Source organism: Pipistrellus hanaki (genome assembly GCF_964339955.1).
Source record: "Pipistrellus hanaki genome assembly, chromosome: 9".
NCBI lineage: Eukaryota > Metazoa > Chordata > Mammalia > Chiroptera > Vespertilionidae > Pipistrellus > Pipistrellus hanaki.
Genome location: NC_140511.1, coordinates 76,405,706 through 76,464,563, shown reverse-complemented (window position 1 = coordinate 76,464,563; position 58,858 = coordinate 76,405,706). Strand labels below are relative to the sequence as shown.

General features: G+C 53.4%; 3 protein-coding genes across 3 annotated transcripts; all 3 read right to left on the bottom strand.

Moving 5' to 3' along the window:
* Positions 1-9,920: 9,920 nt before the first annotated feature.
* Positions 9,921-21,388, bottom strand: LOC311627371 (pepsin F-like; the record flags this gene model as incomplete). The annotated part of the gene is made up of 9 exons (XM_084893819.1): positions 9,921-10,064; positions 10,997-11,095; positions 11,184-11,328; positions 12,644-12,760; positions 17,250-17,449; positions 19,097-19,215; positions 19,311-19,428; positions 20,146-20,296; positions 21,336-21,388. The coding sequence occupies 9 exons, from the start codon at positions 21,386-21,388 to the stop codon at positions 9,921-9,923; spliced, it is 1,146 nt and encodes a 381-aa protein (XP_084749945.1).
* Positions 21,389-28,063: 6,675 nt separating this feature from the next.
* LOC311628490 (pregnancy-associated glycoprotein-like) lies at positions 28,064-36,987 on the bottom strand (the record flags this gene model as incomplete). Its single annotated transcript, XM_084895707.1, has 9 exons — positions 28,064-28,207; positions 29,167-29,265; positions 29,353-29,497; positions 30,829-30,945; positions 33,017-33,216; positions 34,631-34,749; positions 34,846-34,963; positions 35,694-35,844; positions 36,935-36,987. The coding sequence occupies 9 exons, from the start codon at positions 36,985-36,987 to the stop codon at positions 28,064-28,066; spliced, it is 1,146 nt and encodes a 381-aa protein (XP_084751833.1).
* A 7,247-nt stretch (positions 36,988-44,234) lies between these two features.
* LOC311628489 (pregnancy-associated glycoprotein-like) lies at positions 44,235-53,327 on the bottom strand (the record flags this gene model as incomplete). The annotated part of the gene is made up of 9 exons (XM_084895706.1): positions 44,235-44,378; positions 45,314-45,412; positions 45,498-45,642; positions 46,964-47,080; positions 49,219-49,418; positions 50,920-51,038; positions 51,134-51,251; positions 52,010-52,160; positions 53,275-53,327. 9 exons carry the CDS (start codon positions 53,325-53,327, stop codon positions 44,235-44,237), a joined length of 1,146 nt encoding a protein of 381 aa, XP_084751832.1.
* Between the last annotated feature and the right edge of the window lie 5,531 nt (positions 53,328-58,858).

Sequence of the window (58,858 nt, the reverse complement as noted above, 5' to 3'; positions counted from 1 at the left end):
TCTGTGCGGCCTATGTGCCCCTCGCCCATCGCTGGCATTTGTTCTGGAGGCCTGAGCATTTGGCACAAATGGGTGCAGCCGGCAGTGCCCTCGCTTCCTGCTTCTGCAGAATTGTGCTCGGTGTGAGCCCAGGGTCTGTGTCTCCTTCACACTGAGTTCGCGTGGCATTCGTCCCCAAGGACATTCAAAGAACAAGGCAGACCAATTGCCGTCTCCCCTGGTGGCCACTCAGGGCAGGCGACAGAGAATCACAAGAGAGACAGATCACACAGTGCATGCTGTGCAGTGTGGGGACAGCGAAAGCGAGGACAGGATAGGGAGAGCTGTAGGGCTGGCATTTTGGAGAGAGGGCCAGAGAGCACCTGAGGGCCATTAGGGTGCAGTTCTGAAGGAGGAGGGAGGGATGTGTGTGCTCACGGCCCACAGTTTGGGCTGCACTTCTGACCACTTTATTCATTTATTCATTTTTTTGGTGGTATTTTGTATCTTTCTATGAAATAGTACTCCTTGGCAGGCAATTATTATTAATTGTTATTATTTTAAATTTTTTTTTTTTTTATTACAGTTTGCATTCAATACTTTTGTGTGTTGGGTTTATGTGTACATGTGCCCCAGTTCCTGCCACATGACTTTGTCCAGAAGGATGTCTGAAGATGTTTGGTCTAATTAGCATATTGCCCTTTTATTAGAATAGATACAGGTTGCATAAGAAAGATTGCATTCTTGTCCTGAGCCTTCTAGTCCTGCATCCATGCCTGGATATACCAGGCCTCCAGATGATCCTCCTATCACCCCTTGAAGTACTGGACACCCAGACTCCGCCATCATCACTGGCTGTGATTAGACCTGCACTTTTCTTTAAATAGCGCTGAACAAACTCAAAAAGAATCTGTTCCAAGTTTGCAAACTTGATCTAAGGCAAAAACCCAAAAGTGCTCCAAAGAAGAAAAAGTTAAAAGTTCTTCCAGTAGAAACTGCATTCTTGAGAAGCGCCAGTCCCATATTCTTAGCCCTGGGATTGGTCCAGGACCGTGACCATTCAGACGTCAGGCAGCCAGGATGCCAGATGCCAGACAGTCCGGAAGGCAAGGTGCCAGGAGGTCTAATCATAGCTGAAGATGATGTCAGGGGTGTGGATGTCTGAGTCCTTCAAGGGGTGATCGGAGGATCATCTGGAGGCCTGGTATATCCAGGCATGGATTCAAGACTAGAAGGCTCAGGACAAGAATGCAATATTTCTTATGGCTCAACTTTTATCTATTCTAATAAAAGGGTAATATGCTAATTAGACTGAACATCTTCCAGACATCTTCTGGACAAATTCACGTGGCAGGGACTGAGGCAGAGGTGATTAGGGGTGACCAGGCAGCAGGAGAGAGCAGTTAGGGGTGATCAGGCTGGCAGGCAGAGGTAGCTAGGGGTGATCAGGCAGGTAGGTAGGCGAGCAGTTAGGAGCCAGCTGATTGGGCCTAAACCGGCAGTCAGACATTCCCCAAGGGTCCTGGATTGGAGAGGGTAAGGCTGATGCATATTTTGTGCATCAGGCTTCTAATAACATTAATAATTTTAGTAGCTTGGTTACAATGACTCCATTTTATATATTCCCTATCTTCACACTTTCCTTAATGGACATAGCCCACATTTATCACTTAAAAAAAAAATATATATATATATATATATATATAGGTTTGGCTCAGTGATAGAGCATTGGCCTGTGGACTGAAAGGTCCCGGGTTCGATTCCAGTCAAGGGCATGTACCTTGGTTGCAGGCACATCCCCAGTGGGGTGTGTGCAAGAGACAGCTGATCAATGTTTCTAAATCTCTATCCCTCTCTCTTCCTCTCTGTAAATAAATATATTCTTAAAAAAAAATACACACACACACACACACACACACGAACACAAGGCCAGCTGCATGAAGAGATTCATCCAATAGGCCTTCCTTCCCTTGGCTTCCAGCACCGGTTTTCCTCCCGCAACTGGGACCCTGGCCTTTGCTCTGGCTGAAGTCTGTGGCCTTTGTTGCAGACTCCGGCCAGAGTCTGCTGTCTTTGCCTTCGCTGTAGCCAGAGTGCTGTTCCTGTAGATCCCTTTGCCCCCAGCCCTCCTTCTCATAGCAGGCATCCTGCCCTGCCCAGCCACTCCACGCCTGAAGCAGCTGGGCAGTCACCATATTTCTCCTTCTAATTTGCATATTCCCTCCTGATTGGCTGTGGGTGTAGCAGAGTGAAGGTTAATTTGCATGTTTCTTTTACTAGTGTAGATCTTTTTATTTCAGGGAAGAAGGGAAAGGGAGAGAGAGATAGAAACATCAGTGATGAGAGAGAATCATTGATAGGCTGCCTCATGCAAGCCCCCTACTGGATGTCAATTCCATAACTTGGGCAGGTATCCTTGACTTGAATTGAACCTGGGACCCTTCAGTTTGCAGGCTGACATTCTATCCACTGAGGCAAACCAGCTAGGGTCACATATATCACTTTAAGAGTCAGGAATAGATTCCTTCATGGTGATAAATTCCCTGATGTTAGAAACTTAGGGTAGTCTCCAACTGTTACTAGTATAAATAGATTGTGTGGGGAAATATTTATAGGTAGTATAATAATTTATCACTCAATATACCCATCTCTATTTATATATGTAAATATATCTACTTTTCAAAGTGTCATTAGCAGCTGTAAAGGTGGGAGAGGCCATGTGACTATGATTTCATGTTGCCAAATAGACATTCAAGTACATGAAACCAATGGGCAGGTCCCCCAGGGTAAGACCACGCAGCATGTGCATTTAATTAATGCCCACCTTGGCCACCAGGTGTCAGCATTTCGCCATCCCTTGGACTCAATTTGCCCCAGCAGGTAAACCCAGCAAAGATATGATCCTCTCTCAGATGGAAACCTCTGTCTTTTAAATATATTTTTTATTGAAATTTTAGAGAGGAAGGAAGAAGCATAGAAACAGCAATGATGAGAGAGAATCATTGATCTGCTGCCTCCTATGCGCACCTCACTGGTGCCAAGTCCACAACCCAGGCATGTGCCCTGACAGGGAACCCAACCATGACCTCCTGGTTCCTAGGTCGGTGCTCAAACCCTGAGCCATTCGGGTTGGGCAGATACCTCTGTCCTTTAGAGAATAATGCTTGGCATTTTCCTGCTCTTAAAAGCTATCACTAAAAACATCATAATGAAAGCATAAGATGAGAGGAGCAATCAATCGCCCATGTGCTTCCTCCCGGATATGACTGTTGGTCTTTTTGTGCCGTACGTGTGGCGTTAGCAGTAGTTCATGCTGTTGTGGGACAGACATTGCTCCAAAGGTTTTCTGTAGGTTATCACATGGAATCTTCACCACAGACCCAGAAGGTGGGACTGGTTTTTCCTGTCGTGCTTTGGGTGTAGTACTGGTACTGATTGACATTTTTTTCTCATGGCATAAAAGCCACCATTTCAGGCATGTAGTCTGGTATGATTTAGGGTATTCATGGAGCTGTACGGCCATCCCATGATTTAATTTTAGAACATGTTTGACACCCCAAAGAACAATGCCATACACATTAATAGCCAACCTTCATTTCCAACCCTGCCCTTGTCCCCAACTGGAAGATAAGATTCTCTTACTGATTAACTAGAGGCCCATTGCACGAAGATTCATGCAAGAATAGGCCTTACTTCCCTTGGCTTCACTCCTGGCTGCCCAGGAGTCTGCAGTCCTTGCTCCCGGCTGGAGCACCACTCCTGTAGCTCCCTCTGCTCTCACACTTACCCTCATAGCAGGCGTCCCACCCTGCCTGCTGCTTCCTGGCTATGTATGCAAATTAACCCACCACATTTGTTGGGTCAATTTGCATACTCACTCCTGATTGGCTGATGGTCATTGTGGACTACAGCCAGTTTACACATTTCTTGTTTATTAGTGTAGACTAGAGGTCCGGTGTATGAAATTCGTGCATGGGTGGGGGGGGGGGTGTCCCTCAGCCCAGCCTGCACCCTCTCCAATCTGGGACCCCTCAAAGGATGTCCAACTGCCTCTTTAGGTCCTATACTACTGGGCCTAAACAGGCAATTGGACATCCTGCTCACAATCCAGGACTGCTGGCACTCCCAATGCTTGCCTGCCTGCCTTCCTGATTGCTCCTAACCAATTATGCCTGCCAGCCTGATCACCCCCTAACCACTCCCCTGCCAGCTAGATCGTTGCATAATAGCTCCCCTATCAGCCTGTTTTCCCCTAACTGTCCTCCCCTGCAGGCCTGGTCACCCCCAACTGCTCTCCTCTGCAGGCCTGTATCTCACCCCCCCCCCCCCACTCCCCAACTGCCCTTCCCTGCAGGCCCGGTCACCCCCAACTTCTCTCCTCTGCTGGCCTGGTGACCCCTAACTGCCTTCCACTGCAGGCTTGATCACCCCCAACTGCACCCCCTGCAGGCCTAGTTCCTCTCAACTGCACTCCCCTGCTGGCCTGATCGCCCATAGCTGCCCTTTCCTGCTGGCCTGGTCCCTTCCAACTGCCCTCCTCTGCTGGCCATCTTATGTTGACATGGGTGTGGCCATCTTTGTCCACATGGGGGCAGCCATCTTGTGTACATGATGTTCAATCTGCATATTGGTCTTTTATTAAATAGGATAGAGGCCTGCTGCATGGGTGGGGACCAGCTGATTTGCCCTGAAAGATGTTCCGGATCAGAGTGCGATTCCCTTGGTGTGTGAGGCGGCCTGAGTGAGGGGTCTGTGGTGGTTTGCAGGCCAGCAATGCCCCACGGTAACCCAAGCAGAGGCCCTGGTATCTGGGATTTATTTATCTTCTATAATTGAAACTTTGTAGTTATGAGCGGAGGCACTTCCAAGAACCAGGCAGAGACACCATTCATATGAGCACCATTGAAAATGAGACCATTTATTTAAAATCAATATGTTTTTAAAAAAATCTATGTTTTTATGATTTTTTTTTTTAAGAGAGAGAGAGAAACATAAATGAGAGAGAAACATTGATGAACTGCCTATTGCATAGCCCAACCTGGGGATCGAGCCCACAACCTCATGGACATGTATCCTGCCCAGGAATGGAACCGGTGACCTCTGAGTGCCTGGTATGAGGCTCAATCAACTGAGCGACACTACTGGACAAAAAGGCAGTCCTTTTCTACTAAGACAAGGGCTTGGCAAAGCCCCAGACACAGATGTAGTGGGTCCCCTGGCCGGGAACAGGGAGTGTGTGAGTCCTTGGGGCAGGCCAGCAGCCTCCAGGAGCGGCGCCCATGTATATGCCATCACAGGAGCCTGTTGTTGGACCAATCAAAAACGGTGAAATAGAGCCTCAGGAAGACGTCCCCCAGGACCCAGAGGCTGGAATTGTCCGGAGTGTCGGGGTCCAAGTTGGAGTAGCAGATGTCCGTCTGGTCCTACAGGGGAAGAAGCATAGCCCTCAGTCGCCATCGCAGCCACCCTTCAGGCCTGGGCGGCAGCTTTATCTCACCTTCCCCTGGGCCCTCCACTTGGCTGTTTGCTCTGAGAGATTCCCCGCCTGCTCTCCTTCACCCCTCTCGTCCTTTAAGACCAAGCCCAGCTCCTGGGCAGCCTTCCCGTGCCCCTGGCCCCTCCTTGGCACTGCTGGCTGGGTGGGGAGGCTTCCCCGGGGCTCCCTGTGTCTTCAGCCTCAGCACACGGGCTTACAGGGTGCCCCTGGCACAGCTCCTGGGGTGCCTCCAGGGTTTGGGCTGAGAGATTTTCAGTTTCTCTCTCTGAGGGCTGTCCCAACCTCCTCGGCACACCATGGGGAACCGGCACTTCTTGAGCCTCAACTATGAGCCAGGCACTGCCCAGTCACTGCACATCTTTGTTCATGTCAGCGTCTCATCACCCCACAAAGGGGGCTTGGTCTCCATTTCACAGACAGGAAATTGGGGCCTAAGGGGGCATTAGCACCTTAGGACTTGGGTGACCTGGAGGAAATGGACACATTCCTAGAAAAATACAACCTTCTAAAACTTATTTAGGAAGTTTCTAAAAATCTCAATAGGCTGATAACTATGGAAGAAATTGAAGCAGTTAATTTCAAAAAGCTTCCGGCAAACAAAAGCCCGGGCCAGATGTCTTCACAGGGGAGTTTTACCAAACATTCAAGGAAGAACTAAAACCTATCCTCCTCAGACTATTCCAAAAAAATTCAAGAGGAAGGAACACTTCCAAGCTCCTTCTATGAAGCCAGAATCACCCTAATACCAAAACCAGATAAAGATAACACAATGAAAGAGAATTACAGGCCAGTATCCCTCATGAACATAGATGCCAAAATTCTCAACAAAATTCTAGCAAATCAAATCCAGCAGTACATCAGAAAGATCATACACCACGACCAAGTAGGATTTATCCCAGGGAGGCAAGGATGGTACAATATTCGCAAATCAATAAACGTGATATATCACATAAACAAATTGAGAGATAAAAATCATATAGTCATATCAATTGATGCGGAAAAAGCATTTGACAAAATCCAACACCCTTTCTTTTTTTTTAAAAAAAATATATCTTATTGACTTTTTACAGAGAGGAAGATAGAGTGATAGAGAGTTAGAAACATCGATGAGAGAGAATCATAGATCAGCTGCCTCTTGCACACCGAGTACTGGGATGTGCCCGCAACCAAGGTACATACCCTTGACTGGAATCGAACCTGGGACCTTTCAGTCTGCAGGCTGACGCTCTATCCACTGAGCCAAACTGGTTTCAGCCCAACACCCTTTCTTGATAAAAATTCTCAGCAAGATGGGAATAGAGGCTCATACCTCAACATAATAAAAGCCATATATGACAAACTTATAGCCAACATCATACTCAATGGGAAAAAACTAAAACCATTTCCTTTAAGAACAGGAACAAGACAGGGATGCCCACTCTCACCAGTCCTGTTCAACATAGTGCTGGAAGTACTAGCCAGAATGATCAGACAAGAAGAAGAAATAAAAGGCACCTAAATTGGAAAAGAAGAAGTAAAACTGTTCTTATTTGCAGATGACATGATACTGTACATAGAAAATTCTAAAGACTCCATAAAAAATTATTAGACTTAATAAATGAATTTGGCAAGGTAGCAGGATACAAAATTAACACCAAGAAATTTATAGCATTTCTATACACTAATAATGAACTTACAGAAAGAGAGACTAAAAAAGTAATCCCATTTACCATCACACTAAAAAAAAAAATTAAGATATCTAGGAATAAACTTAACTAAGGAGGTATAAGACCTATAGGTGGAAAAGTACAGGACACTGAAAAAAGAGATAGAGGAAGAAATAAACAGATGGAAGAACATACCATGTTCATGGATTTGTAAAGTCAACATCATCAAAATGTCCATACTACCCAAAATAATCTATAAATTGAATGCACTTCCCATTAAAATACCAATTGCATATTTTACAGACCTAGAACGAACCTTCAAAAAAATTCATCTGGAATAAAAAGACTCCGAATAGCTGCAGCAATCCTGAGAAAGAAGAACAAAGTAGGGGGGAATCTCAATACCAGATATCAAGCTGTATTACAAAGCCATATTCTTAAAACAGTCTGGTACTGGTACAAGAACAGACATATAGATCGATGAAATAGACTAGAGAACCCAGAAATCAACCCAAACCACTATGCCCAATTAATATTTGACAAAAGAGGCATGAACATACAATGGAGTCAAGACAGTCTCTTCAACAAATGGTGTTGGGAAAATTGGACAGATACATGCAAAAAAAAAAAAAAATGAAACTAGATTACCAACTTTCACCATACATAAAAATAAGTTCAAAATGGACAAAGGATTTAAACATAAGGCAAGAAACCATAAAAATACTAGAAGAATCCACAGGCAGCAAAATCTCAGACATATGCTGAAGGAATTTCTTCACTGATACTGCTCCTATGGCAATGGAAACTGAAGAGAAAATAAACAAATGGGACTACAACAAAATAAAAAGCTTTTGCACAGAGAAGGAAACGATCAATAAAACAAGAAAGCCCACTGCATGGGAGAACATATTTGTCAATGATATCAATGAGAAGGGTTTAATCTCCAACATTTACAGAGAACTCAAACAACTTAACAAAAAGAAGATTAACAACCCCATAAAAAAATGGGCAACTGATCTAAATTGACACTTTTCTAAAGAAGAGAAAAGGAAGGCCAAGAGATGTAAACCTGCTCAAAGTCACTAATCATCAGAGAGATGCAAATCAAAACAACAATACGGTACCATCTTACACCTGTCAGAATGGCTACCATCAACAAATCAACAAATGACAAGTGTTGGCGAGGATGCAGAGAAAAAGGAACTCTTTTGCACTGCTGGTGGGAATGCAGACTGGTGTAGCTGCTGTGAACAGTATGGAAATTTCTCAAAAAACTAAAAATGGTTTTTTAATCATTTGACCCAATGATCCCACTTCTAGGAATATATCCCAAGAAACTAGAAACATGAATCAGAAAGAATATATGCATCCCTATGTTCATAGCAGCACAATTCACCATAGCTAATATTTGGAAACAGCCTAAATGCCATCACCAGATGAGTGGATTATAAAACTGTGGTACATGCCAAAACTGGATTGGCTAAGTGGATAGAGCATCGGTCTGCAGACTGAAAGGTCCCAGGTTCGATTCCGGTGAAGGGCATGTACATTGGTTGCGGGCACATCCCTAGTGGGAGGTGTGCAGGAGGCAGCTGGTTGATGTTTCTCTCTCATCGAAGTTTCTGGCTCTCTATCCCTCTCCCTTCCTCTCTGTAAAAAAATCAATAAAATATAAAATAAAGAAAAATAAAGAAATAAAAAACTGTGGTACACAATGGAATATTATGCTGTGGTAAAAAAGGAGGGGTTCCTATCATTTGCAACAACATGGATGGAACTGGAGAGCATTATGCTAAGTGAAATAAGCCAGTCAGAGAAAGATAAATATCACATGATCTCTCTCATTTGTGCAATATAATGAATGGCATAGACCAATGAACAAGAACAGATCCAGAGACTGAGAAACGTTGATCAGAATCTCAAACCTCAGGGAAGGAGGGGGGTTGATGGGAGTAAGGGGGAGAGATCAACCAAGAGACTTGTATGCATGCATATAAGACTAATCAGTGGACACAGACAACAGGGGGTTGGACATGAGTGGAAGGTGGGGGGTAATGAGGAGATAAGGACACATGTAAAAAAAATAAATAATAAAAAAATAAAAAGAAATTATGAGGTAATCAGGACCCTTCCCCCCCCCCCCAAAAAAAAAATAAAATAAAAGAAGAATAAAAGATGACAGAAGGGCAGAGGCCAGAGGGAGGAGAGAGAGTGGGCCAGGGGGTTTTGATTCCTTGGTGCAGCCACCACGCTGGGCGGACCTGCTCTGGTTCTGCATCCAGGCCCCGGGCATCCTGGTTCAGGTCCTTTCTGATTAAGCCAGTTGGAGTCGGGTCCCCTCCCTGTTGGTCCAGTGGAGATTCCAGAGCCCTGCCTGCCTGTGTCGCACTTCCCAGACCCAAGCAGAGGCACCATTCGTATGAGCGCCATTGAAAATGAGACCATTTATTAAAAATTAATATGTTTTTTTAAACATCAATATTTTTATAACTTTTTAGAGGGAGAGAGAGAGAAACATCAATGAGAGAGAAACGTTGATGGACTGCCTATTGCATTCTCCTCGTGGGGATTGAACCCACAACCCCGGGGTCATGCAGTATGACCAGGAATGGACCCGATGATGTCTGAGTGCATGGAATAAGGTTCAATCACTGAGCCACACAGCTGGGCACAAATGAGGTTCTTCCTTTTCCACTGAGAGGAGGGCTTGGCAGAGCCCCAGACGCAGCTGTAGTGGGGACGCAGGGAGTGTGTGAGTCCAGGGGCGGGCTGGTGGCCTCCAGGAGCAGTGCCCACGTCTATGCCCTCGCAGGAGCCAAGCCGATCCTGTTGTTGGCCCGATCGTAGACGGTGAAATAGAGCCGCAGGAAGACGTCCCCCAGGACCCAGTGCTTGGTTCTTTTTGAGCTGTTCAACTTGGGGTAGCAGACGCCTCTCCGTTCCTGCAGGGGAGGAAGCACAGCCCTCAGCCGTCCTTGCCACTGTCACCCCTCAGGCCTGGGCGGCAGCTTTATCTCACCTTCCCCTGGGCCCTCCGCGCAGCTGTTTGCTCTGAGAGAATCTCCGCCTGCTCCCCATTCACCCGCTCGTCCTTTAAGACCAAGCCCAGCGCCTGGGCAGCCTTCCCGTGCCCCTGCCCCCTCCTTGGCACTGCTGGCTGGGTGGGGAGGCTTCCCCGGGGCTCCCTGTGTCTTCAGCCTCAGCACACGGGCTTACAGGGTGCCCCTGGCCTGGCTCCTGGGGTGACTCCAGGGTTCGGGCTGAGAGATTTTCAGTTGCTCCCTCTGAGGGCTGCCCCAACCTCCTCGGCACACCATGGGGAACCGGCACTACTTGAGCCTCCACTAAGTGCCAGCCAAGGGGGCTTAGTCCCCATTTCTCAGAAAGGAATTGGGGCCAGGAGGGAGCATTTGCACTCTAGGACTAGGGTGACCATATGATCTATCACCCAACTCAGGACACTTGGAGATGGAAGGGAATACAGTTCCTGATTATGGGGGAACATGGGGAATGTCCCCAGTCAGCCCCCTGTCCCTACTCTTTGCCTGTCTCCGAGTTCCTGCCTACGTTCCCTGTCCATCGGTCCGATGCCCGGGTTGAACTGATGCTCTGTGAGGGTCAGGCCATTAGCACGCCCTCTCCTGGAGCCTGGCCCTGAGCCAGCACAGGGTGCTGCTCAGAGTTCTTCCAGGGTAATGGGTGCCCAGACCCCCTTCTATCAAGAGGCTGTGCTGTGGGAGGTGCCCTCCCAGCCAGGGCTGCTGAGCAGCATCTGCAATGGCACAGCCTGGCCTCCAGGGGGCCGCTCTGAGCCACGGCCCCAAGGGTCCCTCCAGCCCCAGATCTGAGAGCAGCCCCAGGAGGGGCCCCTCACCCTCCGGATGTAGGCGCTGGCTGGCACTGGGTACGCGACGCCATTGATGGTGAAGACGATGTCAGGCAGGCTCGGGATGGCCTCGCAGCTGATGACGTACTGTCAGAGAGAGAGGGAGAGGGAGGTTGGCCCAGTGGGTGCTTCTCTGTGTGGGGAGCCTGGGGTGACCCTGGGTGTGACCCCTCACCTTGCCTGTGCTGGTGGTCAGGGCGTTCATGCTCCTCAGAATGTTGCGGGTGGCTTTGGTTGGGCCAGTCATCAGTGAGGTCCCAGTATCCATAATGGCCTGGCAGCCACGGGGACAGGCCACGACCTTGCCATCCATGGAGATGCTGAGGGACAGAGCAGGTGCCAGGGTCACTCATGGCCTCTCCCACCTCAGCCCCTCCCTGCCGCCTGAGAAGAGCCTGCAGCTCCCGCCAGCCTTTGTGTCCCTGTGTCTGGCCACACTGGTCTTCCTGGGCCTCCTCTCTGGTCTGGAAGGCATTGTGCTCTATGTGCCCCAGGGCCTTTGCACGTGCTGTCACCCTTCCTAGTCCCTCCCCTGCCCCTTTGTCTGGCTGATCTCTCCTGTTCTCCAGGGTGCAGATCAATCACCACTTTTTCAGGGAAGTGTCTCCCAGATTAGATCAGGCCCCTCTCCTCTTTCAGAGATAGGCAGAGCCTTCCTGGTTTTCAGCATGCATCGTGGTGGGAACCCCAATTGCTGCGCTGTAGTCACTCACACGTGTCTGCCCTCCATTTCGGGTGAGCAAGCTGTGCCCTCTGCCCCTCCAGCGCACAGCGCTTTGTCGACAGTGTTTGCCAAGGGAATGACAGGGGGCATGAAGGAATGAGGTCAACTGGAGACACGACCTGCTGTCCGACCAGTTATGAAGGCCACACGGTAAAGATGGAGGTTCCCTGGACGCAGGTGCTCAGAGAGGTGGGAGGGAGTGTTGTTCCCCCCTGCCTCGCCCCCTCTCCCCAGACCCCTGGCCAGGTGATGCCTGAACCGGCCCAGGGCGCGGGATGTGGGCCCCAAAGCACAGTTTAAGCTTCTGACAGTCTTACACGCCCCCCTCAGTGATCGCCCTCAGTTCTCAGCCAGACAAAGGGTCACATCTCCTGCCCCTTGGCACCCAGGCCAGTTGGGTGGGGGTTCCTCTGTGTGATTGCTTTCAGACCCTAGGATGGCGCCCAGGTGTCTCCAGCTCGGGGTTGTGAGGGGCAGAGCAGGGGGAGATGGTTCTTGTAGGTGTAGCAGTCTCCTGCTTGCCCGACTCACCTGTTTGCACACTGGGGCCCTGTGTGCTGGAAACCCCTCAGGTCTGGTGACCAGGGATGTTCCTGTTCAGACGATGGAATTCTCCTTGACCCCTTCTCACTGCGCTTTCCCCGGTCTGGGGGGTGCAGCCCTCCCATTCCACCCCAGCCGCTGACCTGAGGCTGGGCCCCAAGCCTGTCCCTCCTCCTGGTGCTCTGTGACTCAGGCCGATCCCATTTCTCTGATCAGGACCCTGGTCAGGGTGGTTATGAACCCATGCTGGTGTATGCCTGTGTGTGTCTCTGTGTCAGAGTCTGTGTGTCTGCATGTGCGTGAGCGTATGTAGGTGTAGCTGTCACTGGCGTGGCCCTCAGCTGGGGGCGTGGGTCGGGGAGGCTTACCTGTCCACAGTGACCTGCCAGTAGCTCTGCTTGCTCACTGGAACCCACTGGAGCTCGCCCCGGTAGTAGGAGGGGTCCACGCCGCCGAACATCACCACACTGCCATTCTTCTCATTGCTGGGGTTGGGGGGAGGTATGTGATGGTGCTCTTGTGAGGGGAGGACAGTAGGTGGCATTTCTCTGGCTCAGTGACCCAGGGTTGCACTGACCAGTGGCCACCCCGTCACACAGCAGAGGACCCCGCGGAGCAGGCACTGCTGGGACCCCCACTGTTCTAATGGGAACTGGGCAGGAGGGCTGAACACAGCCCAAGGTCAGTCCCCTGGCTATTGAGGAGCAAAGCCAAGGTTCGAACTTGAGATTCTGGCTGGGCTTTGCCACCCACCTCTCTGAAGCCAGCCAGGTCCACCCTGCAGTCCCAGAGCTGGAGGCGCGTGGGAAGCTGCTGTGCGGAGGGGCCCGGGTGGGCCCTCAGGCTTCCCCAGGCTGGCTCACGGGCCTGCAACACGCCACACATGGCGCCCACACATGGCCCACTGCCCTGTCGTGAGATCCCTCGTAGTTTTTCAACGAGGCCCCACATTTTCACTTGGCACCCCTTCCTGCAATGCAGTCACCGGTCCCGGGCTCAGGGGAGCCGTGGCTGAGGGGAAGGAAACACCCTGCCCGCCTCCCCCTCCGGCTGCGTCCAATCGATCAGCACATCCCGTGGCCTTTCCCTTCCCCCGTGTCCTGACTCCTCCACGGCTCCCCGTTTCCCTGCCTCCCTGGTCTGAGCTCCTGTTCTCTCTCCAAAGAGGCTGAGCAGCCTCGTCCCTGGCCTCCCTGCCTCCTCTCTGGTCCTTCATTGGCCAGCCAGTGCCCGGGGGGAGCTTTCAGAAACATAGGTGGGATCATGTGTTCTACTTGCCTAGGCCCCTGCCAGAGGACTCCATTCCCACCTAAAACAAAGCCTGGGTGGCCTTGCCCCTTCCTGCCCCTCAGACTCCACGCCCACCTTGGCCTGCCCCTCCCTCCCTGCCTGCCCCACAGCCACAATGCCCTGCTGGTCCTCTGTTGGGCCTGGGCCTCTACTCCCCCATGGCCTGGTCTTGTTACGAGAGGTCCTCGCACTGCCTGTCTGAAACCACGCTCTCATCTCTGTGGTTCAGTCACCACGTTTTACCGCTTTCCCAGAAGCAGTCACCACCTGGCATGTATTATCTTTTTTCTTTATTTCTTTAATAGCTTCTTGTCTGCCTTTTCTCCTTCTCACTTGTCTGTGTCTTGTGCATAGAGAAGTACGCAGCGCATAGTAGGTGCTCCATAGAGATTTGTTAAATGGCTCACCTCCTTGTTTCAGTACAGACACCCCAGAGGCTCAGCACATGCTGCATAGTCTGGGGCTCAGGCCCCCACCGAGCCCACAGCCTCACCCACATTTTACATCATACACATGATCTGCCCACTGGGTCCCCTCTGGTTTGTGCTGCTCCCTCCACCTGCTCCAGACCCTCAACCCACCAGGGAGGCTGTGACTGGAGACCTACTGAGGGCCTGACCACCTGCCAGAGGTGACAGCCGCAGCTGAGTTAGAATCCCACCACTACCAGTGTATGGCTGGGCAATTCTGTGCAAAGATCCTCTCTGAGCCTCAGTTCCTCAGTTTCCCTGTTCATCCAAGGAGGGACTAGAATACAGGGGTCGGCAAACTTTAAAAAATGCTAGATTAGGAGAAACCAAGATGACGGCATAGGTGAATACCTATACTGATATCTCAAACAACAATTTCAAAACTACAACTAAAAGACAAAGCAGACATCATCCAGAACCACCGGAAAGCCAGCTGAGTCTAAATTCTACAACTAGTAAGAAAGAAAAAAAAAAAAGGACACTGAGACGCAGGATCAGCAGAGTGCAGAAGTGCAGAGACACAGAGATGTGCGCACATCAGAGGAAGGGCCCGGCGGCTGAATACGTGGCTGGCTGTCTCAAACCGGAGCGAATCAAAGGCTCCCCATAGTGCTGAAATCCAGTCGCAGGCAAGACTCGGGGAATCCAGACACATATGGGGAGAAACTGGACTGTCTGGCAGCAGGCAGGGCTGGAGAGCAGCTTTCTCTTAGAGGTGCATGCAGCCATAGCTGCGGGGCACTGAGACCCAGGGGAACTGCAGAAGACAGAAGTGCGGAGATGCAGAGATGTGCATGCGAGAAGAAAGTCTGAATGGCTGGTTACGCTGCTTTGATAGTTCTGGAGGGAAACAGGGCCTCCTGACTTCACTGTACTGCAGTTCCCGAGGTGCGTGCACCATTGCTGTGGGGCTAGGAGACCCAGAGGAACTGCGAAAGACAGGTGAGGAGACATGCGTGGAGAGGGATCGGGCAGTTGAACATGTGGCTGCCTTTCTTGTTCTGGAGGAAAACAAAGCCTCCCAAATACACACACTCCAGTTCTGGGTGAAACTTTGGGTACCCATACTCATTCAGGGAGAAACTGGACTTGTGACAGGAGGCAAACTCGAGAGTAGCTTTCTCTCAGAGGTGCGTGCAGCCATTGCCTCGGGACACTGAGACCTAAACCACTTAGGGAGGGGCCGATGGGAAACCTAGGCTGCCTGCTTTGTCCTGAGACCTCACCCCATCCAAACTGAGCACAGAAGCTCTCCCAGTGTACACAGGACACAGCTGATCCTCATAGCCAATTGGCCTGGAGGTCAACTCCGCCCAGTGATAACAACAATAATCAAGGCTTAACTACAAAAAAATTGTGCAGCCCATAAAGGGATACACCAAGAGTGTCCACCTCGGTTAACTGGGGAGGCAGAGCCACTGGGCCCAAAGAACACCTCACACACAAAGCCACTCAATCAACTCAGGGAAGCAGCTAAAATGTGGAGACAAAGAGGCAGATCACAAATGAAAAAAATGGAGGAAAGCAGAAGACTGGACATAGAGTTTAAAATCACATTTATAAGGTTACTCAATAATCTGCTAAAAATCTCTGAGGAACTTAGTGAGACCTTTAAAAATCTTAATGAGAATGCCAAAATAAAAAAAAAATTAAAAAAAAAAATGGAAAAGGACCAGACAGAAATTAAGTATACACTTTCTGAAATAAATAATATATAGAAATTCAACAATAAATCAAAGGATCCCAAGAATCAAACCAAAGATTTGAAACATGAGGAAACAAAAAAACACTCAACCAGAAAAAGAAAAAGAAAAGAGTCCAAAAATATGAAGATAGTGTAAGGAGCCTATGGGACAACTTTAAGCATACCAACATCTGACTTATTGGGTGCCAGAAAAAGAGAGCAAAATATTGAAAACTCATTAAAAGAAATAGTGACAGAAAACTTTCCCTACCTGGTGAAAGAAAAAGACTTACAATTCCAGGAAGTGCACAGAACCCCAAACAAAAGGAAGCCAAAGAGGAGGATCACACCGAGACACATCATAATTAAAATGCCAAGGGAAAAAGACAGAGAGAGAATATTACAAGCAGCAAGAGAAAAACAGTTAGTAACCTACAAGGGAGTACCCATAAGACTGTCAGCTAATTTCTTAACAGAAACTATGCAGGCCAGAAGGGAGTGGCAAGAATATTCAAAGTGATGAACAGCAAGAAACTACAACCAAGATTATTCTACCCAGCAAAACTATCATTGAGAATTGATGGTAAGATAAAGGGCTTCACAGACAAGAAAAAAACTAAAGGAATTCATTAACACCAAACCAGTATTGTATGAAATGCTGAAAGGTATTCTTTAAGAAGAGGAAGAAGAAGAAAAAGGTAAAGATAAAAATTAAGAACATCAAATACATGTCTATCAACAAGTGAATCTAAAAATCAAGTGAATAAAGAATCTGAGGAACAGAATAAACTGGTGAATATAATAGAATCAGGGGCATAGAAAGGGAGTAGACTGACAAGTCTCAGGAGAAATGGGTTATGAATTGTTAGGGAAAAAATTGGACAAAAATCTTACACCTATGGGTGAAGACAGTGGGGGGTGGGTAAGGGCATGGGGTGGGTGGGGAATCAAGTGGAGGGGAGCTATGGGGGGGGGGGAGAAGAGGAACATATGTAATAATCTGAACAATGGAGACTTATTTAAAAAAAAAAAAAAAGTGCTAGATTATGCCCTAGCTGCCTTGGCTCAGTGAATAGATCATAGGCCTTTGGACAGAAAGGTCTCGGATTCGACCCCTGGCCCTGGCCGGGGTGCATGTAAGAGCAACCAATTGAAGTGTCTCTCTTGCATCAATGTTTTTCTCTCTGTGTGTCTCTCCTCCTCCCTTCCACTCTCTCCAAAAATCAATGGGGAAATATCCTTGGCTGAGTATTATCAAAAAGTAAAATAAAGTAAAAATGCTAGATTGCAAGTGCTGAATGCTGCCATTGTAGTGCAGAAGCAGCCAGAGAGAAGATGTGACTGAAGGAACAGGGCTGTGTTCCAATAAAACTTCATTCATAAGAGCAGGTGGCGGGCCACTTGTTCTCAGGGGCCACTATTTGCTGACCCCTGGACTAGACTGTCCTCAGGAAACATGGGGCTGGGTCATCTACTGTTTCTCAGGAGCCTGAAGTCATCCGAGGAAGGGGCTTGACCAGGCAGGCTTACCTGCTCAGGTAGAAGGCGAAGAGGTTCTCAGATATGAGGCTTTGGTTCCACATGCTGTCGAAGACCGGGGTGGTGTTTCTGAGGGCGATGTCAGGATAGGCCAGGCCCAGGATGCCGTCAGAGACCATGAATTCCAAAGACAGGCCAGACTCGGTCTCGCTCAGGCCAAATGCCTGGGATTTGCACACAAGGTCCCCAACCTGTCAGGGAGAGGGTGGACTCATGTGAAGATTTGGGAAGCGGAGCTGAGCTGGGCCAGGGGCGCGGCCCCTGGGGGTGATGCCACCTGCACCCCAGGCATCAGCTGAAGTGCGGCTGTGCTGGAGGTGCCGGAGCAGCACGCACCGTGCATTGCCAAGGAGTCTGACCTTCGCCCATCTTCCTGCTAGCAGCACTCCAGGCAGTAAAACACCCTCAATCCCCCTGCACGGTGGGGCCACTGGGGAGGGGGCTAAGCGGCCTCCCCTTGCAGGCCCCAATGAGCAGAGAGTAGGAGCATCTTGTTTTTGGCCTTCCTGGGATCTGGTGGCAGAAACCAAGAGAAATGCTGCGATTCTCTGTGGGTTTGCACCCCAAGTGTACACAGGGACCCCGAATTTTTGTGAAAAAACTGCCTGGGGTCCTTGGCCTTTGCTCAGTGGATAGAGCTACAGCCTGTGGACTGAAGGGTCCCGTGTTCGATTCCAGTCATGGGTTGTGGCTGGATCCCAGTAGGGAGCGTGGGAAGGCAGCCGATCAATAATTCTCTGTTATCATGGATTTTCTCTCTCTTCCTCTCCTCTCCCTTCCTCTCTGCGATCAACGAAAAAAAAAAAAAAAAAAAAAAAAAGGCTTAAAGGGAAACATGCACGCTCGTGCTTGTGTTTCTGTGTGTGCATATGTGTTTATGCGGGTATTTGTGTACATGTGCATGTTTGTAGGTGTGTGTGTGTGTGTGTGTGTGTGCCTTATATGTGTTTGAAAGTGTGCATGTGTGTGTGTGTCAGGCACTTTGGGCAGGAAGCTCAGTTTTTTTAGATTCTCAAAGGCCCCCAAAGTAAGGCTCATGGCTGTCCTGCACCCGTGGCCCTGCTTCCCCTGCCCTGGTGTCTGGAGTGCTCGGCAGCCCCAGACTCCCAGATGCATTCTGCCCTCTCCCGGAAAATCCCCCACAGCTGCCAAGCCCTGACTGGCACCCCAGCTGTGCTGCTCCAGGTGTGGGCCTTGGGCAGGCCCGCCCCCTGTCACTCGGTCCCTCCTCTGCGTGCAGGGAGCAGGATTGCCTGCCCCGAGGGCTTGTTGTGGGATTAGACTCATTATTACCAGGGGCCTGCGCAGCACAGTGCCTGGCATAATCTGGGAATATAAACATGGGTTTTCCGCCCTGCTGGTGTGGCTCAGTGGCTGAGCGTCCACCTATGAACCATGAGGTCATGGTCCAATTCTGGTCAAGGGCACATGCCAGGCTTGTAGGCTCGATCCTCAAGGGGGCTTGCAGCAGGCAGTCATCAGTGAATCTCTCACATCTTTGATGTTTCTATCTCTCCCTCTGCCTTACTCTCTAGAAGTCACAAAAATATATATGTATTTAAAAAATAAATAAAAACGGTTTGCCCTCACCTCTCCCTGCTCCCCGCAAAACCAGCCTTGAGCTCACCACGGGCAAGAGCTGCAAATGCCCGCCTCTTCTGCCATGACCGCTCGCTGGTCTGGCCACTCAGGGGCTTGTCCGCAGAGCACTGTCTCCCCAAGGCAGATGGCCAGCCGCTGGAGGACTCTGGGGGAGTCCCAGCTGACCCTGCATCTGGTGCCCTGAGCAGTGAGCAGAGGTCCAGGCCCCGCCCTGCTGCAGCCCAGCTCCCACTCACCCGCACATCGTCGTAGCCCAGCACCCCGACCACTCTGCCGGACCCGTACAACAGGTCGAAGGGCTGGGTAGTGTTCTGGAAGGTGGAGGACGCCTGAGGGTCAAAGGTTCTGTGTGTCCCTGCGGATGGACAGAAAGTGTTCTTCAGTGGCCAGAGCATGGCCAGGAAACGGGTGGGGGTGGGGCCTGGGGCCATGAGGGGTGTGGGCACTAACCACAGGCGCGACTGGAGCAGTAGATGGAAGGCACCCATAAGTCAGCTGAGCCCGTGTCAAAGACGACCCTGAACTCCCGAAGGGGCGTTCCAATGCTGATGGTGCCAACGTAGTACAGCTGCCGGGCAGGAGAGGGCGGTTAGGCCAGGCCGGGCTGCCCCGTCGCCCCTAATCCCTGAGAGGCCTGCCCGGATCAGGCCGTCTCTGTCTCCTGGAATTGCTTTCCCACCAGCCCACCGCACAGCCACGGCTCAGGCAGTGCCTTCATTTGAAAGTTTCCCACATTCCTCTGCAGCTCTGTAAATCCTCCCAGCCATCAAGGCCCAGCTGGCCTGCTCCTTCCTCTGGGAAGCCCTCCCAGGTCACCCAGGCTTCTGTCTCCCAACTGTCATTATCAGAGGCAGCCCTTTGGTTTGGCCTTTATGTTCTTGCAGACCAGGCCAGACCCTTTGTTCTCGGCAGCCATAGCACACTGCTGGTGTGTTATAGCCTCCACACTGCCTGGGCTCAGGGACTCTTTGCTGGGGTCATTCTCGGGCCGTCCTCTGCCTGGGTGTCAAACTGGAGTCCCCGTTGGAGGCAGTGGTGCCTTGTTCAGAAGGCCCAGCGACGTGTCCTTGGCCCAAGATGGATGTCTGCCTGCTGCCTGACCATGGCTGGACTCGGTCACCACAGACCTAGAACCAAGGGGGAGTGCCTTCTCCCCAGGGAGGGTCCCAGGCTCCCCAGCTGTGCTGCCTGTAGGAGCCCCTTCCCCTCCAGGCTCCCAGCCCTGTGTGACCCCAGAGCTGGGCCAGCACCAGTGAAGGCTGCGGGCTGGGCCCCACACACTCACGTTCAGGTAGTTCCTCATGGGTTCCTTGGTGATGCCTTTTTTGCTCAGGAACTGGTAGGCGTGGCTGTGGGGGTGCCGCTGGAGGTAGTCTCTCAGCAGGTCCTTCTCCCGCAGGCTCTCCTGTGTGGACTCGATCTTCGTCAGAGGGATGCTTCCCCGGGAAAGACAACAGATAAGACAGCAGCTCCCCACCCCGCGGTTCAATGTGGCCGCCATGCCTGGCGCTGGAGCCACACCGCGTCTTCCCCGAGGATGTTATGAGGGGCCATCTTATGAGGCCAGCCCCCACTAACGCAGGCAAAGGCCGGACAATGGCCCAGGCCTGAGCGCAGGGCCTGTTGCAGCCCCGGGGAAGCCCCAGGCCCGTGCCCAGCCTCCCTTTCCCCATCGTAAAGAAGTGGGGTGAGGACAGGCCTCTCGCGGGGTGTCTGGGGCTTTGAGGGAGAGGATGGACCAAAGGCCCCTGACTGAGGGACCTTGACCCTGAGCCAGTACTGTCTCCATTGTCATGTGACCGACTCCCTCTCCAAGAAGCCCTGGAGGGAGCATAGTGGGGAGCACCACGTTTACAGGAGGAACCTGAAAGGCAGGGCGTTGGTGACCTGGCTGTGGCCACCTGCTCATTAAGGCAAAACTGGGTCCTGGGACCCTCTGGACCCTTCTGCAGGGTCAAGCAGAGGGGAGGCTGGAGGTGGGCGAGGGAGCCCGGAGATGGGGAAGAAATGTTGTGCAGCCCCCAGACCTGTCCCCAGACCCCTGTCCCCCAGTGAAGATAGCTAGCTACTCATCAATGCATGGAGATGAGGCCATGGCCAGTGTGGCTCAGGGAATAGAGCATACAAGTGGGGACCGAAGGGTCCCGGGTTGGATTCCAGTCAAGTGTGCATACCTTGGTTGCAGGCTCTTCCCCAGCCAGGGCTCTGGTCAGTGCTCATTGCAGGAGGCAACCAATAGATGTGTCTCTCTCACATCGATGTTTCTCTCTGTCTCTTCTCTTCCCTTCCTCTCTCCCTAAAAATCAATGGGAAAACATCCTTCGGGGAGAATTAAAAATAAAAATAAAATAATACAGGGAGACGTGAACTTTAGAACAGGGTTTGATGGTGTTCCCTTGTCCACCCCTGGGCGGTGGAAGGAAGGATAAGGGGACAGTGAGAGAGAGGCCGGGAGAGATCTGTCCCCATACTCACGTGACCAGGCACTCCGAGAGGGCCACGAGGCCGAGGAACCCTATCCACCTCATCGTGCGTTCTTCCCTCTGTGGCATCTTCCGGAAGGCTCGGGTTTGGAGTGTGCGGGGATGGGCCAGCGAGGCTGATATATACGCTCTGACCTGAGCTCATGATCCACTGGGAGGGGTGCTGATGGCCCGATAAAACTCTCCAAGCCTCCCGATAAGATCTTTATTCCTATCAGCACTGCAAACCTGCTGATAGAATCTCTATTCCCATCAGTATTCTGGGAAGGGGGTGGGTCAGTCTGGGGGGTAAGGGGTCTGGGGGAAGGCTTAGAAAAAGTTCGGAATACCGAGATCTCTATCATAATCTCTTCCATGGGGCATGGCTCGGGGACAAACCCAAACCACATGACCTCCAGAGGAGTGGGGATATCCTGCTCACTTGGAGGTAAAGCCGCCAATCCTATCCAATGAGGAGGGAATATGCTAAGTGACCATCACTGGTTCACAAAATGACTGCACCCACAGCTGAGGGCACGTTCCCATAAGGATTCTTACGGAGCAATCAGCAGGGACCTAACGCTATAACCTCCCCCGCCCCCCCCGTGGGTCCTGACAGGGGTCCTCAGGCCCTGCCTCCCCCCAACAGAGCTTCACAGATCTCTAGATAAGCTTCCAGTCCTGTTGTTGGGCCAGGGGACTTGAGGCTGCTCCCCCGACCCAGCGCCTGGTCTGGGGTCCTCAGGCCGCAACCTCCACATGGTGGGGCTTTACAGCTGAATTCAGACTTTCCCCCCCCTCAAGCACCAGACCGAGAGGCAGTCCACAAACGGTCCCAACACGTCCTGGCCTCTCGGCCCGTTTTCAGGGACCCTCAGCTCAGCCGTGGTCGGCCCCTCTCTTCCCATGGCGCGTACACTGATCCCCACACTCCGCGGCACACCGGGGACATGTACGTGTGCTGATCTGACATAGAAAAGTAGGCGTAATTGTGACCCGTTCACAGCGACGGCTATTGTGTTGGCTCTTGTTGTTTTGTAATCTAGGAAAAGGGGTCCGTACTCCCGAAATGACGGTGTTAGTCAGGTTCTGTGCTTTTTTGGGGGGCTGCACATTATCACGTTCTTGTGGTGCCTGTTGAAAATCGCTGACACAGATAAAGGCACCAGGAAGCAATCGTTTATAACTATTCCTTGAGACATCCTTCAGGTCAAACAACCCCACCCCCTCACCTGTCAAACAAGTAAAGGCCATAAAAAGGTGTGTGGGCGGGAAGCTGTTACTTATTATAAATCTTAAGAAACAACACATGTGTCCATTTTCTAGATCCTGATTTGAATAAATGAGCTGTTCAAAGGCATTTTGTGAGAGAGTCAGCAGGGACTAGATCTTAAGTGAGATTGGAGTTAATTTTGTTTGGGGTAACAGAGAATTGTAGGCCTGTACAGAGGGCCCCCCAAAAATGTATGCACGCATCACCAGCTGGTAGGTCCCTTGTGAAAATGAAGTGCACGGGGAGAGGGCACAGCACCCTGGTCCTGTGGGTGCCGGGCTTTCGCCAGGAGCCAGAGCAGGAGGCCAGTCATTAGTGAGCTGTCCCCGGTGCTGCGGGTGCGGTGGGGCTGGGCCTCCAGCTTCTCGGCGCCCCGGGCCCAGGAGACACTCCTGCTGTTGACAGCCCTGCTCCCCCTCAGGCTGCACACAGCACAGAGGCCGCTCTTCTGGGAGGGGTGACTCATTGCTGGTAACTCTCTGGCCAATGTCTGAGGAGGTCACCATGAGGGTGCCTGTGTCCCGGATGCCGGGTGTGTCCAGTGTGGAAGGACGACTGGACAAGTAGCAATTTACTGGGCTTGGTTACCGTGGGCCTTTGCAGTTGCTGTTTTCCGCCTGGAACATTCTTCTCCCAGCGCTCTGCATGGCTGGCTCCTTCTTCATATTCAGCTGTACTTCTGCACTGCCCCTCCTCGGTGAGGTGTGCCCTGGACACGCTGGTCCCCGGGCACAGACCTTGATTCATTTGAGGTGCCCAGAGACACCGAATGCATGTTCCCAAGGGTTTTGCATGGGAGCCCTATGGGGTGAGAATGTCCCCAATTTACAGATGAGCAAACCCAGGCTGGGGGAGTTAAACTGCCTTGAGGACATAAGGCCAGTGAGTGTGTGGTAGGTGAACCCAGGTCTGCCCAACAGATTTCCTGCTTAGAGCACAGTGCTGCTTGGGACTGGAGGTCCAGGAGGTGATGCCCAGGAGGGATGGGAGATGCTGGGGTCACTAATAAGGGAGTCTCGTCCATGAAAGCTGTCCATTCTGTTAGTGAACACTCTTTGTTGTTGTTTAAATTGATTTCAGAGAGGAAGGGAGAGGGAGAGAGTGAGAGAGCAACATCAATGATGAGAATCACTGATTTGCCGCTTCCTGGGCACCCCCCACTGGTGCCAGGGCCACAACCCAGGCATGTGCCCAGATGGGGAATGGAACCATGACCTCCTGGTTCCTAGGTCTGTGCTCAACCCCTGAGCCACTCGGGCTGGGCAGACCCTCTGTCCTTTGGAGAATAATGCTTGGCATTTTCCTGCTCTTAAAAGCTATCACTGAAAACATCATAATGAAAGCATAAGATGAGAGGAGCAATCACTATGTGCTACCTCCTGGATATGACTGTTGTCACATATACGTTGGCCTTTTTGTGCCGGATGTGTGGCATTAGCAATAGTTCATGCTGCTGTGGGACAGACACTGCCCCAAAGGTTTTCTGTAGGTTACCGCATGGTATCTTCACCACAGACCCATAAGGTGGGACTCCTTTTTCCTGTCGTGTTTTAGGTGTAGTACTGGTACAGCCTGATTGACATTTGTTTCCCACCTCATAAAAGCCACCATTTCAGGCATGTAGTTTGGTATGATTTAGGGTATTCATGGAGCTGTATGGCCATCCCATGATTTAATTTTAGAACATGTTTGAGACCCCAAAATGCAATGCCATACACATTAATAGCCGACCTTCATTTCCAACCCTGACCTTGCCCCAAGCACAAGAGAAGATTCACATTTTATTAACCAGAGGCCCGTTGCATGGAGATTTGAGCAAGAATAAGCCTTCCTTTTCCTGGCTTCACTCTTGGCTGCTTGGTAGCCTACAAGTCCTCAATCCTGGCTAGAGTGCCACTCCTTTATCTCCCTCTGTCTGCCACCCTTCCCTTCATAGCAGTCATCCGGCCCTTCCCACTGCTCCCTGCCTACATATGCAAATGAACCCACCATATTTTTTGAGTTAATTTGCATACTCACTCATAATAGGCTGTTGGACATCGTGGACTTACAGTCAATGTGCATATTTTCATTTATTAGTGTAGATTAAAAAAAAATGAATCTTTATTGCTCAGATTATTACAATTGTTTCTCCTTTCCCCCCCCCCCATAGCTTTCTTCCACCTGGTTCCCCGCCCCCCCGCTACTTCTCCCCCGCCCCCCCAAATTGGCCTCATCCATAGGTGTAAGATTTTAATCCAGTCTCTTCCTGCACCCCTGCACCCCTTTCCCCCTGATAATTATCAGTCCACTCCCTTTCTTTGCCCCTGATTTTATTATATTCACCAGTTTATTCTGTTCCTCAGATTTTTAATTCAGTTGATTTTTAGATTCACTTGTTGATATATATGTATTTGTTGATCATAATTTTTATCTTTTTTCTTCTTCTTCCTCTTATTAAAGAATACCTTTCAGCATTTCATATAATACTGGTTTGGTGGTGATGAACTCCTTTAGCTTTTTCTTATCTGTGAAGCTCTTTATCTGCCCTTCAATTCTGAATGATAACTTTGCTGGATACAGTAATCTTGGTTGTAGGTTCTCGCTATTCATCACTTTGAATATTCCTTGCCACTCCTTTCTGGCCTGTATAGTTTCTGTTGAGAAATCAGCTGATAGTCATATGGGTGCTCCTTTATAGGTAACCAACTGCTTTTCTCTTGCTGCTTTTAAGATTCTCTTGTCTTTTTACCTTGGCATTTTAATTATGATGTGTCTTGGTGTGGTCCTCTTTGGATTCCTCTTGTTTGGGGTTCTGTGTGTTTTCTGTCCTTGTAAGTCTATTTCACCAGGTGGGGTAAGTTTTTGGTCATTATTTCTTCAAATAGGTTTTCAGTATCTTGCACTCTCTCTTCTTCTGGCACCCCCATACTTCTGATGTTGATATGCTTGAAGTTGTGCCAGAGACTCCTTACACTATCTTCAACTTTCTGGATTCTCTTTTCTTCTTGCTTCTCCAGAGGAGTGTCCTTTGGCTCTTTGTATTCCAAATCTTTGACTAGATTCATGTGTTCCTCCAGTCTGCCGCTGGATCTCTGTATAATATTTTTTATTTCAGTCAGTTTATGTTTAATTTTTAGTTGGGTCTCATTAAATTTATTGGCCTTTTCTAGGAAATTCTTGAAAAACCTTATAACTGTGGTTTTGAACTCTATATCCAGTCTTTTGTTCTCCTCCATCTCTTTCGTTTGAGATCTATTTCCTTGTCTCGGCATTTTTGCTGCTTCCCAGAGTTGGTAGGATGGCTTTGTGTGTTTGGTGTCCTATATGGCTCAGTGGGTCAGCCTCCTCAGTTACCTGAGGTAGACACTCTTTGTGCTCTCCTTTGTGGACTGCGTGAACAGCCTTGTTGTAGTTAAGACTTGATTGTTGTTGGTATCACTGGGATGAATTGACCTCTAGGCCCATTCGATGTATCAGCTCTGTCTACTCCAGAATACCTTCTGTATTGGAGACAGTCTTATAGGATCAGACTTGCAAAATTGCAAAAGCCTCTGTGCTCAGCTTGGATGGGGCGGAGTCTCAGGGCTGAGCTGACAGTCTTGGCTTCCTGTCAGCCCTGCCCTTGTGCGCTCCCCTGAGTTTCTGCCTGACCTCTGCCTTCCTTGGCTCCCCTGAGTTTCCACCTGACCATAAGGATTCCCTGTGCAAGAGCGTGGGTGCCCCAGGGGCTCGCCCGGAATTGGGTTGGGTCTCTGGGTAGTCTGGAGCTTCTGACTCCTTCAGCTATGGAGAGGCAACAGCAACCTCTGAGGTTAGACCTCTCTGCGCGCGCACACTCACTCACGTGGGACTGTAGACCCTGCCCGCTGCGGCTCCCGGCAACCCCAGTCTCTGAGTCTCCAGGTGCCTTTCTTTACAGTCCGGACTCCCAACTATATGAGCCTGGGTCCACGGGGTTTTGGCCGAGGTTGGGTTCAGTACAGTCAGAAAGGGTTCAGTGCAATTGGGGACTTTCTTTCCCCTCCCTCCAGCAAGGCATTCGACTGTCACGGGCTCCACGTCTCACTGACCCGTGCTGGCGTGCGTGTCTTGGCAGTAGCCACTCCCAGGTGTGGAGGGATATCTCATTGTCATTTGCATTTGCATTTTCCTGATGATTAATGAGGGAGGTGCTGTTCTTACCACAGAATTACAGAATAGAAAACCGACGTCTAGAGTGAGATGACCTAAGGTCACAAGACTGGTCACAGGACTTATTGAGGCCCTCTTATGCGCCTGGTACAGACAGGTCAGAGCTGGAACTTGAACCTGGACCAGAGAGCCCTGGGCTGTGCTGGCGTGCCCTGGGAAGCCCTGTCTTCCAGGCCCTCCGGAACCTGTATCCCTGCTGTTTGGGGTTCTGCCCTTTTCTCCTAATGTCCTAATAGAATGCTCTCATAGCTTTCAACCTCTTCTAAAACACAGCTGTGAGGCCTGGCAGCATTGGAGGGCAGCCACAAATTCTTCTGTCACCCACAGCAGCCGTAACCAACCTATTGTCCAGGGCCACTGGTGGTCCCTGATGCCCAAAGACTGGGGACCTGAGTCCTACAGCATGTCTGCACTTCTGGGGACCACTCTGCCCAGCTCCAGCCAGTGGTTCTGGAGGAAACTGTGAATAACCATTCAGCAGGGGCCATGTGTGCAAGTGGAGCCAATCATAGTCCCCCATGTTCTTCCATGTGATTGGTGCAGGGCTGGACACATGACCTGAGGCGGACCAATCGGACCCCTCCTTGGTGCTATGCTCATTTCCAAGCCTTCAGGAGGTGAAAGGCTGGTGCGGGAGTGGCAGATCCCTTGGCCTGGAGCAGGCTGCCAGGGGAAGGCTGGCAGGAGAGGAATCAAAGGAGTCGTAAGGGCAGAGGCCAGAGGGAGGAGAGAGAGTGGGCCGGTGGGTTTTGATTTCTTGGGTGCAGCCACCACGCTGTGCGGACCTGCTCTGGTTCTGCATTTGGGGTCCTGGGCATCCCAGTTCAGGTCCTTTCTGATTAAGCTGGTTGGAGTCCCACCTCCTCCCTGGTGGTCCAGTGGAGATTCCAGAGCCCTGCCTGCCTGTGACACACTTCTCAGGCCCAAGCAGAGGCACCATTCGTATGAGCACAATTGAAAATGAGATCGTTTATTAAAAATCAATGTTTTTTTTAAACATCAGGGTGTTTATGATTTTTTAGAAGGAGAGAAAGAAACATCGATGGGAGAGAAATATCAATGGACTGCCTATTGCATGCCTCCTCCTGGGGTTTGAGCCCAGAGCATGTGCCAGTGACCTGTGAGTGCTTGGGATGAGGCTAAATCACTGAGCCACACCGCTGGGCATAAACACAGTCCTTCCTTTTCCACTGAGAAGAGGGCTTGGCAAAGCCCCAGACGCAGTTGTGCTTGGGACACAGGGAGTGTGTGAGTTCTTGGGGCGGGCTGGCAGCCTCCAGGAGGGACACCCACATCTATGCCCTGGCAGGAGCCAAGCCGATCCTGTTGTTGCCCCGATCGAAGACGGTGAAATAGAGCCGCAGGAAGACGTCCCCCAGGACCCAAGAGCTGGTGAAGTCTGAGCCATGCAAGTTGGCGAAGCAGCTGCCAGTCTCCTCCTGCAGGGGAGGAAGCACAGCCCTCAGCCATCCTGTCCCAACACCATCAGGCCTGGGCGGCAGCTTTATCCCGCTTCCCCTGGGCCCTCTGCTCAACTGTTTGCTCTGAGAGAATCCCCGCCTGCCCCCCTTTACCCCAATCATCCTCCAAATCCAAGCCCAGCGCCTGGGCAGCCTTCACCAGCCCCTGCTCCCTCCTTGGCACTGCCGGCTGGGTGGGGAGGCTTCACCGGAGCTCCCTGTGTCTTTAGCCTCAGCACACGGACTTACAGGATGCCCCTGGCATGGCTCCTGGGGTGCCTCCAGTGTTCGGGCTGAGAGATTTTCAGTTGCTCCCTCTGTGGGCTGCCCTGACCTGCAGGGCACACCTTGGGGAACTGGCACTTCTTGAGCCTCAACTATGTGCCAGGCAATGCCCGGTCTTTATCTCACCTCCCCACAAGGGGGGCTTGGTCTCATTTCTCAGAAAAGGTATTGGGGCCTACAGGGGGCATTTGCACTCTAGGACTAGGGTGACCATATGATCTATTTCCCAAGTCAGGAAACCTGGGGATGGGAAGGAATATAGTTCCTGATTATGGGGGGACATGGGGAATGTCCCCAGCCAGCACCCCTGTCCCTACTCTTTGCCTGTCTCCGGGTTCCTGCCTATGTTCCCTGTCCATCGGTCCGATGCCCGGGTTGAACTGATGCTCTGTGAGGGCCAGGCCATTAGCACGCCCTCTCCTGGAGCCCTGCCCCGAGCCAGCACAGGATGCTGCTCAGAGTTCTCCCAGGGTGATGGGTGCCCACACCCCTTCTATCAAGAGGCTGTGCTGTGGGAGGTGCCCTCCCAGCCAGGGCTGCTGGGCAGCATCTGCAATGGCACAGCCTGGCCTCTAGGGGGCCTCTCTAAGCCATGGCCCCAAGGGTCCCTCCAGTCCCAGATCTGAGAGCTGTCCCCAGAAGGGGCCCCTCACCCTCCTGATGTAGGCGGTGGGTGGCACTGGGTATGCGACGCCATTGATGGTGAAGACGATGTCAGGCAGGCTCTGGACGGCTGTGCAGCTGATGATGTACTGTCAGAGAGAGAGGGAGAGGGAGGTTTGCTCAGTGGGTCCTTCTGTGTGTGGGGAGCTTGGTGTGACCCTGGGCATGACCCCTACCCAGCCAGATCTCATCTTCCTGGCACTGATGTTCCTCAGAATGTTGAGGATGGCGTTGGTTGGGCCAGTCACCAGTGAGGCCCCGGTATCCATAAATGCCTGGCAGCTTTTCGAACAGGCCACGACCTTGCCGTCCATGGAAACGCTGAGGGACAGAGGAGGCACCAGGGTCACTCATGGCCTCTTCCACCGCGTCCCCTCCCTGCCGCCTGAGAACAGCCTGCAGCTCCCGCCAGCCTCTGTGTCCCTGTGTTCGGCCATACTGGCCTTCCTGGGCCTCCTCTCAGGTCTGGAAGGCATTGTGCTCTTTGTGCCCCAGGGCCTTTGCACGTGCTGTCACCCTTCCTAGACCCTCCCCTGCTCCTTTGTCTTGCTGTTCTCTCCTGTCCTCCAGGGTGCAGATCAGTCACCACTTTTTTAGGGAAGTGTTCCCCCAAATTAGATCAGGGATCTCTCCTCCCCCAGAGGAGACTGGCAGAGCCTTCCTGGTTTCCTGCATGCATCCTGGTGGGAATCCTGTTAGCTCTGATGCTGTTGCTCATGCGTGTCTGCCCTCCTAGTCAGGAGAGCATGCTGTGCCCTCTGCCCCTCCAGCGCTGGTGCCCAGTGCACAGCACATGTTCCATTGTGTTTGCTGAGGGAATGACAGGGGGTATGAAGGAATGAGGTCAACTGGAGACACGACCTGCTGTCCAACCAGTTATGAAGGCCACATGGTAAAGATGGAGGTTCCCTGGACTCAGGTGCTCAGAGAGGTGGGCGGGAGTGTTGTTCCCCACCTGCCTCGCCCCTCTTTCCAGTCCCCTGGCCAGGTGACGCCTAAACCAGCCCAGGGCACCGGATGTGGGCCCTGAAGCACAGTTTAAGCTTCTGATTCTTACATGCACCCCCTCAGTGATCGCCCCTGATTCTCAGCCACCTGGGTCCTTGCTTCCCAATGCTCTCGGTCACAACCCTGCCCCTTGGCACCCAGATGGGGTGCGTGGGGATCCTTCTATGTGATTTGCTTTCAGACCCCAGGACGGCTCCCTCCTGTTCCCAGCCCAGGATGGTGGGGTGTGTGTGGGGGGTGTCTTGTAGGTGTGGCAGCCTCCCACTTTGCTGGCTCTTCTGCCTACACCTGGCACCCGGTTTGCTGGGAACCCCCAGGTCTGGCGACCAGAGATGTCCTTGTTCGGATGATGGAATTCTCCTTGACCCCTTCTCACTGTGCTTGTCTGGGGGGTGCAGCCCTTCCACGCTGCCCCAGCCGCTGACCCAAGGGCTGGGCCCCATGCCTGTCCCTCCTCCTGGTGTTCCCTGACCTGGCCCGATCCCATTTCTCCAGTCAGGACCCTGGTCAGGGCAGTTATGAACCCATGTTGGTATGCGTGCCTGTAAGTGTCTTTGTTTCTGCCTGATTCTGTGTGTTTGCATGTGCGTGTGCCTGTGCGGTTGACCCTGGCATAGCTGTCAGCAGGGGTTGGGGAGGCTTACCTGTCCACAGTGACCTGCCAGTGGACCTGCCTGCTCACCGGCACCCACTGGAGCTTGCCTCGGTGGTAGGAGTGGTCCACGCCGCCGAACATCACCACGCTGCCGTTCTTCTCATTGCTGGGGGGAGGGGCTCACGTGAGGGGAGGACAGTGGGTGGCATTTCTCCAGTTCAGTGACCGTGGGGTGCACTTACAGGTGGCCACCCAGCCACACTGCAGGGACCCCCACTGTTCAGAAGGGAACTGGGCAGCAGGGCTGAGCACAGCCCAAGGTAAGTCCCCTGCCCTCTGAGGAGCAAAGCCAAGGTTTGAACTTGAGATTCTGGCTGGGCTTTGGCCACCCACCTCTCTGAAGCCGGCCAGGTCCACCCTGCAGCCCCAAAGTCAAGGTGTGTGGGAGGCTACTGTGCGGATGGGCCCAGGTGAGCCCTCAGGCTCCCCCAGGCTGGTTCTCAGGCCTGCAACACGCCACCAACGGGTTGCGCATGCTCCCTGGGCCCCACGGCAGCTGCCCCGTCTGAAATTCCTCGTACTTTTTCAACAAGGCCCCACATTTTCACTTGGCACCCCTTCCTGCAATGCAGTCACCGGTCCCGGGCTCAGGGGAACCGTGGCTGAAAGGAAGGAAACACCCTGCCTGCCAACGCCTCCAGCTGCGTCGAATTGATCAGCACATCCCGTGGCCTTTCCCTTCCCCCATGTCCTGACTCCTCCACGGCTCCCCACTTTCCCTGCCTCCCTGGTCTGAGCTCCTGCTCTCTCTCTCCAAAGAGGCTGAGCAGCCTCCTCCCTGGCCGCCCTGCCTCCTCTCTGGTCCTTCATTGTCCAGCCAGTGCCCGGGGGGAGCTTTCAAAACATAGGTGGGACAATGTGTTCTAGTACTTGCCTAGGCCCCTGCCAGAGGCCTCCACTTCCACCTAAAACAAAGCCTGGGCGGCCCTGCCCCTGCCTGCCCCTCAGACTCCATGCCCACCTCGGCCTGCCCCTCCCTCTCTCCCTGCCCTCCCCGCAGCCACACTGCCCTGCTGGTCCTCTGTTGGGCCTGGGCCTCTGCTCCCCCATGGCCTGGCCTCGTTCAGAGAGGTCCTCACACTGCCCGTCTGAAACCACGCTCTTATGTCTGTGGTTCTGTCACCACGTTTTACCTCTTTCCCAGAAGCAGCCACCACCTGGCATGTGTTACCTTTCCCTCTTATCTATTTACTCTCTCTTGTCTGCCTTTTCTCCCTCTCATCTGTCTGTGTCACGTGCACAGAGCAGTACTCAGCACATAGTAGGTGCTTCATGGATATTTGTTAAATGGCTCACCTCCTTGATTTGATACAAACACCCCAGAGGCTCAGCACATGCTGCAGAGCCTGGACCTCAGGCCCCCACTGAGCCCACAGCCTCACCCACACTCTGTGTCATACCCACAGTCTGCCTGCCGGGTCCCCTCTGGTCTGTGCTGCTCCCTCCACCCTCTCCAGACCCTCAGCCCAATAGGGAGGGTAGCTCTTCCAGTGCCGGCCCATGACTGGACACCTGCTGAGGGCCTGACCACCCGCCAGAGAGGACAGCCCGCAGCCGAGCTTGAGTCCTGCTGCTACCAGTGTGTGGCTGGACAATTCTGTGCAAAGCTCTTCTCTAAGCTTCAGTTCCTCAGTTTCCCTGTTCATCCAAGGAGGGACTAGAAGTACAGGGGTCTGCAAACTAAAAAATGCTAGATTATGCCCTAGCTGTTTTGGCTCAGTGATTAGAGCATCGGCCTGGTGACTGAAAGGTCCCATATTGACCCCTAGCCCTGGCTGGGGCACATGTAAGAGGCAACTAATCAAAATCTCTCCCTTGCATCAATGTTTCTCTGTGTGTCTCTCCTCCTCCCTTCCACTCTCTCCAAAAATCAATGGGGAAATATCCTTGGCTGAGGATTATCAAAAAGTAAAATAAAGTAAAAATGCTAGATTGCAAGTGCTGGATGCTGCCATTGTAGCTCAGAAGCAGCTGCAGCCAGGATATGACTGAATGATCAGGGCTGTGTTCCAATAAAACTTTATTCATAAAATCAGGTGATGGGCCACACGTGGTCACGGCCACTATTTGCTGACCCCTGGAATAGACTGCCCTCAAGGAAACACAGGTCCGAATTGTCTACCATATCTGAGGTGCCTGAAGGCATCCGGAGGAGGGGCTTGGCCACCCAGGCTTACCTGCTCAGGTAGAAGGCGAAGACATTCTTAGATATGAGGCCTTGGTTCCACATGCTGTCGAAGACCGGGGTGGTGTTTCTGAGAGCGAGGGAGGGGTAGGCCAGGCCCAAGATGCCGTCAAAGGCCAATATTCTCAAGGCCTTGCCGAAGTCAGACCAGGTGAGGCCAACTGCCTGGGATTTGCACACAAGGTCCCCGATCTGTGGGGAGGAGTGTGGTCTCATGTGAATATTGGGGAAGCGGAGCTGATGCTGGGCCAGGGGGTGGGGGGCTGGCCAGCGAGGACGATGCCACCTGTACCCCAAGCATGAGCTGAGGTGAGGATGCGCTGAAGGTGCTGGAGCAGCACCCACCGTGCATTTTGGAGTAGTCTGACCTTTGCCCACTCTCCTACTAGCAGCACCCCAAGCAGTAAAACACCCCCATCCCCCTGCACAGTGGGGGACTGGGGAGCGGGCCAAGCACCCCCACACCCAGTACAGGCCCCAATGTGCAGAGAGGTGGGATCATCTTTTTTTTTTTGGCGTTTCCGGGATCTGGGGCCAGAAATGAGTGAAGGGGTCCTTAGCAGTTTGCTCAGTAGATAGAGCGTCAGCCTGCACACTGAAGGTTCCCGTGTTATGGGTTGTGGCTGGATCCCAGTAGGAGGTGTGCAGGAGGCAGCCAATCAATGATTCTCTGTCACCATGGATGTCTCTCCCTCTCCCTCTCCTCTCCCTTCCTCTGTGTGTATGCATGTGTGTGAGTGTATGTGCATGTATGTGTGTGCCTTATATGTGTTTGAATGTGTGCATGTGTGTGTGCGTGTGTGTGTGTGTGCGTGTGTCAGGCAATTTGGGCAGGAAGCCCAATTTTTTCAGACTCTCAAAGGCCCCCAAAGTAAGACCTTTTGCGCAGGGCTGTCCTGCACCCCTGGCCCTGCTTCCCCTGCCCTGGTGTCTGGAGCGCTCGGCAGCCCCGGACTCCCAGATGCGTTCTGCCCTCTCCCGGAAAATCCCCCACAGCTGCCAAGCCCTGACTTGCACCCCACCTGTCACTCAGGTTTCTCCTCTCCATGCATGTATCAGGATCGCCTGCCCCATGGGCTTTTTGTGGGATTAGACACATTATTACCACGGGCGTGCCCAGCACAGTGCCTGGCACAATCTGGGAATATAAACATAGATTTTCAGCCCAGCTGGCGTGGCTCAGTGGCTGAGTGTCCACCTATGAACCTGGAGGTCAGGGTTCAATTCCAGTCAGGGGCACATGCCAGGCTTGTGTGCTCCATCCCCAGAGGGGCTTGCAGCAGGCAGCCAGTCAGTGAATCTCTCACATCTTTGATGTTTCTATCTCTCCTTCTGCCTTGCTCTCTAAAATTCACAAATATATATTTAAAAAATAAATAAAAACAGTTTTGCCCTCACCTCTCCCTGCTCCCAGCAAAACCAGCCTCGAGCTCACCAGGAGCAAGAGCTGCAAATGCCCGCCTCTCCTGCCATGACCGCTCGCTGGATTGGCCACTTGGGGCATTCTGGGGAGACGGTGCATACAGCTGACCCTGCATCTGGTGCCCTGAGCAGTGAGCAGAAGTCACCAGGCCCCCCGCCCTGCCACAGCCTCGCCCCCACTCACCCGCACGTCATCATAGCCCAGCACCCCGACCACTCTGCCGGACCCGTACTGCATGTCGAAGATCTGGGTTGTGTTCCGGAAGGTGGAGGACGCCTGAGGATCAAAGGTTCTGTGTGTCCCTGCGAATGGAGAGCTAGTGTCTTTCAGTGGCCAGAGCCCAGGTCAGGGATGGGGACAAGACTGGGGTGGGAGCCATGAGGGGCGCAGGCATTTACCACACATGGAACTGAGGCAGTCGATCGAGGGCACCCACAAGTCAGCAGAGCCCGTGTCAAAGATGACCCTGAACTCCTGAGGGGGCGTTCCAATGCTGATGGTGCCAACGTAGTACAGCTGCCGGGCAGGAGAGGGCAGTTGGGCCAGGCTGGGCTGCCCGGTCAGCCCTGATACCTGAGAGGCCTGCCTGGATCAGGCCGTCCCTGTCTCCTGGAATCGAGTTCCCACCAGCCCACCGTCCAGCTGAGGCTCAGGTAGTGCCTTCATTTGAAAGTTTCCCAAGTTCCTCTGCAGCTCTGTAAATCCTCCCAGCCTTCAAGGCCCAGCTGGCCTGCTCCCTCCTCCGGGAAGCCCTCCCAGGTCACCCAGGCCTCTGTCTCCCAACTCAACGCCGGTGATGCCACTATCAGAGGCCACCCTTTGGTTTGGCCTTTATGTTCTTGCAGACCAGGCCAGACCCTCTGTTCTCGGCAGCCATAGCACACTGCTGGTGTGTTATAGCCTGCACACTGCAGGGCTCAGGGACTCTTTGCTGGGTTTATTCTCGGAGCGTCCTCTGCCTGGATGTCAAACTGGGAGTCCCCATGGAGACAGCGGTGCCTTGTTCAGAAGGCCCAGCGACCTGTCTTTGGCCCAAGATGGATGTGTACCTGCCGCCTGACCATGGCTGGACTTAGTCACCACTGACCAAAAGCCGAGGGGGAGTGCCTTCTCCTGGGAAGGGACCCCTGCTCCCCAGCTTTGCTGCCTGCAGGAGCCCCAACCCCTCCAGGCTCTCAGCCCTGGGTGAACCCCAGTGCTGGGCCAGCACCAAGGGAAGGCTGTTGGCTGGGCCCCGAACACTCACGTCCTTGTAGTTCCTCAGGGGTTCCTTGGTGATGCCCTTTTTGCGCACGAAATTGATGGCATGGCTGTAGGGGTGCTGCTGGAGGTAGTCTCTCAGCAGGTCACTCTCCCGCAGGCTCTCCCGCGTGGACTCGATCTTCGTCAGAGGGATGCTTCCCCGGGGAAAGACAACAGATAAGACAGCAGCTCCCCACCCCGCAGTTCAGTGTGGCCGCCATGCCTGGCGCTGGAGCCGCACCGCGTCTTTCCCAAGATGTTCCCAGCCATCTTATGAGGCCAGCCCCCACTAACGCAGGCAAAGGCCGGACGATGGCCCAGGCCTGAGCGCAGGGCCTGTTGCAGCCCCGGGGAAGCCCCAGGCCCGTGCCCAGCCTCCCTTTCCCCATCGTAAAGAAGTGGGGTGAGGACAGGCTTCCCGTGGGGTGTCTGGGGCTTTGAGGGAGAGGATGGACCCAGGCCCCTGAATGAGGGACCTTGACCGTGAGCCAGTGCTGTCTCCATTGTCATCTGACCTATCCCTCTCCAAGCAGTCCTGGAGAGAGCGGGGTGATCACCATGTTTACAGGAGGAACCTGAAAGGCAGGGCGTTCGTGACCTGCTGTGGCAAAACTGGGTCTCGGGACCCTCTGGACCCTTCTAAGGGTCAAGCAGAAGGGAGGCTGGAGATGGGCAAGGGAGCCCAGAGATTGGGAAGAAAACATCACCCAATGGGTCCACCCACACAGCCGCTCAGGTGGTGCCATGAGGAATCCTGGGGGCCCCATCCACACAGGGGCATCCTGGCATTGTGCAGCCCCAGACCTGTCCCCGGACCCATTCCCCCTCAGTGAACGTGGCTAGCAACTCATCAATGCATAGAGGTGTGGCCCTGACCTGTGTTGCTCAGTGGATACACCTGTGGACTAAAAGGTCCCGGGTTTGAGTCTGCCCAAAGGCGCTTAGCTCAGTTGCAGGCTCCTCCCCGGCCAGGGCTCTGGTCAGTGCTCATGCAGGAGGCAACCAATAGATGTGTCTTTCTCACATCGATGTTTCTCTCTGTCTCTCCCCTTCCCTTCCTCTCTCCCTAAAAATCAATGGGAAAATATCCTAGGGTGAGAATTAAAAATAAAAATAAAAAAATACAGGGAGTTGCAGACTTTAGGATAGGGAATGATGACTTTCCCTTGTCCACCCGTGGGCGCTGGAAGGAAGGATAATGGGACAATGAGAGAGAGGCCAGGAGAGAGCTGTCCCCATACTCACGTGACCAGGCACTCAGTGAGGGCCACCAGGCTGAGGAGCCCGATCCACTTCATCTTGTGTTCTTCCCTGCGCAGCATCCCCTGGAACTCTCGGGTTTGGAGCTTGTGGGGATGGACCAGCGATGCTAATATATATGCTCTGATCTGCACTCGTGATCCACTGGGAGGGCTGCTGATGACCCTGATAAAACTCTACAAGCCTCCCGATAAGATTAATATTCCCATTTGTACTGCAAACCTGCTGATAAGATCTCCATTGTCATCAGTATTTCTGATTAGGGCACGTGGCACAGGGAAAACTTAGAAAAAGTTCAGAATACAGAGATCTCTATCATAATCTTTTCCTTGGGGCATGGTTGGTGGACAAACCCAAACCACATGACCTCCAGAGGAGTGGGAAGAGCCCACTCACTTGGAGGTAAAGGCACCAATACTATCCACTGAAGAGGGAATATGCTAAGTGACCATCACGGGGTCACAAAACGACTGCACCCACAGCTGAGGCCAGGTTCTTATAAGTATTCTTAAGGAGCAATCAACAGGAACCTGAGGCTTCACTCACCTCTATCCCCGTGGGACTTGAGAGGGGATCTCAGGCCCTGTCCCCCACCCGGCAGGGCTTGACAGAGGACCTCTGGGTATACTTCCCCTCCTGCTGCTGGGCTAGGGGACCGAGGCTGCTCCCAGCACCAGGCCTGGGGACCTGAGTCTGGGCCCCCTGACCGGCTGGGCTTGACAGTGGACCTCAGGCTGTTCTCCCCATCCAGCAGAGATTGACAGGAGACCTCAAGTTGAACCCCAAGTGCTGAGTCGGGGAACTTAGGCCACACCGCTGACCATCATGAGGAAGGGGTTTGACTGAGGACCTCAAGGCCCGAACCCCTCTCCAATCTGGGCTGGGGGACCTCAAGCCACACCCCTGTGCTGCCCAGGGCCAGGGGACTTGAGGCTACACCCCCTGTCTGGCAGGGCTTGACAAAGTAGAGACTCTCCAGGTCTGGATCTAGCCCAATGAGGCGGGGAGGTGCGGCAGAGTCTGGGTCTAACGTGATTTTGAGGCAATGTCGATGGGTGGGGACATGACTCGGGGTCCTGTGGTGAGCCCCAGACTGAAAGGAGGAAGGTTTCCATATCCATTTTACTAATTTTCTTTCAACTCTGACACTTATATTATAGAGAATGGGCAAATTGCAATATTAAATTATTTCCTCTAATTAATCACCTTTTAATATGCATGAATTTTGTGCACCAAGTCACTAGTTTCAACATACATGTCCTTTCTCAATCCAGATATGAATAAATAAGCTGTTTTAAGGCTTTTAGTGAGTAAATCAGGAAGATTTCAGCAGGGACTAGATTTTAGGTGAGATTGGAGTTAATTTTGTTTGGGGTAACTGAGAATTGTGGGCCTGCACACAGTGCCTTCCCCCCCCCAACCCCCCCAAAATGTATGCACGCATAACCAGCTGGTAGCTCCATTGAGAAAATGAAATGCACTTTAATAACCACTGCGTGTATCATTATCCAAGGCCTGTGGTCCATGTTGGGGGCCACCTGTGTATTCTGTGAAGTGATACCTCTGCTTATACTATCACTGCACCCAGGAATGAAGGGGAAGGCCTGTCAGTGCGGGGCTAGAGGAAACGGGTTTGCATAGCTGCTGTGCATGGAACGGTTTCCACCTCCGAGTCATAAGTTGTAGCCTCACTCCCCATAGGATGGGACATGGCGATGGGGCTCTGGGAGGTGACTCCATTGAGGTGAGGTCACGAAGGTGCCTGCCCCTGCCCCAGCCCCTACCCCTCCGCAATGAGACTCATAGTTGATGCCCAGCTGGGCACCAGGAAGCAGGACTCCCCCCACCCCCTCACCCCAGCATGGGCAGAGAGAAAGATTGTCCTTATGATGCTAAATGATGAAACAAAGTCTCGTGATACTCTGTTATGTTTGAAGGGACAAGAGGCTTAAACACTGTCATTTGGAGCTTCTGTCTGTATCGATGCCCTGAGGGGCCCAAACGGGGTGGAAGAGGCAACCTTCAGGGCCAGTCCTCCAGCCTCACCCGCCCATTTCCCCGCTCCTCCTGATCCTGACCCGCCACCCCCAGGGCTGCTCTGTGGTCCAGCCGGAGAAGTGGGAGCCACGTCAGGGCCTGGAGGTGGAGGAATGAGGAAACGCTGAGGGAAATCGCTGCCTCGCCTTTGCCGCAGGGGAAGGCACAGGCCTGGTAGCAGCAGCCAGGTAATGAGTCTCGGGGGCTTGAAAGGGAAGGGAGTTTGGTTTTGTTTTTCATCAATATTTTTATTGATTTGAGACAGGAAGAGAGAGGAAGGTAGGGAGGGATGGAGGGAGGGAGGGAATCAGACAGAGAGAGAGAGAGAGAGAGAGAGAGAGAGAGAGAGAGAGAGACATCAGTGATGAGAGAGAGTCATGAACTGGCTGCTTCCTGCACGCCCCAGGCATGTGCCCTGACCAGGAATCTGACTGCCACCTCCTGGTCTGAAGGTCAACGCTCAACCACTGTCCACCACGCCAGGGCAGTGCAGGTTTCTATTGAAGAGCCCCCTCCAGTTGGTAGCCCCTCTGTATGACGACCCTGTCAGCCCAACGAATCATGTGGCAACTGTCCACAGGGCAAGCCTAGGGCTCTCCCATTCATGGTGGCACTTAAATGCCACCTGGTCTGCCATCCCATCCCGCTCCAGGGCGGCAGCACCAGGCGATCAGGGCCCGGACACCAGGTGTCTGCCGTCACTGACTCTCAGTGTGGAGCAAGTCCAGACTCCTGACCAGGAGAGAGGCTGAGCGCTGACCTATGAACCAGGAGGTCATGGGTCAGTCCCCAATCAGGGTACACGCAGAAGTCGGCCAATCAATGGTTCTCTCTCATCATTGATGTTTCTGCCTCTTTCTTACTCTCTGAAATCAATCAATCAATCAATCAATCAATCATTTCAGAGAGAGAGAGAAAGAGAGAATGCGAGCGGGCCAGAACATCATGGGCAACACTGGGCATCACCTGGGTCCCCCATAACAGCAGTTTGAGGTGCGGCCTCAGGGTCAGGCGCTCCTGCTGTTGCTGGTGGCCACCCTTTAGGAAGGAAGTGAGGAATGAGGATCTGCCAGGGAAGGGCCACTCCTGGGCCCAGGACCACCCGGGGAGAGGGCACAGCACCCTGGACCTGTGGGTGCCGGGCTTTCGCCAGGAGCCAGAGCAGGAGCCAGTCATCAGTGAGCTGTCCCCGGTGCTGCGGGCGCGGTGGGGCTGGGCCTCCAGCTTCTCGGCGCCCCGGGCCCAGGAGACACTCCTGCTGTTGACAGCCCTGCTCCCCCTCAGGCTGCACACAGCACGGAGGCCGCTCTTCTGGGAGGGGTGACTCATTGCTGGTAACTCACTGGCCAACGTCTGATGAGGACACCGTGAGGGTGCTTGTGTCCTGGATGCCTGGTGCATCCAGCGTGAAGGATCACTGGACAAGTAGCAATTTACTGGGCTTGGTTACCGTGGGCCTTTGCAGTTGCTGTTTCCCGCCTGGAACGTTCTTCTGCCAGCACTCTGCATGGCTGGCTCCTTCTTCATATTCAGCTGTACTTCTGCACTGCCCCTCCTCGGTGAGATGTGCCCTGGCCACGCTTGTCCCTGGGCACAGACCTTGACTCATTTGAGGAGCCCAGAGACACCGAATGCATGTTCCCAAGGGTTTTGCATGGGAGCCCTATGGGGTGAGAATGACCCCAGTTTACAGATGAGAAAACCCAGGCTGGGGGAGTTAACTGCCTTGAGGACATAAGGCCAGTGAGTGTGTAGTAGGTGAACCCAGGTCTGCCCAACAGATTTCCTGCTTAGAGCACAGTGCTGCTTGGGACTGGAGGTCCAGGAGGTGATGCCCAGGAGGGATGGGAGATGCTGGGGTCACTAATAAGGGAGTCTCGTCCATGAAAGCTGTCCATTCTGTTAGTGAACACTCTTTGTTGTTGTTTAAATTGATTTCAGAGAGGAAGGGAGAGGGAGAGAGTGAGAGAGCAACATCAATGATGAGAATCACTGATTTGCCGCTTCCTGGGCACCCCCCACTGGTGCCAGGGCCACAACCCAGGCATGTGCCCAGATGGGGAATGGAACCATGACCTCCTGGTTCCTAGGTCTGTGCTCAACCCCTGAGCCACTAGGGCTGGGCAGACCCTCTGTCCTTTAGAGAATAATGCTTGCCATTTTCCTGCTCTTAAAAGCTATCACTGAAAACATCATAATGAAAGCATAGGATGAGAGGAGCCATCGGCCATGTGCTTCCTCCCGGATATGACTGTTGCCACATATACGTTGGTCTTTTTGTGCTGTACGTGTGGCGTTAGCAGTAGTTCATGCTGCTGTGGGACAGACACTGCCCCAAAGGTTTTCTGTAGATTCTGCATGGAATCTTCACCACAGACCAGAAGGTGGGACTCCTTTTTCCTGTCGTGTTTTAGGTGTAGTACTGGTACAGCCTGATTGACATTTGTTTCTCACCTCATTAAAGCCACCATTTCAGGCATGTAGTTTTGTATAATTTAGTATATTCATGGAACTATATGGCCATCCCATGATTTAATTTTAGAACATGTTTGAGACCCCAAAAAGCAATGCCATACACATTAACAGCCAACCTTCATTTCCATCCCTGCCCTTGCCCCCAACCACAAGAGAAGATTCGCATTTGATTACCCAGAGGCCCGCGGCATGGAGATTTGAGCAAGAATAGGCCTTCCTTCCCCTGGCTTCCCTCCTGGCTGCCCGGGAGCCTGCACGTCCCCAATCCTGGCTAGAGAGCCGCTCCTGTCTGTCCCTCTGTCCACCGCCCTTCCCTTCATAGCAGGTGTCCTGCCCTGCCCACCGCTGCCTGCCTACTTATGCAAATTAACCCACTATATTTGTTGGGTTAATTTGCATAATCACTCAGGATAGCCTGTAGGTCATCATCAATGTACAGTCAATGTGCAAATTTTTATTTTATTGGTGTAGATTGTTTTTTATTGCCGTCAGAACATTTAAATGAAATCTACTCTAATAAATTTTCTTATTCTCACCAGAGAGTATTTTTTCCATTGATATTTAGAAAGTGTAAGTAGGGGAAGAAGAGAGTGGGAGAGTCAGAACCATTGATGTCAGAGTACCATCGATTGGTTGCCTCTTGAACCTGTGACCCATCAATGTGCAGGACAACACTCTAACCACTGAGCCACACTGGGCAGGACTCAACAAAATTTCAAGTGCACAATGGAGTATTGCTAACTATAGGCCCAGTGCTATATAACGGAGCCCTAGACGTACTCACCCTGCATAACCCGCGTTACTGAAATATTCCTGTTGAATAGCAACTCCTCACTGCCCCTTCCCCTGGTCCCTGACTACCAGCAGGCCACACTCTGCCTCTGTGAGCCTTAGGATGGAAGGCCCCTCAGATGTGTGGGCGCACACAGGACCCCTCCTTCTGGGACTGGCTTACCTCCCTCAGCGTAAGCCTCAGGCCTCAGCCTGTGCAACTGGCAGGGTTTTCTTCTCATTGTGACTGAGTAACATTCCATCGCAAGGCCGTACCTCGGATTGCTGATCCCGGCACCGGGTGATGGGCGCTTGCCTGCTTCCACGTCTTGGCTGTTGTGAACAGCGCTGTAAGGGGTACGTGGTGCGGCTGTCTTCCACATCCTGATTTTAATTCTTTGGGAGAAAAATCCAGAAGTGGGGTTGCCTGGGGTCTTATAAAACTTGGACGTTTAACTTTCGGAGGCACCGCCACATCGTCTACTACAGTGGCCTCACCATGTAGTAACCGTGCACAAGTAGTAACCGTCCACGTAGTCACACAGTAACCGTGCACAAGCTCACTGACCCGTGCTGGCGTGTGTGTCTTGGTGGGTCCACTCCCTGGTGTGGAGGGATATCTCATTGTCGTTTGCATTTGCGTTTTCCTGATGATTAATGAGGGAGGAGCTGTTCTTACCGCAGAATTACAGAATAGAAAACCGATATCCAGACTGACCTGACATAAGGTCACAGGACTGGTCACAGGACTATACTTACTGAGGCCCTCATATGTGCCTGGGACGGACAGGTCAGAACTGGAACTTGAACCCGGACCATAGAGCCCTGGGCTGTGCTGGCGTGCCCTGGGCAGCTCTGTCTTCCAGACCCTTCCAGAATCTGTCTCCCTGCTGTTTCAGGTTCTGCCCTTTTCTCCTAATGTCCTAATAGAATGCTCTCATAGCTTTCAACCTGCTTCTAAAACACGGCTGTGAGGTGTGATGTTGTTGGAGGGCAGCTACAAATTCTTCTCTCACCCACAGCAGCCATCGCCAACCTCCTGGGAGGGGCCACTGATGGTTCCTGAAGCCCAAAGACTGGCGACCCCTGAGTCCTACAGCATGTCTGCACTTCTGGGGACCACTCTGCCTAGCTCCAGCCAGTGGTTCTGGAGGAAACTGTCAATCATCATCAAGCAGGGGCCTTGTGTGCAAGTGGACCCAATCATAGTGCTGTATGTCCTTCCACATGATTGGTCCAGGGTTGGACACATGACTTGAGGCGAACCAATCAGACCCCTCCTTGGTGTTAGGCTCATTTCCAAGCCTTCAGGATGTGAAGGGATGGGCTGGGAATGGCAGAGCCCTTGGCCTGGAGCAGGCAGCTAGGGGAAGGCTGGCAGGAGAGGAATCAAAGGAGTCATTAGAAGCTTGAGGGAGGAGAGAGAGTGGGCCGGTGGGTTTTGATTTCTTGGGTGCAGCCACCACGCTGTGCGGACCTGCTCTGGTTCTGCATTTGGGGTCCTGGGCATCTGGTTCAGGTCCTTTCTGATTAAGACCATTGGAGTCCCATCCCCTCCCTGTGGTCCAGAGGAGATTCCAGAGCCCTGCCTGCCTGTGCCGCACTTCCCAGACCCAAGCAGAGGCACTGTTCATATGAGCGCCATTGAAAATGAGACCGTTTATTAGAAATCAATGTTATTTTAAACATTACTGTGTTTATGATTTTTTAGAAGGAGCGAAAAAAACATCGATGGGAGAGAAATATCAATGGGCGGCCTATTGCATGCCTCCTCCTGGGATTGGAGCCCAGAGCATGCGCCCTGCCCAGGAATGTAGCCAGTGACCTGTAAGTGCTTGGGATGAGGCTCAATCACTGAGCCACACCGCTGGGCATAAACGCAGTCCTTCCTTTTCCACTGAGAAGAGGGCTTGGCAAATCCCCAGACACAGCTGTGCTGGGGACACAGGGAGTGTGTGAATCCTTGGGGCAGGCCAGCAGCCTCCAGGAGGGGCGCCCACATCTATGGCCTCGCAGGAGCCAAGCCGATCCTGTTGTTGCCCCGATCGAAGACGGTGAAATAGAGCCGCAGGAAGACGTCCCCCAGGACCCAAGAGCTGGTGAAGTCTGAGCCCTTCAAGGTGGCGAGGCATCTGCCCGTCTCCTCCTGCAGGGGAGGAAGCACAGCCCTCAGCATTCCTGTCCCAATCCAGTCAGGCCTGGGCGGCAGCTTTATCCCCTTCCCCTGGACCCTCCCCTCGGCTCTTTGCTCTGGGAGATTCCCCGCCTGCCCCCGTTCACCCCAGTCATCCTCCAAATCCAAACCTAGCGCCTGGGCAGCCTTCCTGTGCCCATGCCCCCTCCTTGGCAATGCCGGCTGGGTGTGGAGGATTCCCCAGGGCTCCCTACGTCTTCATCCTTGGCACATGGGCTTACAGAGAGCCCCTGGCATGGCTCCTGGGGTGCCTCCAGTGTTCGGGCTGAGAGATTTTCAGTTGCTCCCTCGATGGGCTGCCCTAACCTGCTAGGCACACTATGGGGAAATGGCACTACTTGAGCCTCAACTATGTGCCAGGCAATGCCCGGTCTTTATCTGACCACACCCCAAAGGGGGCTTGGTCCCCATTACACAGACAGGGAATTGTGGCCACCAGGGGGCATTTGCACTCTAGGACTAGGGTGACCATATGATCTATCACCCAAGTCAGGACACTTGGAGATGGGAGGGAATACAGTTCCTGATTATGGGGGGACATGGCGAATGTCCCCAGCCAGCCTCCCTGTCCTTACTCTTTGCCTGCCTCCGGGTTCCTGCCTACGTTCCCTGTCAATCGGTCCGATGCCCGGGTTGAACTGACCCTCTGTGAGGGCCAGGCCATTATCGTGCACTCTTCTGGAGCCTCTCCCCGAGCCAGCACAGGATGCTGCTCAGAGTTCCCCCAGGGTGATGGGTGCCCAACCCCCTTCTATCAAGAGGCTGTACTATGGGAGGTGCCCTCCCAGCCAGCATCTCCAATGGCACAGCCCGGCCTCTCTGAGCCACGGCCCCAAGGGTCCCTCCAGACCCAGATCTGAGAGCAGCCCTCAGAAGGGGCCCCTCACCCTCATGGTGTAGGCGCTGGCTGGCACTGGATATGCGACACCATTGATGGTGAAGACGATGTCAGGCAGGCTGGGGATGGCCTTGCAATTGACGACGTACTGCCAGAGAGAGAGGGAGAGGGAGGTTGGCCCAGTGAGTCCTGTGTGTGGGGACCTTGGTGTGACCCTGGGCGTGACTCCTCACCCAGCCTAATCTCGTCTTCCGGATGCTGATGTTCCTCAGAATGTTGAGGATGGCTTTGTTTGGGCCAGTCACCAGTGAGGTCCCGGTATCCATAATGGCTTGGCAGCTGTTCGCACAGGCCACGACCTTGCCGTCCATGGAGATGCTGAGGAACAGAGCAGGCACCAGGCTCACTCATGGCCTCTCCCACCTCAGCCCCTCCCTGCTGCCTGAGAACAGCTTTCAACTCCCGCCAGCCTCTGTGTCTCTGTGTTCAGCCACAGTGGCCTTCCTGGGCCTCCTCTCAGGTCTGGAAGGCATTGTGCTCTTTGTGTCCCAGGGCCTTTGCACGTGCTGTCACCTTTTCTAGACCCTCCCACCCCTTGCCTCTTTGTCTGGCTGTTCTCTCCTGTCCTCCAGGGTACAGATCACTCACCACTTTTTCAGGGAAGCGTTCCCCCATATTAGATCAGGCCCCTCTCCTCCCCCAGAGGAGACAGGCAGAGCCTTCCTGGTTTCCAGAGTGCATCCAAGTGGTACCCTGTTTGCTCCAATGCTGTCACTCATGCGTGTCTGTACTCCATTTCGGGTGAGTGAGCTGTGTCCTGTGCCCCTCCAGCGCCGGTGCCCAGCGCACAATGTATTGTTGAGTGTTTACCGAGGCATTTGAAGGAATGAGGTCAACTGGAGTCATGACCTGCTGTCCAACCAGTTATGAAGGCCACACGGTAAAGATGGAGGTTCCATGGACGCAGGTGCTCAGAGAGGTGGGAAGGAGGGTTGTTCCCCCCTTGCCTCTCCCCCTCTCCCAAGACCCCTGGCCAGGCAACGCCTGAGACAGTCCAGAATGCGGGATATGGGCCCCGAAGCACAGTTTAAGCTTCTGATTATTACATGCACCCTCTCAGTGATCGCCCCTGATTTTCAGCCACCCGGGTCCTTGCTTCCCGATGCTCTCGGTCACAACCCTGCCCCTTGGCACCCAGATTGGGTGCGTGGGGATCCCTCTATGTGATTTGCTTTCAGACCCCAGGACTGCTCCCTGGTGTCTCCAGCCAAAGGTGGTGTGGGGTGGGGGTTCTTGTAGGTGTGGCACCTTCCCACTTGGCTGGCTCCGCTGCCTATACGTGGCACGTGGTTTGCTGGGCACCCCTCAGGTCTGGCAACCAGGGATGTCCTTGTTCGGATGATGGAATTCTCCTTGACCCCTTCTCACTGCGCTTGCCCTACTCTGGGGGTGCAGCCCTCCCACGGTGCCCCAACTGCCGACCTGAGGGCTCGGCCCCATAATTGTCCCTCCTCCTGGTGTTCCATGATGTGGCCTGATCCCATTTCTCTGGTCAGGACCCTGGTCAGTGCAGTTATGAACCCATGTTGGTGTGCTAGTGTAAGTGTCCCTGTGTCAGTCTGAGTCTGTGTGTCTGCATGTGCCTGTGCCGGTGTAGCAGACCCTGGCATAGCTGTCAGCGGGGGATGGGGAGGCTTACCTGTCCACAGTGACCTGCCAGTGGACCTGCTTGCTCACCGGCACCCACCGGAGCCTGCCCCGGTGGTAGGAGTGGTCCACGCCGCCGAACATCACCACGCTGCCATTCTTCTCATTGCTGGGGGGAGGGGCTCATGTGAGGGGAGGACAGTGGGTGGCATTTCTCCAGTTCAGTGAATGAGGGGTGCACTGACCAACAACCACCCAGCCACACTGCAGGGCCCCGCAGAGCAGGCACTGCTGGGACCCCAACTGCTCCGATGGGAACTGGGCTGCAGGGCTGAGCACAGCCCAAGGTCGGCCTTCTGGCTGCTGAGGAGCAAAGCCAAGATTTGAACTTGAGATTCTGCTGGGCTTTGGCCACCCACCTCTCTGAAGCCGGTCAGTCCCCCACTGCAGCCCAAGAGCTCGAGTCACGTGAGGGGCTGCTGTGCGGAGGGGCCCGGGTGGGCACTCAGGCTCCCCCAGACTGGCTCTCAGGCTGCAACACACCAACAATGGCGCGCACGCTCTCTGGGCCCCACAGCCGCTGCCCCGTCCTGAAATCCCTTGTAGTTTTTCAACGAGGCCCAACATTTTCACTTGGCACCGCTTCCTGCAATGCAGTCACTGGTCTGGGCTCAGGGGAGTCCTTGCTGAGGGGAAGGAAACACCCTGCCTGCCTCCCCCTCCGGCTGCGTCCAATCGATCAGCACATCCCGTGGCCTTTCCCTTCCCTGTGTGTCCTGACTCCTCCACGGCTCCCCCCATTCCCTGCCTCCCTGGACTGAGCTCCTGCTTTCTCTCTCCAAAGAGGCTGAGCAGCCTCGTCCCTGGCCTCCCTGCCTCCTCTCTGGTCCTTCATTGTCCAGCCAGTGCCCGGGGGGAGCTTTCAAAACATAGGTGGGACCATGTGATCTATTTTCCTAGGCCCCTGCCAGAGGCCTCCTCTCCCACCTAAAACAAAGCCTGGGCGGCCTTGCCCCTGCCTGCCCCTCAGACTCCATGCCCACCTCGGCCTGCCCCTACCTCCCTCCCTGCCTGCCCTGCAGCCACACTGCCCTGCTGGTCCTCTGTTGGGCCTGGGCCTCCGCCCCCCCATGGCCTGGCCTCGTTCAGAGAGGTCCTCGCACTGCCCGTCTGAAACCACGCTCTCATCTCCGTCGTTCTGTCACCACGTTTTACCGCTTTCCCAGAAGCAGCCACCACCTGGCATGTGTTACCTTTCCCTCTTATCTATTTACTCGCTTCTTGTCTGCCTTTTCTCCCTCTCATCTGTCCGTGCCATGTGCACAGAGCAGTACCCAGCACATAGTAGGTGCTCCATGGATATTTGTTAAACGGCTCACCTCCTCGATTTGGTACAAACACCCCAGAGGCTCAGCACATGCTGCAGAGCCTGGACCTCAGGCCCCCACTGAGCCCACAGCCTCACCCACACTCTGCGTCATACCCACAGTCTGCCTGCCGGGTCCCCTCTGGTCTGTGCTTCTCCTTCCACCCGCTCCAGACCCTCAGTCCATCAGGAGGGTAGCTCTTCCAGTGCTGGCCCATGACTGGAGACCTGCTGAGGGCCTGACCACCTGCTGAGGGCCTGACCACCCGCTGAGGGCCTGACCACCCGCCAGGGCCTGACCACCCTCAGAGACCTGCTGAGGGCCTGACCACCCACAGCCGAGCTTGAGTCCCACTGCTACCAGTGTGTGGCCGGGCAATTCTGTGCAAAGCTCCTCTCTGAGCCTCAGTTCCTCAGTTTCCCTGTTCATCCAAGGAGGGACTAGAAGTACAGGGGTCGGTAGGTAAACTTTAAAAAATGCTAGATTATACCCTAGCTGTTTTGGCTCAGTGAATAGAGCATTGGCCTGGTGACTGAAAGGTCCCATATTGACCCCTAGCCCTGGCTGGGGCGCATGTAAGAGGCAACCAATCAAAATGTCTCCCTTGCATCAGTGTTTCACTCTCCAAAAATCAATGGGGAAATATCCTTGGCTGAGGATTATCAAAAAGTAAAAAAAAGTAAAAATGCTAGATTGCAAGTGCTGGATGTTGCCATTGTAAAGCAGAAGCAGCCGCAGCCAGGATGTGACTGAATGATCAGGGCTGTGTTCCAATAAAACTTTATTCATAAAATCAGGTGGGGGGGCCACACGTGGTCAGCGGCCACTATTTGCTGTCCCCTGGAATAGACTGCCCTCAAGGAAGCACAGGTCCGGGTTGTCTACCATTTCTGAGGCGCCTGAAGGCATCCGGAGGAGGGGCTTGGCCTCCCAGGCTTACCTGCTCAGGTAGAAGGCGAAGATGTTCTTAGATATGAGGCCTTGGTTCCACATGCTGTCGAAGACCGGGGTGGTGTTTTGGAGGGCCAGGGAGGGGTAGGCCAGTCCCAGGATGCCGTCAAAGCCCGATATTCTCAAGGCCTTGCCGAAGTCAAACCAGGTCAGGCCAACTGCCTGGGATTTGCACACAAGGCCCCCGACCTGTGGTGGGTAGGGTGGTCTCATGTGAAGATTTGGGAAGCAGAGCTGGGGCAGGGCCAGGGGGGCAGCCGTGGGGGGTGATGCCACCAGCACCCCAAGAATGAGCTGCGGTGTGGCTGCACTGGAGGTGCCAGAGAAGCACCCACTGTGAATTGCTGACGTGTCCGACCTTCGCCCACCCTCCTGCTAGTAACACCCCTGGCACTAAAACACCCCCATCACCCTGCACTGCGGGGTGACTGGGGGCAAAGTGCCCCTGCACCTGGTACAGGCCCCAATGAGCAGAGAGGAGGGATCATCATGTTTTTGGCGTTCCTGGGATCTGGGGCCAGAAATGAGTGAAGGGGTCCTTAGCGGTTAGCTCAGTGTTTAGAGCGTCAACCTGCACACTGAAGGTTCCCGTGTTACAGGTTGTGGCTGGATCCCAGGAGGCAGCCAATCAATGATTCTCTGTCACCATGGATGTTTCTCCCTGTCCCTCTCCTCTCCCTTCCTCTTTGTAATCAATGAAAAAAAGGCTTCCTGGGAAACTGTGTGTGTATGTGTGTGTGTGTGTGTGTGTATGTGTGTGTATGTATGTGTGTGCCTTATATATGTTTGAGTGTGTGTGCATGTGTGCATAGGTGTGTGTGTCAGGCACTTTGGGCAGGAAGCACAGTTTTTTCAGATTCTCAAAGGCCCCCAAAGTAAGACCTTTTACGCAGGCCCTTCCTGCACTCGTGGCCCTGCTTCCCCTGCCCTGGTGTCTGGAGCGTTTGGCAGCCCCGGACTCCCAAATGCATTCTGCCCTCTCCCGGAAAATCCCCCACAGCTGCCAAGCCCTGACTCGCACCCCAGCTGTGCTGCTCCAGGTTTGGGCCTTGGGCAGGCCCGTCCCCTCACTCTTGGGTCCCTCATCTGCATGCAGGGAGCAGAAACGCCTGCCCCGTGGATTCGACACATTATTACCATGGACGTGCCCAGCACAGTGTCTGGCACAATCTGTGAATATAAACATGGGTTTTCCGCCTGGCTGGCATGGCTCAGTGGCTGAGCATTCACCTATGAACCAGGAGGTCAGGGTTTAATTCCGGTCAAGGGCACATGCCAGGCTTTTGGGCTCAATCCCTAGAGGGGCTTGCAGCAAGCAGCCAGTCAGTGAATCTCTCACATCTTTGATATTTCTATCTCTCCCTGTCCTTTCCTCTCTAGAATTAAAAATATATATCTATTTAAAAAATAAGTAAAAACCGGTTTGCCCTCACCGCTCCCTGCTCCCCGCAAAACCAGCCTCGAGCTCACCACGGACAAGAGCTGCAAATGCCCGCCTCTCCTGCCATGACCGCTCGCTGGTCTGGCCACTCGGGGGCTTGTCCGCAGAGCACTGTCTCCCCAAGGCAGATGGCCAGCCGCTGGGGGACTCTGGGGGAGACAGTGCGTCCAGCTGACCCTGCATCTGGTGCCCTGAGCAGTGAGCAGAGGTCACCAGGCCCTGCCCTGCCGCAGTCCAGCTCCCACTCACCCGCACGTCGTCGTAGCCCAGCACCCCGATCACTCTGCCGGACCCGTACCGCAGGTCGTAGGTCTGGGTAGTGTTCTGGAAGGTGGAGGACGCCCGAGGGTCAAAGGTTTTGTATGTCCCTGTGGATGGAGAGCCAGTGTCCTTCAGTGGTCAGAGCGAGGTCAGGGACAGAGACAGGACTGGGGTGGGAGCCATAAGGGGTGCAGGCATTTACCACACATAGAACTGGGGCAGTCGATGGAGGGCACCCACAATGGAGCCGAGCCCGTGTCAAAGATGACCCTGAACTCCTGAGGGGGCGTTCCAATGCTGATGGTGCCAACGTAGTACATCTGCCGGGCAGGAGAGGGCGGTTAGACCATGATCCCCGAGAGGCCACCCTACATCAGGCCGTTCCTGTCTTCTGGAATCGCTTTCCCACCAGCCCACCACACTGCCGCGGCTCAAGGCGTGCCTTCATTTGAAAGTTTCCCATGTTCCCCTGCTGCTCTCTAAATCCTCCCAGCCTTCAAGGCCCAGCTGGCCTGCTCCCTCCTCCCAGAAGCCCTCCCAGGTCACCCAGTCCTCTGTCTCCCAACTCAACATCGGTGATGCCCCTATCAGAGGCGGCCTTTGGTTTGGCCTTTATGTTCTTGCAGACCAGGCCAGACCTCTGTTCTCAGCAGCCATAGCACCCTGCTGGTGTGTTATAGCCTCCACACTGCAGGGGCTCAGGGACTCTTTTCTGGGGTTGTTCTTGGGCATCTTCTGCCTGGGTGTCAAACTGCAGTCCCCGTGGAGTCAGCGGTGCCTTGTTCAGAAGGACAGAATCTGCCCAACCAGCACCTGGTCCGCAGGGCCCAGCGATGTGTCCTTGGCCCAAGATGGATGTGTGCCTGCCGCCTGACCATGGCTGGACTAGTCACCACAGACCTAGAGCCAAGGGGGAGTGTCTTCTCCCTGGGTAGGGTCCCAGTTTCCCCAGCTTTGCTGCCTGTAGGGTCCCAGTTTCCCCAGCTTTGCTCCCTTCCCCTCTGGCTCCCAACCCTGGGTGAACCCCAATGCTGGGCCAGCACCAGGGAAGGCTGTGGGCTGGGTCCCGCACACTCACGTCCATGTAATTCCTCAGAGGTTCTTTCCTGACGCCCTTTTTGCGCAGGAAATTATAGGCGTGGCTGTGGGGGTGCTGCTGGAGATAGTCTCTCAGCAGGTCCTTCTCCCTCAGGCTCTCCCGTGTGGACTTGATCTTTGTCAGAGGGATGCTTCCTCGGGAAAGACAACAGATAAGACAGCGGCTCCCCACCCCGCGGTTCAGGGTGGCCACCATGCCTGGCGCTGGAGCCGCACAGCATCTTCCCCAAGGATGTTATGAGGGGCCATCTTATGAGGGGCAGCCCCCACTAACGCAGGCAAAGGCCGGACAATGGCCCAGGCCTGAGCGCAGGGCCTGGTGCAGCCCCAGGGAAGCCCCAGGCCCGTGCCCAGCCTCCCTTTCCCCATCGTAAAGAAGTGGGGTGAGGACAGGCCTCCCGCAGGGTGTCTGGGGCTTTGAGGGAGAGGATGGTCTGAGGCCCCTGATCGAGGGACCTTGACCCTGAGCCAGTCTGTCTCCATTGTCATGTGACCGGCTCCCTCTCCAAGAAGCAATTGTGGGAGCGGGATGGGGATCACCACGTTTACATCAGGAACCTTAAAGGCAGGGCGTTTGTGACCTGGCTGTGGCCACCTGCTCATTAAGGCAAAACTGGGTCCCGGGGACCCTCTGGGCCCTTCTGCAGGGTCAAGCAGAGGGGAGGCTGGAGGTGGGTGAGGAAGCCCGGAGATGGGGAAGAAAACATCACCCAATGAGACCACCCACACAGCTGCTCAGGTGGTGCCATGAGGAATCCTGGGCCCCATTCACACAGGGACAGCCTGGTGTTGTGCAGGCCCTGATCTGTCCCTGGACCCCTGTCCCCCAGTGCAGGTGGCTAGCTACTCATCAATGCATGGAGGTGTGGCCCTGACCTGTGTTGCTCAGTGGATACACCTGTGGACTGAAAGGTCCCGGGTTTGAGTCTGCCCAAAGGCGCTTACTTCGGTTGCAGGCTCCACCCCGGCCAGGGCCCTGCTCAGTGCTCATGCAGGAGGCAACCAGTAGATGTGTCTCTCTCACATCGATGTTGCTCTCTGTCTCTCCCCTTCCCTTCCTCTCTCCCTAAAAATCAATGGGAAAATATCCTAGGGTGAGAATTAAAAATAAAAATAAAAAAATACGGGGAGACGCAGACTTTAGGACAGGGAATGATGACTTTCCCTTGTCTACCCCCTGGGCGGTGAAAGGAAGGATAAGGGGACAGTGAGAGAGAGGCCAGGAGAGAGCTGTCCCATACTCACGTGACCAGGCACTCAGAGAAGGCCACCAGGCTGAGGAGTCCGATCCACCTCATTTTGTGTTCTTCCCTTTGCTGTGTCCTCCGGGCTGCTCGGGTTGGAGCGTGGGGCAATGGGCCAACGATGCCGATATATACGCTCTGACCTGCCCTCGTGATCCGCTGGGAGGGCTGCTGATGGCCCCGATAAAACCCTGCAAGCCTCCCGATAAGATTGATGTTCCCATCAGCACTGCAAACCTGCTGATAGAATCTCTATTCTCATCAGCATTCCTGATTGGGGCACGCGGCACAGGGAAAACTTAGAAAAAGTTCAGAATACGGAGATCTCTACCATAATCTCTTCCTTGGGGCATGGCTGTGGGACAAACCCAAACCACATGACCTCCGGAGGAGTGGGGGGACCCTGCTTATTTGGAGGTAAAACCAGCAATCCTATCCAATGAAGAAGGAATATGCTAAGTGACCATCCCTGGTTCACAAAATGACTGCACCCTCAGCTGAGGGCACATTCCCATAAGGATTCTTTTTTTTTTTTTTTTAATTTAAAAAAAATATATATTTTATTGATTTTTTACAGAGAGGAAGGTAGAGAGATAGAGGGCTAGAAACGTCGATGAGAGAGAAACATCGACCAGCTGCCTCTTGCACACCCCTCACCGGGGATGCGCCCGCAACCAGTGTACATGCCCCCGACCGGAATCGAACCCGGGACCTTTCAGTCCGCAGACCGACGCTCTACCACTGAGCCAAACCGGTTTTGGCCCCATAAGGATTCTTAAGGAGCAATCAGCAGGGACCTGAGACTTCACCCTCCCCTGCCCTATGGGACTTGACAGGAGACCTCAGGCTCTGTCTGCCACCCGGCAGGGCTTGACAGAGGACCTCTGGGTATGCTTCCCCTCCTGCTGCTGGGCTAGGGGACCGAGGCTGCTCCCAGCACCAGGCCTGGGGACCTGAGTCTGGGCCCCCTCACTGGCTGGGCTTCACAGTGGACCTCAGGCTGTGCTCCCCATCCAGCAGAGATTGACAGGAGACCTCAAGTTGAACCCCAAGTGCTGAGTAGGGGAACTTAGGCCACACCACTGTCCATCATGAGGAAGGGGTTTGACTGAGGACCTCAAGGCCCGAACCCCCCCCAATCTGGGCTGGGGGATCTCAGGCCACGCCCCTGTGCTGTCCAGGGCCAGGGGACCTGGGACTACACCCCCATCTGGCAGGGCTTGACAAAGGAGGGACTCCCCGGGTCTGGATCTAGCCCAATGAGGGGGGAGGTGCGGCAGAGTCTGGGTCTAACGTGATTTTGAGGTGATGTCGATGGGTGGGGACATGACTCTGGGTCCTGTGGTGAGCCCCAGACTCTGACAGGAGGAAGGTTTTCATATTCATTTTACTAATTTTCTTTCATCTCTGACACTTATAATATAGAGAATGGGCAAATAGCAATATAAAATTATTTTCTCTAAATAACCACCATATATATATATATATATATATATATATATATATATATATATATTTAAAGATATTTTATTCATTTTTTACAGAGAGGAATAGAGAGGGATAGAGAGTTAGAAACATCAATGAGAGAGAATCATTGATCAGCTGCCTCTTGCACATCCCCGACAGGGTATGTGCCCACAACCAAGGTATATGCCCTGACTGGAATCGAACCTGGGACCTTTCAGTCCGCAGGCTAACGCTCTATCCACTGAGCCAAACTGGTTTCGGCTAATCAATCACCTTTTAATATGCATGAATTTTGTGCACCAGGTCACTAGTTTCAACATACTTAAATGCCTGTTTTAAGGCATTTAGTGAGCGAGTCAGGAACTAGATCTAGGTGAGATGGGAGTTAATTTTGTTTGGGGTAACAGAGAATTGTGGGCCTGCACACAGTGCCCCCCAAAAGGTATGCATGCGTCACCAGCCCGTAGCTCCGTTGAGAAAATGAAATGCAATTTAATAACCACTGCGTGTGGTCCATGTTGGGGGCCACCTGTGTATTCTGTGAAGTGATACCTCTGCTTATACTATCACCGCACCCAGGAATGAAGGGGAAGGCCTGTCAGTGCGGGGCTAGAGGAAACGGGTTTGCATAGCTGCTGTGCATGGAATGGTGTCCCCCTCCGAGTCATAAGTTGGAGCCTCACACCCCATAGGATGCGACATGGCGATGGGGCCCTGGGAGGTGACTCCATTGAGGTGAGGTCACGAAGGTGCCTGCCCCTGCCCCTGCCCCTGTCTCTGCCCCTGCTCCTGCTCTCGCCCGCCCCCCTCCCCCACCCCTCCAATGAGAGACATAGCTGAGGCCCAGCTCGGCCCCAGCTGGGCTCCCTGCCTCAGGCCAGCCAGTGTGAGTGGAGATAAAGATGAAACAAAGCCTCGTGATACTCTGTTTGGAAAGCTGTTGTGTTTGAAGGGACAAGAGGCTTAAACACGGTCATTTGGAGCTTCCGTCTGTACCGATGCCCTGAGGGGCCCAAGAGTCCTGGAAGAGGCGGCCTCCAAGGCCAGTCTTCGAGCCTCACCTGCCCATTTCCTGCTCCTCCTGAACCGGACCCGCCACCCCAGGGCTGCGCTGTGGTCCAGCTGAGAAGTGGGAGCCACGTCAGGGCCTGGAGGTGGAGGAATGAGGAAACGCTGAGGGAAATCGCTGCCTCGCCTTTGCCGCAGGGGAAGGCACAGGCCTGGTAGCAGCCTCCACACCACGTGGTGAGCCCCGGCGACTTTAAAGGGAAAGGTGTTTGGTTTTGTTTTTCATAAATATTTTTATTGATTTGAGACAGGAAGGGTGAGGGAAAGAGAGAGACATCAGTGATGAGAGAGTCATCAACTGGCTGCTTCTGCACGCCCTGGGCATGTGCCCTGACCAGGAATTGGACCGTGATCTCCCGGTCCGAAAGTTGATGCTCAACCATTGGACACCACACCTGGGCAGCGCGGGTTTCTATTGAAGAGCCCCCTCCAGTTGGTAGCCACTTCGTATGACGACCCTGTCCAGCACAAGGAATCACGTGGCAGCTGTCCACGGGGCAGGCCCAGGGCTCTCCTGCTCGTGGTGGCAGGTACATGCCACCTTGTCTGCCAGCCCATCCCGCTCCAGGGCGACAGCACCAGGTGGTCAAGGCCTGGACACCGGGGGTCTACCGTCACTGACATTCAGTGTGGAGCAAGTCCAGTCTTCTGATCTGGAGACAGGCTGAGCACTGACCTATGAATCAGGAGGTCATTGGTCAGGCACTGATCAGGGCACATACAAGAGGCAGCCAATCAATGATTCTCTCTCATCATTGATGTTTCTGTCTCTTTCTCCCTCTCTGAAATACATAAATAAATAAATAAATAAATAAATAAATAAATTGTTTCACAGAGAGAGAGAAAGAGAGAGAGAGAGAGAGAGAGAGAGAGAGAGAGAGAGAGAGAGCGCGGGCCGGGGCACCATGGGCTAGGCTAGGCATCACCTGGGTCCGCGCTAACAGCAGGTTGAGGTCCGGCCTCAGGGTCAGGCGCTCCTGCTGATGCCTGTGGCCACCCTTTAGGAAGGAAGAGAGGAACCAGGTTCTGTCCGGGAAGGGCCACTCCTGGGCCCAGGACCACCCGGGGAGAGGGCACAGCACCCTGGTCCTGTGGGTGCCGGGCTTTCGCCAGGAGCCAGAGCAGGAGGCCAGTCATCAGTGAGCTGTCCCCGGTGCTGCGGGCGCGGTGGGGCTGGGCCTCCAGCTTCTCGGCGCCCCGGGCCCAGGAGACACTCCTGCTGTTGACAGCCCTGCTCCCCCTCAGGCTGCACACAGCACGGAGGCCGCTCTTCTGGGAGGGGTGACTCATTGCTGGTAACTCTCTGGCCAATGTCTGAGGAGGTCACCGTGAGGGTGCCTGTGGCCTAGATTCCCGGTCCATCCAGCGTGGAAGAACGACTGGACAAGTAGCAATTTACTGGGCTTGGTTACCGAGGGCCTTTGCAGTTGCTGTTCCCCGCCTGGAACGTTCTTCTCCCAGCGCTCTGCATGGCTAGCTCCTTCTTTATATCCAGCTGTCCTTCTAAACTGCCCCTCCTCGGTGAGGTGTGCCCTGGCCACGCTGGTCCCCAGGCACAGACCTTGTCACATTTGAGAAGCCCCAGAGACACCGAATGCATGTTCCCAAGTGCTTTTGATGGGAGCCCTATGGGGTGAGAATGTCCCCAATTTACAGATGAGCAAACCGAGGCTGGGGTAGTTAAACTGACTTGAGGACATATGGGCAGTGAGTGCCTGGGAGGTGAACCCAATTCTGCCCGACAGATTTCCTGCTCTGGACCACGCTGCAGCTTGGGGTTGGAGGACCAGGAGGTGGTGCCCAGAAGAGAGCGGGAGGAGGGATGGGAGATTCCGGGGTCTCGTCCATGAAAACTGTCCATTCTCTTAGTGAACACTTTTTGTTGTTGTTTAAATTGATTTCAGAGAGAAAGTGAGAGGGATAGAGAGAGAGAAACATCAATGATGAGAGAGAATCACTGATCTGCTGCCTCCTGTGTGCACCCCACTGGTGCCAAGATCATAACCCAGGCATGTGCCCTGACGGGAATCAAACCATAACCTCCTAGTTCCTAGGTCTGTGCTCAATCTCTGAGCCACTCGGGCTGGGCAGACCCTCTGTCCTTTGGAGAATAATGCTTGGCATTTTCCTGCTCTTAAAAGCTATCACTGAAAACATCATAATGAAAGCATAGATGAGAGGAGCAATCGCCCATGTGCTTCCTCCCGGATATGACTGTTGCCACATATCCGTTGGTCCTTTTATGCCGTACGTGTGGCATTAGCAGTAGTTCATGCTGCTGTGGGACAGACACTGCCCCAAAGGTTTCCTGTAGGTTATCGCATGGAATCTTCACCACAGACCAGAAGGTGGGACTGGTTTTTCCTGTCGTGCTTTAGGTGTAGTACTGGTACAGCCTGATTGACGTTTGTTTCCCACCTCATAAAAGCCACCATTTCAGGCATGTAGTTTGGTATGATTTAGGGTATTCATGGAGCTGTATGGCCATCCCATGATTTAATTTTAGAACATGTTTGAGACCCCAAAAAGCAATGCCACACACATTAATAGCCAACCTTCATTTCCATCCCTGCCCTTGCCCCCAACCACAAGAGAAGATTCGCATTTGATTACCCAGAGGCCCGCGGCATGGAGATTTGAGCAAGAATAGGCCTTCCTTCCCCTGGCTTCCCTCCTGGCTGCCCGGGAGCCTGCACGTTCTCAATCCTTTATCTCCCTCTGTCCACTGCCCTTCCCTTTATAGCAGTTTTCCTGCCCTGCCCACCGCTGCCCGCTTACATATGCAGATTTACCCACCATATTTGTTGGGTGAATTTTCACACTCAGGATAGGCTGTAGTCAATGTGCGTATTTTTCTTTTTTTAGTGTAGATTATTTTTTAATGCAGTCACAACATTTAACATGAGATCTCTCATTATAAGTTTTCTGATTCTCTTTAGAGAATATTTTTTCCTTTTTGTTTTTTTTTTGTTTGTTTTTTTTTTTTAGAGAGAGAGAGGAAGTTGGGTATGTAGACAGGGTGAGAGTCAGAGAACCATTGATGTGAGAGA